Genomic DNA, 72,089 nt, shown 5'->3' with positions numbered 1-72,089 from the left:
GCTTTTAAATGTATGTTGTGTGCATGCTTGTGGGTGAGAGTGTGTTTATGTGAGAGTGTGTAAATTTGTGTATGTGTAAGTGTGTGTGAGTCCATGTAAACGTAAAATGGCGTGTATGTCACTTCCACTACTTCTAGCTTTTTGGTGAATTGACGTCCATGCTGTGGTTGCTCAGCACCACAGCTGCCCAGTCATGACTCAAACTCATGCCTCTCTCATCCACCACCTTACACTTCCTGTCTCCTTACCTCAGTCATGCAGGTTCTGCTTTTTCTTTCTCCCTTTGTCACTGTTTTCTACCTCCCTTTCCAGCCCTTCTCTCTTGGATCTGGTTTATATTTCGGTGATGAAAAATAAGCCAAGGTCCCCAAAAATGAGTGCTGGTGCCCTTCAAATGCAACCACCAGACAAGAAAGAGGAGGTGGAGCTGGCCGTTTCCTGCTTCCCTTGTGGTTTTAAGGCAGTGACTTGTAAAGGAAGGCAAGAGGCTTGGACTAAAACATGTACCACACTCTTCAGTCCAAATGTCGTTTAAAGAATGCTTGTTTTTAGATTCCTTTGTTTTTTAGGTCTCGCTTGAGCCAGCGTATGCGCTGCTCTGGCGAGACATTTAGTGAGTGGGCTTTTGAAAGTCCGACCACAGCTTTGTGTGGCATACAGTGTGCAGTTACGCGCACAGGCACAAGCAGAGGCGCCATCTGGCTTTCCTCTTGCTCGCCCAAGCGTGTGTGCCTCGCTTCAATGCCCCTCCCCCACCACAGAGCCCGTCTCGCAGCTTGTTTATTTCATTTTAGCGCGCGGGCGCACACAACTCCCGGGCTTGTCTACGCTTTCAGCGTGTTCATTATTGCGGCCGCGTAACCCGCTCCGTTGCTTGCTGCCCTCTCCCCTCCTCGTCCCTCACCCCTCCCTCCACGTTACTTTAGCACTGCCTCGGACCGTCACATGCACTTGATTTTACTTTCTGCGTGTTCATTGTTGTGGCCACACCACTACTTCATGTTATGCCTCATTTGGCTCGCCCGGTCACCCCTCTCTTGCTCTACCACAAGCTATCCCACTCTTTCTTCTACTTCTACGAACTTCTCTCATGCTAGGCTGCCCCCTAACATCACTATGCTTCTCTGCTGTCCCGCCTCCACCAGGTCATGCCCTTTGCCCCCTCCAGGCTCCACTTTTCCGCTCTGTTATTGCCCTGAAGTCCTCCTTACCCTTCTTTCCCCACGCTATTCCCCTTCTGCGCCTTTCATCTTCCCCTGTCTCCTTCTGTATTCTAAGATCTAATTTCCTTCTTTCTTCCCTGTCTCCCACCTGCCACGTCTTTCTTCCCCCACTCCTATTCCCTCAACCTCATGTAGCTCACCTGTGAGCGTTCTCCTCTCTCGCCCCTCATGCTGTGCTCCCTCTCTCTCTCTCACTGCCCCCTCCCCTCTCTGCTAGTCTCATAGTAACTTCCTCATTACTTTCTTCTCTCTTCACCATCTTTTCTCTTCACTCATGCTGTCCCCTTCTACCCCCCCGGTTCTGCGGCAGTCTTCCCAGTCTCCCCCCTTTTTGAGAGGTGAGATCAGCCTCTATTGTTCCCCCACCCAGGCCCGCACAGGGGATTGTGCAATGTGCACTTCTGGATTCGGTGAGTGGAATATTCTGCTTTTTTTTTTTTACTGTAGTTGAGAAATAATTTTTTTAACCTCATTCTGTTTGTCATATAGAAGATGTACTTTAAGGTCACAGCGGAGTGGGTTAAGGTCGTTTTCTAAGTAACTGCTCTGTGAGCTCCCCGGTAAAGCCCTGTGCACTGTGGAGTTTGAGGCACAATGTTGGACAGTGACATCACAAAGTATTGTGTATTTGTTAGTTTGATGTCACATTAATGTTGGCATATTAATATACAGGTTTGCCTTTGGCACTATGGTGGATGTGTGCGATCAGCAAGTTTTGTGAGGGGGCAGTTAGTGCAGGAAACTGTCGGGGTTCTGTGCAGTATGATGTTACAGGCTTTGTGTAGCGATGTGCCTTGCACAAGCGTCCCAGGTGCAGTATGATGTTACAGGCTTTGTGTAGTGTTGTGCCTTGCACACGTGTCAAAGGTACAGTATGATGTTACAGGCTTTTTGTAGTGATGTACCTTGCATCAGAGTCCCAGGTTTCATTTTCTGATGTTACAATAACGTTTAGATACATTTTATTTATTTATAAGTTTTAAAAAGCTCTCTTTGTTGTCTTTCATAACTCTACAACATAGCTTAAACCCATTGGCAAAGTCGATAGCTCTTGCAAAACACTTATAAGGCCCCAAAGGCGAGACCTATTGGCTGTGCCAATGCTTGTCTGGCTTCCCATCGAGATTACATTTGTGTTTAAGTAGACATGTATCTCTGATTAGGCTTTGTCACCATGGTCTTTCTCTGTTTCTTCTGGGTTTCCTCTTTTGTCCTTGCATGGTTATTTCACATTTTCTAGAGGCTTCAGCACTATAGTCCGTTCTATGTTTTGCCCACAACTGTTAGTGTGTAGGTGCTTGTTGGGCAGTGTACACACTTTTGATACTTGGGTACTTGGCCCTCATCCTGAGTCAGTCAATGCATGTTTCCTAGTTCCAGGAAAGTTAATGTAATTGTGATTTTTTTTCATTTAGTTAATTTGAAAGTCTGAGTAATTTCTTACTTGCACAGGGCCATGTGTTTGGAGAACCTTATGAACATTTGTGATTGTGTATTTCTTTATTGAAGTAAAGAAATCTAGAATTCAAAATCCATCTGTTTATGTCAGGGTCTTCAACCTTTCCTGTAGCGAGCGCTACTTCTTGTCACAGAAAAATTTAATGAGCTACTACCAAATATATGGATGTAAATAAGAGAACATTAAGTCCATATACCTTAAACACTTCCCCTAGTCCTACTCCAGTGCTGATACAGCATTAATGCCACAGTAGCTACATAGCAAATGTATAGTTGTGGGGGTCCCCAAGCATCTGTTTTGTCCTTTGTTTACGAAGCTCACTGAGAATTGAGAATCTAATTTATACTTTTGTCCTCGTTATCATGCAATACATAAGATGACACTGAGACTTTGAGACTTTGAAATAACCATTAGCAGTAATCCATTTTGTGAGGTGCATGCAGACTTCATAGCTATCTACGAGTAAGCCTGTCTTGGCAGAGACCGGCACACTGCATAGCAGTCAGATAATGATGACACAAAAATGTATATATGAAGAGATTGCTTTAAGAAGCTATGCAGTCTTTAAACAAAGAAAGAAATAACTGAAGAAACTGAAATAAAGCAATGAAGAGTGGAAGAGAATGGAGGACACGAAGAAAGGAAGGAGACAAAATAAAAAGGAAATAGTGAGGGATAAAGGAAATGTGAGGAAGAAAAAAGGAGCAGAAGGAAGCAAAAGACGAGAGGAAGAGAGAAATGCAAGGAAGAAGGAAAGGAACAGACTAAGCCAGCAAAAGAGAGAGAGTGAGAGTAAAGATACAAAACCGCAAGTAAGGAGGAAAACGAAAAAGAGGTGTGATGAGAGCATGACAGAATGCAGAAAAACAAAGAGAAAGAACGAGAATAAAAAAGGGGAAGAGAAAAAAAGGAAGAAAAAACAAGCTAAATGGGGAGCCAATAAAGGAGAAAAGCAGAAAGGAATAAAAAAAGGTAACAGGAGTGAAAGGAGAGGAAGAAAGAAAAAAGAAAGATGTAGCAAAAGGTAATACAAACAAGGAAAGAACAAGTCAGAAAGAAAACAAGCATTTACAATGCAACGGTCTCGGCATTGTTAAAGTTAGAGCTATTGGCATTGCTCATGACATTATTTTTGTTTATGTTTTTGTTTTTAAAACATTTAAAGAAACAGCATTGTTATTTACAATGTCAATAGCTTAATCACTCTCAAATTAGTATGGGCACTCCCTTGAACTAAAAATGTGCAGAAAGAGCCCATTTTGGAACTGCCCAAGACCCGAATGTGTATTTGTCCGAAGACATATGGTTTGGATTTGGTAGCAAACATCTGATGCCAATATGCAGTCTGAGTTCAAAATGTACAACTGGCAGGCAGTGGCGGGCATTTGTGAAATCACTCTGCTTTTATGCGTCGGATTGAGCAGCCATGAATCCGATGACTACATCCGAATGCTTGATAATATGCCCCCTCTCTTTTTGGTAAAATGCGCGATAATTCTCTCTTTGCAGATTTTTCGTGTATACACAAACCTGCATATGCACAGACACGCGCCCCAACGGTACGCACACGTCACATGTCACAAATGTCACAACCCGGGAGTGCTCCCAAACTGCTAACTGCAGGATTTGTGCACCTGCTTTCTGGGCATTTTGCGTTTTTTTTGCCCTCCACGGAAGACCCTAAGTGATGGCTGGTAGATTGTTCGACTTCCAAATTGATTTGAGACCTAAGGCGGTCTGACAGCCTTCACCAACTCACACGCAACTCACACACAACTCACACACAACTCACGTAACCAAGTACTTCAGCTATTGACGGACCATAGAAAACTAAAGTTATTGAGAAATCTAGCAGAACTCAGTAGGAAATGTCAGATTATGCAGTATAACCTGCAGTTCTAAGGACACTGAATAAGTAAATGCGAGAGGGAAGGAATATAAGAGAAAACACCCAATTTACTGGGAATTCTTGGGTGCGTAAATTTCATGTGCATTCGTGTGGGGATAACGGGACAGAAGGGCTTACTTAACATGTCAGCAGGGCCACTGAAGTACACAACATAGATGATCAAATTTTATGGCAAGACCGGAGGCTCCTATTATGCTTTTCTTTTCTTGCTTTATTCCAATAGCAGCAAGATAAAACTACTATTCCCAGAAGGCTTGGAGAAACAACTACCAGCCAATGGGAAACAAAGAAGCAAATACTGACCAATCACATCTTAGATAATAGTATAAGGTCTATCGTGACTGCGAACAGCCCTCTTTTCTTGCTGCTCGCAGTCAAGATAAGTACCTTTTTCTATCATATACATTAATTTGAATTACTTCATGGTATTGTTCTGTTTACTGTATTACTGGCCTTTGTAGCGCAACTTCGTTGCTCCCGTTTCTTCGCGCTCTCACGCGCGTATATACCTTTCAGCTTTTCGTTTCCCCCCGCGCCCTGCACGCTTTGCCTGCCCCTCGCGCGCCTCTCTCACCGGTCCCCGCCTCAACTGTGGCGCAGCGCTCCAGAACGGCTCCTCAGCTCGACGCGCTGTTACCGGCTCCTCTCCACGCTTCATTTTCATTCCCTCGGGCATATTTCACACGCCCCCTAAGGGGAGGGGTTTCTTCTTTTTCATACGCCCACTCCTTATTTCTACACATTAACCCTTTCTTGTCAGGTTTTGAGCAGGCTCCCAGTTTATGCTCGCAATGCAGGTTTCTAATGAGCCTCATGACAATGAAGGGGACGAGTTCAAGGAAGATTTGAGCTCTTTTATTAATTCCTCAGTGGAGACTGCTGTCGAAGCTTCTATGAAGCGGTTTTCCAAGACTATGGAGAACTCTCTCTTAAGTGTAATGACCAAAGCAATGGCCCAATCTGCGGGGGATAGCAGAAAACTTACAGTGGTACACTCCAAGGTTTCTTCTTTGGCGTCAAAAGTGGTTGGTGAGTCTTCCTCACATATGACAGAGGACGTGGTTCCTCCCAGGCCTCCTATTCAGGAGGGGTTAAAAAGTGTAGCTGGTAAACGTAAGGCTAAGTCCAACAACCCGGAGGTACCACAGAAATTGGTCATTTCAACAATTTACGATACAGATGATGATATGGGTGACGCCACTGACCTTGATGATATTTTTGATATTGTAAATCCTTCATCCCCTCCTAAGAAATTAAAACTGGACGCTTTTGCATCGGAGCCGGTGCTGGATCCTGAAGGTACCCCTCTTTTTGACCCTGCTTCTATCAGGCATCCTAATTCTACCGAATGGTTCCCTATTGACCATGTCGGAGAGTATATAACCTCCAGACTTCGTCTCCCTTTAGACAAAACTGTCCGGGCTAAATTAAAGTCCGAGTGTCCCAAGCCCTCTCTCCCTTCTCACATAACTTCTACCCCTGCCATTGATCAACCTCTCCTCACTTTCTTCTCGAAGTTTGGCAAGGATCCGCGCAAAGGCGTGGACAAAGCTTGGTCCTCCTGCCAAGACAAACTGCTTGATTTGGTGGGGCCACTGGCCCGCATATTTGATTTAGCTGAAACAGCTCGCCTGGATGGCACGGACCTTAATCCAGAGGAGATTTCGCTGTGGGTCCAACGCGCTTTTTGTCTCCTGGGCAACACTAATGCGGCCTTGACTCATGAGCGCCGCAAAGGTCTCTTAATAAAGTTAGATCCCAAGCTTGCCAACCTTGCCCCCCTTGATCCTGGTGTCAAGGCTGATGGTCTTCTCTTTGGAGATTCGTTAGTAAAAGACTTAAATCGGTTCGTCACCACCTTTGCCTCCTTGGACAAGGCGCAGCAATCCATCAAGAAGGTCTTTCCTTCTCGGGTTTTTGGCAGGGCCGGAAGAGGCAGGAGCCGCTCTACCGGCCGTGGTTTCCAGTCCCAAGGTTCCCGTGGTGCCTTCAACTCCAACCAGCAGGATTTCAAGCCCCAGTTTTACCCCCAAAGAGGTCGAGGTTACAGGGGCAGGGGCCAACGTGGCTTCCGCCACAACAACAACAATTCCCAACAAGGTGAGTGCAGTTATTCCTGTGGGGGGTCGTTTAGCCCTTTTCCTGCACAGATGGCAGTCTCTCACTGCAGATCCATGGGTTCTCGACACCGTCCAAGGTTATCGTATCGAGCTTTACGCTCCTCCTTTTCAGCATGTTCTTCCTTCTCCTCTAGTGTTCTCAACCGAAATGTCCCTGCTAGTCACCTCGGAAATACAGGCACTTCTCTCCAAAAGAGCTATTCTAGTTTCCCCCTTCGATCCCTCAGGCTTCCTCAGCACGCTTTTTCTCGTTCAAAAGAAGAACAAGAAGATGAGACCGGTGATCAATCTCAGATTCTTCAATCAGTTCGTGGTTTATCGCCACTTCAAAATGGAGACGATCCTTCACTTACGAGACACTTTGCGTCTAAACGATTGGATGGTCCGCATAGATCTCCAAGACGCTTATCTTTCTATTCCTATTCTCGAATCGCACACAAAGTTCCTCCAATTTCAATGGCAAAACGTCACTTATCGTTTTCAATCTCTGCCCTTCGGACTTTCTTCAGCACCCTGGTGCTTCACAAAGGTAATGAGACCTGTCGTAGCTTATCTACGATCTCTGGGGATCAGACTCATCATTTATCTCGACGACATTCTCCTCATGAATCTAGACAAATCGGCATTATTGAATGATCTCAACACTACACGTTCTCTTCTTCTCGAATTGGGTTTTCTCCTCAATTTAGAAAAGTCTTCTCTCATCCCGACTCAGAGCATGGAGTTTCTGGGCTTCCGTGTAGACTCCCCCCTGGCTTCCCTGTTTCTTCCTCAATCCAAGATCTCCACGATTCAAACGGAGATTTCCCAGGCTCTGCGCCGTCCACTCATTTCTCTCAGAACTCTTGCGAGAATAGTCGGCCTTTTATCGGCCTCCATTCAGGCTATCTTCCCAGGTCCCCTCCATTATCGCGCTCTTCAGCGCCTAAAGATCAGGCATCTTCGGCAAGGTCTCGCTTATTCCGATCAAATAGAATTAGATCTCGAATCTCACCTGGAACTGCAATGGTGGTTAAACCATTTGGAGGCCTGGAACGGCCGAACCATCTTCGCTTCCGCCCCAGATCTTGTATTAGAATCCGATGCAAGTCTGACGGGTTGGGGCGCCCGTTGTGGACCAATATCGACTGGCGGTACATGGTCAAAAGAGGAGTCCAAATTGCACATCAACTGTTTAGAGATGCTTGCAGGTTCCTTTGCAATCCAGAGTCTGGCAAAAGACAGAGTAAGTTGTACCATCCTTCTACGCATGGACAATGTTTCTGCGGTTCGTTATATAAACCATCTCGGTGGCACAAAATCAAAGGCTCTAGCAGATCTGGCAAAAAGCCTTTGGGAGTTTTGCCTTTCCAACAGACTATCGCTCTCCGCGGAATACCTCCCAGGAGATCTCAACGCTGTGGCCGATTGGCATTCTCGCTTCCTCCGGGATTCCAGCGACTGGAAGCTTCTTCCCTCCGTGTTTCTCTCCCTCTCTCAGTTGTGGGGTCCTTTCTCAGTAGACCTCTTTGCTTCCCGTCTCAATTCCCAGTTGCCTCATTTCTTCAGTTGGCGTCCGGATCCTTTGGCTCTGGCGACCGATGCCTTCCTCCAAGATTGGTCCCTTCACCTCAATTATGCCTTTCCTCCTTTTCTGTTGATCAACAGGGTCTTATCGCAGGTGCGTCGCCAAATGACATCTCTGGTAATAGTAGCTCCCTTTTGGCAGTCCCAGATTTGGTTCCCGTCTCTCCTGGAATTGGCGGTAGACTTCCCCGTCCTTCTCTCTCCTTTCCCCAATCTTCTCTCGGATCCTCAGGGCAACCCCCATCCTTTAATGGTCAACCAGTCTGACGTTGTCCGCCTGGAAAATTTCCAGCCTTCCCCTTCTGATTTCGTCATTTCACAGGAAGCTTCAGTCTTTATTAGTCGAGCATGGGCCCCTGGCACCTCCAAGGCTTACAAGTCCGCCTGGTCTCTTTGGTCAAGCTGGTGTCTGCAGAAATCTGTCGATCCCGTTTCAGCCTCTTTAAATTTTATGGTTAACTTCTTAGCCTCTGAGGCTAGCTCGGGTAAATCCTATCGTACCATCAACCTATATAGATCTGCCATTTCACTCAATCATACCCACATTGATGGAAAACCTGCGGGGGCGCATCCCTTGGTATGCAGACTATTAAGAGGAATTCGTTTTTCAAAACCTCCTTTGGCTAAGTATTCTAGTTTATGGGATGTCAATTTGGTTTTGCAGTTGTTTTCTACCTGGCCTGATAACTCTGCTCTTTCATTAAAAATGATTTCAGCTAAACTTACTATGTTATTATGTTTAATTTCCATTAAACGTGTATCTGATGTGAAAGCCTTAGATGTTTCTTCTAGACAGTTTACTCCTACTGGTGTAATGTTTCATATTCATAAACGTACCACGACCAATTTACAGTCTGTGTTCTATCCCTATTTTCCCTCCAATCCCAAATTGTATGTAGGTCAATGTTTAAAAGTTTATGAAAGTAAGACCTCTGCTCTCAGGACTTCCTCCAGCTCCCAACTCCTTATTTCTTTTCGTAAACCCTTTCATCCTGTTTCTGCTGCTACCTTGGCCCGTTGGGTTCGTTGGGTCATGTCCCTGGCCGGTATTGACGTCTCCGTTTTCGGAGCTCATTCCACTAGAGGAGCCATGGCTTCTAAAGCCTTTTGGGCTGGCTCCCGTCTGGAGGACATCCTGAAGTCAGCAGATTGGTCTAATGATACAGTGTTCCGTACATTTTATTGCAAACCTGTTCTTACTGCTTCTTCTCTGGTGGTTGATATGCTTTAAACAAGCATAATAGGAGCCTCCGGTCTTGCCATAAAATGTAGATTTTCCTAATAATTTATGACGGAAAGTCTTAATTTTATTAAAGACACGGAGGCGAGTATTATCCCGCCACAACACTTCTAACTGGTGTTCTCCCTCCCCACAGGAACTCCAGCGCTGCCACCGGCATCATCCTGAGGTCATCATGGATTCTACCAAGATCATTCCTTCTGATACGTCTCCTTCTGTCCTTGGACTGGATCTTCTCTCCGACTCTCCTCTGGTGGTCTTCGGAAAAGAACTTTTTACGTGGACTTTGACTTTATGCATTTTGTTCTCTGTTTCTCCTTTATTTTTCCATACTCTATGATTGCTCGCATAAGAAAAGAGGGCTGTTCGCAGTCACGATAGACCTTATACTATTATCTAAGATATGATTGGTCAGTATTTGCTTCTTTGTTTCCCATTGGCTGGTAGTTGTTTCTCCAAGCCTTCTGGGAATAGTAGTTTTATCTTGCTGCTATTGGAATAAAGCAAGAAAAGAAAAGCATAATACTCGCCTCCGTGTCTTTAATAAAATTAAGACTTTCCGTCATAAATTATTAGGAAAATCTACATTATGCTACAGGTTTGACTGACATGAAGCAAGAGAATGCACATTATGCTAAATTTCCTGTGACTGTATTTGGCAACTTTTTTTCCATTTTAACACAGAACGCGGCTGTCTAACCAAATGCTTGACCCCCTTAGTAGCAGCTTAACACCCGAACACAACAATCCGCAATAGAAAGGTGAACACTTAACCTTCGCAAACACACCCACTCCTCCACTGAATATAAATATATTTTTAGTAACTTTCCATCTACGTAATGCAGAAACAAATTTTTGATATAGAAACATTTTTGTTAAAATCTGAAAGTTATGCTGCAGATGTGGCTAGTGCGATAAATCCTTAATCATGTGGAAAGCACTGCAGAATCACAACTTCTCCTGCATTACCCAATACACACTTTCGAATGAGACATTAACCTGAAGCCTACCCAAGCATGGAATCGGCCCCACCATCGCCACAGCTCTCGTTTCTGAGTCTCTTGCGTGAGGTGGTCTTCCACAGGCCAGGTATTTCCTGTAAATCATGGCCATGAATTTATAATGGAGGAAAAAAGAACAAGCATCAAGAAGCACATCTAAAAACCTGAATGGAGACAGCAGGAGGTAGTCACACAAACCCAAGAAATGCAAGTCTTCTGAATTGTACTTTAGCAAACAAGACTTCAGGGTGTGAGGTGTATCGCTCTCAGCCTTCATCTGGAACCTTTAGAAATGTCTCTAGGAGAGGGCAAGGGGTACATTTACCCCATTTCACCCATCCAGTGAGTGGAGCTTTGGAAAGGCTTAAAAAGTGAAGGGGGGTTCTAGAAGGGGCATCACCTAACAAATATATCTTAGGAATGCTTTCCAAGAGGAAAGCATATGTAATAAAGAGTGTGGCCTTAAAGGAATACAATTCATCCTATCAGCATTTTGGGGCCGATCAGAGGGCCCTGACTCGGAGCCTCTGCAGCCCTTGCAGGATACCCGCACTGGTGATTCTCATGATGGAGATCCCGCCACTAGGTCGGAGATCCTGCTATGACTGCGGAAGCTTTGTGAATTGGACTCCCTAGTTTTCCAATACTCTAACAAAATATATATCACAATAATACACACATCTAAAATAAGTCAGACCTATTGGTTTTGCCAATGCTTGTTCACAGAATCAGTCAAATGAACAATTTACTTTGTTGTAAATAATTCGAGTTGAAAAGGTTTCAATTCTAAAAGTATGAATTAAAGATGACTAAGGTCTGTTGACAGGGCAGAGGCCGGAGGAATATTGAAAACTCTCGTGTTTTTGCCTCTGTAGCCTCTCCGAGATGCATTCCTTTTCTCCTCATATCTTTCTGAAATCCTCCATCTGCACATTTCACACCTCCTCTTTCCTCTTCATCATTTTCGTTCATTCCTGCATGCACTTCCTTGCATCGCCTCTTCACCTTCCCAATACACACACTAAGCACCCATTTGGCTATAAGCAGTACGTTTTCATTTACTTATCCACTGTAAATGGATAGACAGCTGTGTACCTCCTTTACCCACTTCGGCTTACAATCTCATTTGCAATTGGCACTTGATGACCATTGCACTGTGCGAGCTGCAGAGTGGCCTAGGACCAAGAGCTTGTATTCTGAACACCGTTAGGCCCCACTGACCGGCATTGAGGGAAAATCGAACTTCGCTTTGCTTCAGAGATCTCAAACGCGGCATTACACACCCATCAACAACCTGGGTCACAGTAGTATATAGCCTATACGACTGACACCTAAAGCCCACCCAGTTAGCATTATATAGCGCTGTAAAGCGCTCTGACACCTTCGGGTAATGTTTGCGCTATATAAAATCGCATTAAATAAAATAAATAAAAAGTATACTAAATACTATTGGAGTGTAATTGCTGCGTGAAAAGAAAAATAAAAAAAAACGCGAAAAAGCAACACTTGGGAAAATAAATTAAGTTAAACAAAATATAAACATGAGCTCTCACTGACATGGGTTGTCTTAGTGGACTGTACAGCCATTTTTCAGAAACTGATACAGGTTTTCTCTGTAAAACTAAAGGCAGAACATAGGCCACGTTTCGCGCCAGCTTTTAACTACTGCCGGTCCAGGGCACGAAGGGACCTGCCCCTCTTGAAGACTTGGGGCTGAAAACTATATGTGGCTTGCAAAGTCGCGTTTTACTCCTGGACAGAGCTATAGGAAGGCAATTCATGTGACGGAGCAGTGGGCCTCACTCGAAAGGTGTCCGACAAGTGACAACAACCTGTGACATGTACTACAACATCATTAGTCCCCAACCTTCCCCGCGCTCTAACCCATAAACCGTCTGGGGTTCTCGTTTACAGCATCCCCTGGACAGCAAATATTGTAATGCCAGTACCCTGCACCCTATCACACGGGACTGGCTTTAGGTCGTAAAACTGACCCCCCAAATCCGCGGCCCCTGAATTCATTCACCTATGTTACCCCCTCAACACCTGTTAGCCCCGCCCACAATGGTTACCCGCTCTCTTACAGCGTTAAGGTCCTCCGCGTTTATTGGTTGGTCAAACAGACAGAATATGCCACCCTTGCGGATTTTCGGGCCGTTCTTTTTGTAGCCTTCGGTACGTCTGCAGCGGCCAATCGCGGCGCTGAGTATTAGCGCTGATTCCCATTTGACGGCCGACCGGAGCAGTAAGCGTCTCTGGAAAATATCGTTTTCCGAACATTTTCTTCTAGGAAGAGAGATGTGGCAGAGGTCCAGCAAAACTAATGACTGACAGAGCCACTCGGCGCCTCTTTGGGTGAAAACGTTGTTGCTGTGTTTCACGAATGGACAGCGGTAGTTTAAGCATCCACAGCACTGCTACCAGACAGTTGAAGGAGGGACAGTTCAAGGTTAGTTCCCCAAAATGAATAGGTGCAGAAAATGTCACGGGGGTTCACTCCAGCAATCCAGGTAGCAAGAACATACGGAGACACCACCGCCTTTCTCCGAGGTCAAGCAGAAATGCCTCGGAGAAACGCAGCGGCGTTTTTGGATTCGGGGGCGTGTTTTTCTTTCTCTCCTCTTGCCATTGGCTGGAATGTTTACATTCCAGAGGAGAGAAAGAATTGAAAAAACACTCCCACGAATCCGAAAGAGACGGGGCTTGTTTGGAGAGACAAAGCTCTTCTCCAATGGCTGCCCAGCATTTAAGAGGACAGCCAATGGAGAAGAGGGGAGAAGAGGGGCGGGTTCAAGCCCCACTACTCCAAGTCATTAAATCTCGCGAGCGAGACTGCGCAAGCGCAGCCTTCGCTAGCCAAGACCTAAAAAACGAATGACGAAGGAAAGGGGACCAAATAGAGTTCAAGTCGAGAAAGAAAGGTAGTAAAAAGCGGAGCGAGAAAGAAAAAACATGAAGGAGTAAATCTGGAAAGAAGGTTACAGCAAGACTGCCAGAGAGAATGAAAGAGGAAAAAAGAAATAAGGAAAAAAATAGAAGGATGGAGAAAAGGAAAGAAAAAATTAAAATGAAGACAAGAAATTGAAAAGGAAAGACAGGAAGAAAAAGAAAGACAAAGAAGGGGTTGAAAAAGCTGAGAATGAAAGAAAGAGAAAAGAGAACGTGGAGAGAAAAAAATTGCGAGAAAGGAGAGTAAAAGCAAGCAGAAGAAAAAAGTAGTAAATAACATAAAAAGATTGACAGAAGAAAAAGAAAGCAAAAGAAGGAAACAAAGAAGTAGTAAATGAAACAAATAGTTTTTCAGAAGAGTGTGGGCTACATGGTCCTGCATTTTCATCTTCTCAGGCATTGTTTACACTGCTGCCTCAGCATTTTGACAGCTGCAATTTGTCAAACCAATTGACGGGTAATTATCATGTGTGAGCTACAAGTAGCTAGCTAGGGACTGTCTAAAATAATAATTTTTATTAAAAAGTTCAACTTGCCGGCTGCCGGCCGCCTCCCGCGTCGCGCCTCGGTGCTGGGACTTTCTTGTCCCCGCAGACACTGTGACTACATCACAGACTCACTACCCAATCCCTGCGCTGCAGAGAAGTGTGTGGATTGGCCTGAGCAGCTGGAAAGATCCTCCGCTCTAGTCTGGAAGTCTGTGGGGTTTCTCTAACCCGGCTGATCAATACAGCCGGGTTAGAGAAACTCAAGTGCGCATGTGTGTTTTGGTCAGCTTGAGACGGCCGGCCAAACACACATGAGCACTTGTGGAGTGCACATAGCACTCCTCCTCCCCCCTCTCATGCCTCGGCCCCGCCCCGCACACGCTGGCTGAGCCAGTGACTTAAATTGATAAAGATATAGGGGTCTATTATAATGGCGGGCGGATCGCCACCACCCATATGGCGGTAGCGATGCGCCCGCCATTATTCTCCGCCCGTCTCCCATTTCCCCCCCACCATATTAGGATGGTGGGGGGGACCCCGGTGGACGGAAAGACTGTCTGCCGGTTTTGCGCCGGTCTCACAGGAGACCGGGCGGAAAAGGGGTCTAACATGGTAGATACTCCAATACTGGGAGTAGGGGATGCCACCGCCACGGTGGCGGTGGCATTCTAATTCCTGGTGCGAGACCACCGCACCACTGGCAGCTGGTCCCAGCACCGCTAGGGTCGTCCGCCCGTCATCCTAATAGGCCCCTAAGTGTTTTATTTTTTTTTGCTGCTGGCTCTGAGTCGCCCCTGTTATTTTCATGCAACCAAGGTACATGTTCTGCCAGATCAACCCAATTGTGTTCATTTCATTTGACTAGCTGTTTTCTGACTCATCCAGTATCCATGGCTGTTCTGCCTCACACCACATAACCTCACAGCCCTCTTTGTAGTGTCTGGCTACAGACAGTTTTAGCGCTCTGTGGGCAGCCTTTGCGTTTCATACTGCAGATACCGAGCCACGGTGCTTTGAGCTTTTGAGAACATCATGTTGTGGCTGAAGCATCTACAGAAATGTTTGGAACACATTTGTGCAAGCATGAGGTAATTGTGCCTATAGTCAGTTTTGCAGCCAAGCCAGACTTGTTGGTTTTGCCAAGTTAATTCATTACTTTAGGCTCTGCTTGTGTTGTATGTTTGAGGTGATTTACATTCCTATTTTTCTTGAATTTGTTTACCTGGAAAGTATTAATTTTATTATTTGCCTGGTTTAAATTGTGTGTTGCTTTTTTACTGCCTGTGCTTTCTCAGTGGTAACCTGTTCCTTGACCCTGGCCTGTTATCAGAGGGTGAGCAGTGGTGAAAGGAGGAAGCCAGAATTGCCTATTATGCACAAGTATTCTAATTTAATGTGCCGGTAGTGTAGCGCCCATCTGTGCCTTTATTTGCTTTCCCCTTACTGTACGAGATTTACATTCCAACAGTGAATACCATCTTTGAAAAAGAAGACATAAACTGGACACCGGTGAGAACAGAACAAAGTTCTTTAATCCTAAAGTCATAGACATTTTGTATAAAAATATTTACATTGTGTGTGTACAACAAAGATGCTACTCCGCCAAACGAGAAGTTCGCAACTTTTGGATTTTTGAGACATAGTCGATGCTGGTAGCTTGAATGGAATGTTGACAGAAGAAAGAAACTAGAGAGAGGTCGTGCTGTCCTGTCTCCCAAACCAAATCCACACAGCATTATGTTGTATGGATGAGAGATGAGCATTGTAAAATGGGTAGCATGTGAAAGTGTAGACAGCAAAAATAATGTTACAAAAGTATAAACACCCAAAAAACACATACTGCTAGAATGTCAACCTCACATACACATTTTCCTACACAAATTCCTACAGACCCATAAGCATTTGCCACCAAATGTATAGGACTGATGTGAGAATAGTAAACAGAGTCCTAGAATCTGTGTGAAGCGAGTTTGGCTGAATTTAGGAATTAAGCACAGGTCAGCCTTTTGGTAGGGAGATATTTTTGTAAGGTCGAGATTGTTGGGAGCGTATATTTTGGAGTATTTTTGCAAAAGATGCTTTTGCGGTATGTTTTCACATGGAAAAGTAAAACTGGCACCAGGGGAAGGAGAGTGGGTGTCCTTTTCCACTTTGGAGCTAGAGCTATGGCCTAGATGTGGACGCGTTGCAGCCTCCTCTCTGCCACTGCAGTTGGAACGTGATCTCCTGGCATAAAGTGGCTTAGATCTGTTCAGTCTGCGAGTGGCAACCTCTGTGGCCTAAATAAATCATATTCCCATAACCGGTCTTCAACGATAAGGTATTATCTGCTCTGTGCCACCAAGTGACATAGAGATAGACAAATTAGAGCGATGTGCCACGTCTTTTGTGTGGATGAAAGGAACGTCAGTACTGCACCACAAACCCCATCACTACATTGCCTCCAGTTATCTGACTGCAAGATTAGTACATGTCTATGGTTAAAAGTGTAGAGAAGTCAGTTATGTTCTCTGGTCATATACAAGTGTAAACAAACCCAAACTCGGGGCCACTGACTGTATGTGTGCTAAGACAACCTTTCATGGAGGGTTAGCAAACCCTCGGGTGAGAGAGAGAACCCTGAGGAGTACAATGATTGATGTGAGCCCCTCCTTTTTACCGGGAAATGGACCTGTGTTGGTAGGCTTCCAACCCTTCAGAGATACCAGGACACTGAATCCATGTCTGTGGTGTTGATGGACACCCCTGAGGTTCAGAAGTAAGGCGAAAGGCTATGTGGAGCACTCACTTCTATTTTATAGAGATATGTAATAGAGAGTATTGGAACACTGAACGTACTGGATGCAGAGCTATAAAAGTAGATGTTTATGGGACAGACGAACTGTGAATCAGGCGTTAGGATTGCAGGGAAAAGTTGTATTACGCCTTCACTGTTGACCTCCACTTTGACGGTTGTTTTATTTTATAAATCCAAAATGTAGTATTACAGTCCAACACTCCGATTGATTGGGAATAGAAAGAAGATGTCGGTTAGAAGGCGTTATGGGGTTGAATTTGGCTATTCCAAAAGATTGGCTATTTTCAGATTTTGGAACGGAAGCGTAACGCGGGGAAGCAAGGTTACCCAACCCAGGCTCTCTTATGCAATGACTACGGGTGTCTAATGAACAGAGCCTTACATTGGAGGGAAGCAACGGACATTGGGCAGTGAGAATTTCCAGTGCAGTGGCTCACAGTGATGGTCGACAGAGACCTGGCTTTGTCCGTGTGACTGTTGGGTGGATCTAGGACCAGGTATGCCGAGCTGGTGATTGTCCAGCCAGTCACCTTCCTTACAAAACACAAGCTTGTCCCAGTGTGTATTGCATTTTGTCCTGATATCTCATTAGGCATGTCTGTCTTTTCCACACCTCTTCAAACTAACGGGAACGTCTGAAATTATAGCACTCTGCTTGATGTTATGGTTTCTGTGCGCACTTAACAGCCATTTCAGATGTGAGCGTTAATACTAATAATATGCTGACATTTGACAAAAACAGACCAGACAAAAAAAACAAAAGCCACAGTGTATTGCTATTGGGGTTACTACATGAACACCGCTGCTCTAACGAAGGGGGGCTTGAACGGTCCATTGCTTTTCATTGTCCTTGGCGTTGTATCAGTTGGTTCTATAAAGTGGCGGCCCTGTCTAAGATGGCGGCCCTTCTACACGTGGCACGCACGTCCACCCTCCTCGGCGACGCGGAGCTTCTTCCTTCCGTTTCTGGCATGATGTGATGGGATGAGGTGGTAGCTGCGGTGGGAGTATTGTGCTGTTTGCCCGTGAGAGGGGGCCCCCATGCCCTGGCAAGCCTTACTTCTTCCGCAGGACAAGGTAGAAAAGTCCCGCGAGGAAGCTGAGACAGAAGCAGATCCAGGCCAGGATGAAGCAGTAGCCGTGGTAGTAATCTGATGAGAATGTTTGGGGGAAGCGCGCGGTGTAGATGGATGCAGCGATCATTATACACAGCCCTGCGGAGAAAGAAGGAAAGAACCGAGAGTAAGTAAATCAGGCTGCAGCCATTCTGCCGATGCGGCGAGGCCATCGGCGCAACATCGTTTTACTCTACCCACTCCCAAATGACCCAGTTATACTCAGTGCTTTAAATAGGCCGGTGCCGAGCACCGGCACTTTTTTTTATTTTGAGAGTGAAAGTAGCTTTTAATTGGAGATTACCGGCACTTCTCAGAAACAAGCAGGTACTCTAGTACCCGCACTTCTATTTTTCCATTTCAAGCACTGGTTATACAGGACAAATGTTCTCTATAGTATACACTAGTATTGCGAGCTAGCCTTTTTTTCACACGTGCTGGTGATATATGAACGCTTTAATAATCACATTTAATGTTTAACACGGGGCTAGCAGTTGGCTCCTAGCACACCCTATCTTGTATGTTTCATTACATTTTTATTTATTTATGTATTGGTTAACACTCATCCCCCCTTTTCCCAATCCGTCTCTCCTCCAGTGCCCTTCAGTTTTTAGTATTATTTACCATTGCAATGAACAGGTGACTATCTGCAAAGCCCTCAGCGATCTATGTCAGGTCAGCACCCCACAGTTTACATACAGATGGACTCGGTTGCTCTACTACGATGATCTTCTCTTCCGGGCTTGACTTAGCCCTGGGAAATTCCCGTTTGCGTCCAGCGCAAAACACTGGAGCATCTAACTATACTCTACAGCTATTTTATCCCCATAAGACGGTATCTGGGATTGTACAAATAACATATTTTTTCACTGGATATAATATCGGACTTCCTATTAATTGTTCTGTACATGAGTACGGACACATTCGGAAGACCCCTTTGGACTCGCTACTGTTTCATTTTTTATTTTGGACTTTCCCATTACCTATACGACATTGGTCTCTGATTTTTAACTAATGGATATCGACTTATGATTCATTTGCATTGGACTACACTGTGATGATTTTCTCAACTCGCCTTGATAAAGTCTAAGATAGACAAAACACGTGTCGGCAAGTCTGTGCGCTGGGAAACCTATTTAAGAGAAACAATAAAAAGAACTTGACGAATCAACAGATAACCCTTTTTGGATCACTCATTGTGTGCCAGACCTTTTACTAGATTGCTCGTATGAACTGGTGTTGCCTTCTGCATTGAAATATTCATGTATGATCTATCCAATACTGTGTTTGGATTATTAGTAACTATTAAGGGTGTGCTGTATTAGCTTTGTTTTTTGTCTCAGTAATATGCATGTTAGGTTCTAATATGCTAATAACACCTTTTTGGTAGTAGGTGTTTCAAGCTACCCTAGCACCCCGATTGAATTCTAGAACTAGACTGATTCACACTGAAACTTGTTATAACTTATAGATAGATTGATTGTGCGGTATATTCCCTTTTAAGGAACACTACTACCTATTGCTCCTTTCTTTTACTCTAAAAGGTAACTTAGATGAGGAACCTGTTATTAGACAGAAAAGTAATGTACCACCCAGCCCTCCTTGCCATAGTGAGCTGTAAGCAGTACCTGTAGCTTTCCTTGCATTTCCCCTCCTTTTATGAAATTGAGACGTGCATTTTGTGATTGTGACAAAATGGGAAGGTCTAATTGGATTAGTATGGCATGAAAAAGGAAGAAAGCCTTCAACAAAATTATAATTTTATTGAAACTATTCGCCCATTCCATCAGAGTTAATAAGTGTCATTGGGCCAGCTGTGCAGGTTATTTGGACTTTGTTTAAAAGAGGTGGGAAATGTGTTGTGCGCATACTTTTTATTTTTGGACCTAGTTGGACTCCTCAATATTTAATAAGGCTTTGATTCCAGATAATGGCGGGTTAGGTCTCAGCCAGGGCTCGTTGCTCTTTAGGATGTTAATTCTTAGAACTTCTGACTAGGTCATATGTTGTTTAAACCCGGGATTTTGTAAAATCTGTCATACAAAGGTGGTCTTGGTGCGGGCAAGGTCACTAAAATGTAATTTACGAATAGGGAAAGTTTAAAGTCGAGCTCACCTAATTTAACTCCGCGTATGGCAGTAATATTTTCAGAATTGGCTGCACCATCGGCTCAAAGTAGAGCAGAAAAAATTGATGTGATGGGGTTAATCCTGCCTCATCCCTTTCTCAGTCCTATCTTTAATTCGCATCTTGCTTACCCATGGTGGTAACCCCATAACGCCATTGATAAAAAGTGGTCATTTAGACCCCTGTATCTATGTTGCTGACTGTTCCTTCTAACTTGCTTATCTGGTGAGTGTTATGCTTGCCTCCATCATCCCCCTGCCTCGCCTGCTTGCGGTATGGGTCTTCCAGGCATGTCTCCAATCCTGCCTGGTGATTAGTGCTTGGTCGCCTTGAGTTGGTGTCTGGACCCTCCCGCATTTGTAGCTTTCATGGTCTGCGCTCTTCGCGCCCACTAGCTTGCTCATTTCAATCTGTCCAGCAGACCAGCCGCCTCCTTTGTAGAGTAAGCAGCGTCTGCGGGCCTCTGGTTCCTCTGTGTGCAAAATTTACGGGGTCCCCCATCAACCTCTAACCCCTGCTTAGGCTTAGTGGCCCTAGTTGCTTGGCCCCACTGTTGTTTATTCTAATGGTGTGATCGCTTCGATGGTCCTAGTATTCCTTCACATGGGTGCTTTCACCAGTTGGATTACTCTACCAGCCACTGCCCTTAGCGTAGTGGCGTGGACCCAGGGTTAACTTTTCTGGTGCGTGTGTGTTGGCTCAACATGCTCCCCCCTTCCCTATTAATCTCTGGAGGTGGTTCAAATCCAGGTGTCTGTTCTTTCAGCCCTTCAGTCCAGTATTTAGCATTCCAGTCCAGGGTTTGTGCCGGGCTGCGATTGTGCCCTCCACCACTGAGGGTGCTAGCTGTCGGTGGGCTGGCTTGAACCCTGGTGCTAGCTGACGGTTTAGGTGCTGAGTTTATAAGGGCTCAAGGAAATCAGCCCCCTCCATTGGAAATATTTTGATGAGATCACTGACTCCCGGAACAACGCCTGACCTTCCTCTACACACAACTGCAGGCTGCCAGAAAGGAGTTCAGCTCCTCCATACCCCTGTACTTGCAGACAAACCCCTCATCTGCACGTCTGCAAGAAATGAATGTATTTTTCTAAGTGTTTTTTTTAATCTTTGAATATTTGTGCATCACACCAGCATGATTTGGTTTGCTGAAACCCATAGGAGGTGAGAGGGCATGGTGCACAAGCCAAGCAGATGTGTTTTGACACTGCCAGATGCCTGGGCAAAGTGACCAAGAGACACCTCAGTGGACACAGGTGGTGTGCAGGCTGAGTTAAGAGCACCATCTGTTGTTCACTGCTAATCTGGAACAACTTCAGATATGATATGCACAATTATGTTTTATATGGTATTTTTCCACAGGCGGTGTTACTAGCTGGCAAGTGGCCTCATGTTACGTGCAACTCCTGTGTATCCAAGGTCGTCCTGATGATCAAACCGTAGGATAGGAAAATAAAGTGAAGTTGACAATTTCTATTGTGAGATGGTGGAAAACTACTGGAGTTGATGACGTGGAATTCTCGCATGTTCTGTGGGTTTAATTGGTGGGCACACTTTACTCTTGAGAGCAGATACCCTTTGGACTCTGAGAGGTACTGCCCTCGGCTCATAGTTCCATTGTTTTGCTTTATGCTGTGCATTGTCCCGATTTGGTCAACTTTTACTGAAGCCACCAGTATGCTGATACCTTCCTACTTTCCCATATTTAACTAGATTTCCTGACTTTAGTTTGGGACTAGTTTAAGCAACTTTAAATGGATTCATGTATAGATAGGAGGTTCGAAACCTGTACACTGATCATCCCATCTCTTAACTCTGTATTGTTGCAACTGAATTTCTTGTATTCTGTATCCTACTAAGATGTTTCAGTTTACTTGTAGTAATTCTGTATTTTCACATCATGTTCTTGAGATTCATATATATCAGTTTGGCCCTTAATTTGTAATAAAACTCATTTTATTTTACTTATAGATTCCTGGCCCTTAATGTGTGACCAAATGGGCGACACTGTAAATTTAATTGTTTGATTGAGAATAACTTCCCATTACGTCTCAGGCAATTAAGATTAATCGCAGGATAAATGATAAGGTCGGCCCAGTGCTCCATCATTAGTAAACATAGTTTACTCTAGCCAGATAATACATTATTTAATTCACACTATGCAGGTTTGATAACTATATAAATGGGGTTGAAATCAGAATAGCAAGTTTGTAACCTTGCATCTAACCAGTCTGTGATTGCATTTTAAAGAGAATATGTATTTAGCTTTTGTGTTTTTGCATTGGGTTGCTTAACTGCCTGTTATAATTCCATTTATAGTAACATGCTGCATTCAGAAGATGTGACTGTCCAGAAGCTTCTGAGTGTCATATAACTGCCTGTGACACCACTTCGGCTGCTCAGAGGTCTTGCCTGACAGTTCAGTTCCTCAGGGAAATGTAGAAGCTGGCTCCCTTGTTGGAGTTGAGTGTAGGCTGACTTCCTGGTGCTAGTTGTTGAAGTGTGCGCTGTCTGGAGCCTCGATGCTAGCTGTCGGTTTAGAAGCTGAGGCTAGCTGTTGGTTGCTTGTGGGTACCCTGACATCTTGGAGCACATTGGTAGGTGGGGTGGGGGGTGTATTGGGGGACGGTACTCACAGCAGAAAAGCATGATGCTGCCAGTGATGTAGAAGCGACAGCCCTTATCCAGGGTGAAGAGCTGGGCAATGAAGGCCATCAGGGCGATGCAGCCGAAGATGATGGCCAGGATCATAAACGCTTGGACGGCTTTCATAGCGCCTAGCGGACGAGGAAAGAAGAGGGGTTAGAGAGAAAGAGATTTCACAGGAGTCAATGCTGCTTCGGGTTGGGGGCATTGAACAACACTCGCTGTGCGAGCAAAGTTTTTGGATTTAAAAAAAAGTATTTTCTCACCTTCATTTTCTCCTAGACCAGAAAGAAGTTCGCACGTCCCAGCCGCACAACTTTTCCATATCCCAGATGATTCGTCGTTGTTGTTCCTCATCCAGACCTTAACATTAGAGAATACATTCCTCAAATGGTGTAATACTAATAAGGACTGACAACAATATGTAATGGTTGAAACTATGATGACTAGGGATGCAGATGGCTGCTTCAGACAGTGCCGCTCCAGTCTAATCCAGTGATCCCCGCCAAACAGCTTTACAAAAATAAACCAATGTAAACATGGACAAAGACACTGGGTATGGGTATGGCTAGTATAAGTAATGTATATGTTTCAATAACACATACAGGGGCTTATTTACAAGCCCCTTGCGCCGCAGGTACGTCACTTTTTCCCATATTGAAAGTGGCGCACCGGTGGCGCAAGGGGCTTGCAAATAAGCCCCACAGTGTGCATAAGCAGTGCAAGATTTCCTCCAGATAGACTGCTCACTCCATGTGCAGCAGCATTGGTTCATCTACACATTGCACACACATTAAATGATACAGGAGGGCAAGCTTTCCTCCACAAAGAACATAACGTACAAGTGCAGCAGTGGTGGAAGTATTTCTCTCAGACACCTGTTCAGCAGTACTGCTTACTCCGTCACAGAACGTTATTAGTATATGCTGCACTGCAATCTTCTCCTCCACATAGGACATAAGCAGCAGTGCAAGGTCCGTACACACACAACAGGTACCACATTCGCAGCAGAATCTCACACATCCACACCGAACAGAACATAAACATCATATACACTAGCAGTGCAAGCATCCTTCTACAGAACATAAAAGTGCAAGCTTCCATCCCGCACAGAACATGAACATGTCCAGTAGCAGTGTATGCTTCCTTCCACAACATATAAGTGCAAGCTTCCGGCCCACACAGAACATGAACTTGTGCAGTAGCAGTGCATGCTTCCTTCCACAAAACATAGAAGTGCAAGCTTCCATCCGCACAGAACATGAACATGTGCAGTAGCAGTGCAAGCTTCCTTCCACACAATATTAAAGTGCAGGCTACCATCCTGCACGGAACATGAACAACATGTGCAGTAGCAGTGCAAGCGTCCTTCCACACAACATACAAGTGCAAGCTTCTGTCCCACACAGAACATGAACAGCATATGCAGTAGCAGTGCAAGCGTCCTTCCACACAAAATATAAATTATGGTACGAGTGAGCATCAGGAGTGCAATCTTACTTCCCGCACAGAACAAAAACTGTGGGGCATATTTAAAATATGTTGGCACATGCCAGCACCGCAAGCCTTCTTGCTGCGCTGCCCTCCTTCAAAAGTAAAGGGCAGGAATGCCCTGTATCTACAAGATATGGCACATTCCTGTCCTTTCTGCCATGGCCGGCTCACAAACTGCAGCTGAGTGCCAACACAGGCACCCTTCACCATGATACAAGGGTGTTTGTGTTGTTGGCATGATTGTTTTGGTTCAGGAAGGGACGCCTTCCTGCACAAAAGCAATCCAAGGAGGCGTTTTCCTTGTTCTATGTGTGTTGTAGATTGCAGCACATGTGGAAAGAGATAAAAACAAGGAGAAATGTACACATTTCTCCTCATTATACCAGCTTTGGGAAGGCGTTACCCCAGATTTACGCTATGTTGTAAATCTGGGGAAGTGTAAAAAATCAAGGGTGTTGCGTAGGAACACTCATGGAACGCCCCTTCCACGCAGAGTAAGGCATTGCCTAACTCCATATTTACAAGGCCATGAAAAGCGACACAGGGTGGCTTTGTCTGGCCTTGTAAATATGGGCTGGACACAAAAGTGACGCTCCAGCGGCGTAAAAGTGCTGCAGGGGCATTAGAAATATGCTCATGCATGTGCAGTGTCAGAGCAAGTGTCAATCCACACAAAATATAATCACTTTATGCACCGGGAGTATAAGCTTCCCTCCCACGCGGAACAATAAACAACATGTTCAGCAGCAGTGCAAGCGTCCTTCGACTCAAAATATAATCAGCATGTGCACCTGGAGTGCAAGCTTCCGTAGCACACAGAACATAAACAACATGTGCAGCAGCAATGCAAGCGTCCTTCCTCTCAAAATATAATCAGCATGTGCACCTGGAGTGCAAGCTTCCGTAGCACACAGAACATAAACAACATGTGCAGCAGCAATGCAAGCGTCCTTCCACACAAAATATAATCAGCATGTGCACCTGGAGTGCAAGCTTCCGTAGCACACAGAACATAAACAATGTGTACAGCAGCAATGCAAGCGTCCTTCCACACAAAATATAATCAGCATGTGCACCGGGAGTGCAAGCTTCCGTAGCACGCAGAACATAAACAATGTGTACAGCAGCAATGCAAGCATCCTTCCCCACAAAATATAATCAGCATGTGCACCTGGAGTGCAAGCTTCCGTAGCATGCAGAACATAAACAACATGTGCAGCAGCAATGCAAGCGTCCTTCCACACAAAATATAATCAGCATGTGCACCGGCAGTGCAAGCTTCCGTAGCACGCAGAACGTAAACAATGTGTACAGCAGCAATGCAAGCGTCCTTCCACACAAAATATAATCAGCATGTGCACCTGGAGTGCAAGCTTCCGTAGCACGCAGAACGTAAACAACAGGTGCAGTAACAGTGCAAGCAGCCTTCCACAGAAAAGTAAGGTATGAATGAGCATCTGGAGCGCAAGCTTTCTTCTCACACAAAACTGCATGTGCGGTTTCAGAGCAAGTCTCCTTTCACACATATAATCAGCATGTGCACCGGGAGTGCAAGCTTCCTTCCAAACAAAATATAATCCGCATTTGGATCAGAAATGTAAGCAGAACATAAAGTGCATGTGCCGCAGAAGTTAATCGACTACCCTACGTAGTATGGATTATTTTTTTTTTGCACAGGAAAGTCACCCTGCGAGCCAGTGCCTTTATTTGTTTTTGCTGCCTCATAGTTTTTTTTTGTTTAAACATTTTTTTATTATTTTCGTACCAACATCCCAATACAATTCCCACAAGAGCCCCAGCACCCCACCGAAGAGCGTTACATACGACATTTCAACTGTGTATACATGGGAAAGGTTACCCTTCCCGCTTGGGCTCCCAACCCTACGTAGTATGGATACAGCACGTGCTACAACAGGACAAGCTTCCGTGGGCAAGCAACCTAAAAGACATGTGCAGCTGGCATACATACGTTGGCGATGGTGGACACAAAAAGCATCACCACAGTGGCAATGTGGCACACAAAAATCCCAGCGAGTAGCACCAGCATGATGGCGTCCGGCGGCTGCACCCCTGGAAGGAGATTCTGAAACAGAAAACAGACAAATATGTGTTTACAAAGAGGCTTTGCACTTTTACTATGCTTGTTTTGTAGACATGACTGTGTTTCGTACCAGTTAGCATGCATTGGCTAGACAGTTATGCCAGTAAGCAGCCCCTATTGGTCAGCAGTTGGGGCATTTTGTCTCAGTAGACAAAGCCTATGACAGTATTTACCCACTTCCATCAGTCAGCTGCAAATGCTATCCAGTATCCATCATGCCCCCATCTGCACCACGGCAGAGTGTTATTCTGACAGTAATCCGCCCTTGCTGTTTGGCCAGTAATTAAGTGGTTCACTATCTGGTAATGTAATCATGACTTGAATTGGCACAAAAGGAAAGTCCATGTTATGTATAGCTCCCCCATACTCCTCTGCCCCTGTGTAGGAGTTGTGAGCACAGACAAACCATTTCGGGGCCCACACATAACTTAAAATGATGGCTGGGTAAAGAATGAATAAGAAAATGAACTCTTAGCTGCTCCAGATATTTGTTGTACTGTAGTTCTATTTTTGGAGCTATGAAGCTAAGGAAAATGTATGCGTTTTAAAACTTGAAAATCGTAAATGTGGTGCTTTGTTTGCTGTGGTTTGGATTTTAAGATGTTTATCTTTGTATTTTTTGGTTTTATTGCTTCTATTAGGTTGAAATTTGTACTTGTTATGCATGCTTTTATGACCATTAATGTTGTCGAATAAAGATCATTGATTGAATAACTGATGTTTTTATCTCTGAGTGACATCATAGACAACTCAAACTTAATTCTCCATGTCTATTTGATGTCACTCAGCCCCCCACAGTGAAAAATATCCCTATTATCCCGCTATAATTTAATATATTACTGGGACAGTAATCATGCACTGTTGGTGTTACTGGGTCAGTAATCGTGCACTGTCGGTGTTACTGGGTCAGTAATCGTGCACTGTCGGTGTTACTGGGTCAGTAATCATGCACTAGTGGTGTTACTGGGTCAGTAATCATGCACTTTTGGTGTTACTGGGTCAGTAATCATGCACTATTGGTGTTACTGGGTCAGTAATCATGCACTTTTGGGGTTACTGGGTCAGTAATCATGCACTAATGGTGTTACTTGGGCTATAATCATGCACTGTCTGTGTTACTGGATCAGTAATCGTGCACTGTCAGTGCTACTGGGTCAGTAATTGTGCACTGTCGGTGTTACTGGGTCAGTAATCATGCACTAGTGGTGTTACTGGGTCAGTGATCATGCACTATTGGTGTTACTGGGTCAGTAATCATGCACTTTTGGTGTTACTTGGACTATAATCATGCACTGTCTGTGTTACTGGATCAGTAATCGTGCACTGTCAGTGCTACTGGGTCAGTAATCGTGCACTGTCGGTGTTACTGGGTCAGTAATAGTGCACTATTCATAGTGCACTGCTGGTGTTACTGGGTCAGTAATCATGCACTTTTGGTTTTACTCGGTCAGTAGTCATGCACATTTGGTGTTACTGGGTCAGTAATCGTGCACCATCAGTGTTACTGGGTCAGTAACCGTGCACTGTCAGTGTTACTGGGTCAGTAATCGTGCACTGTCGGTGTAACTGGGTCAGTAATCGTGCACTATTGGTGTTACTGGTCCAGTAATCCTGCACTATTGGTGTTACTGGGTCAGTAATCGTGCACTGTCAGTGCTACTGGGTCATTAATCTTGCACTATTGGTGTTACTGGGTCAGTAATCGTGCACTAACGGTGTTACTGGGTCAGTAATCCTGCACTATTGGTGTTACTGGTTCAGTAATCCTGCACTATCGGTGTTACTGGGTCAGTAATCGTGCACTGTCAGTGCTACTGGGTCATTAATCTTGCACTATCGTGTTACTGGGTCAGTAATCATGCACTATTGGTGTTACTGGGTCAGTAATCTTGCACTGTCAGTGTTACTGGGTCAGTAATCTTGCACTGTCGTGTTACTGGGTCAGTAATCATGCACTATTGGTGTTAACTGTGTCAGTAGTCATGCACTATCAATCTTACTGGATCAGAAATCGTGCACTATCGATGTTACTGGTTCAATAATTATGCACTGTCGGTGTTACTGGGTCAGTAATCTTGCACTATTGGTTTTACTAGGTCAGTAATCTTGCACTATTGGTGTTATTGGTTCAGTAATCATGCACTATTGGTGTTACTGGGTCAGTAATCCTGCACTATCAGTGTTACTGGGTTAGTAATCATCCACTATCAGTGTTACTGGGTCAGTAACTATGCACTATCAGTGTTACTATGTCAATAATCATGCACTGTCGTGTTACTGGGTCAGTAATCATGCACTATTGGTGTTAACTGTGTCGGTAGTCATGCACTATCAATGTTACTGGGTCAGAAATCGTGCACTATCGGTGTTATTGGGTCAGTAACCATGGCCCCTCAGAATGCTGTGATTCAAAAGCGATGTCCAGTTGGAACTGGAACACTAAACATGCACCACCAGTGTTACAGGGTCTGAAGTTGTGCCCCAACTGAGCATTATAAGATCAGTAATCGTATCCACCCACTGTTATTGGCTCAGTAAGCCTGTTTCCTTCGGGGTGTTGTGGGGCTATTAATCATGCCCCATGAGTGGTAAGACAGTAATTATGCCCTATTAGAGTAATATTACGTGGGTGCCACATCATAATTCCTATCAGGCCAGTATTCATTCCCCGTCCAAACCCTTTTTGGTCACTTACGTCCAATCACAGTGAGAGTATGTCAGTAATCTTGTCTCATCACTGTTTTTTGGATCAGTAATTATATATACCCCATCAGAGTATTTTTAGGTCAGTAATCATCCCCTATCAGAGCTTTTCGGGGTCAGTAATCATACCCTATCAGACCTTTTCGGGGTCAGTAATCCTCCCCTATCAGAGCTTTATGGGGTCAGTAATCGTCCCCTATCAGAGCTTTTCGGGGTCAGTAATCATCCCTTATCAGAGCTTTATGAGGTCAGTAATCATACCCTGTAAGAGCTTTTCGGGGTCAGTAATCATACCCTATCAGAGCTTTTCGGGGTCAGTAATCATACCCTATCAGAGCTTTATTGGGTCAGTAATCATACCCTATAAGAGCTTTATGGGGTCAGTAATCATACCCTATAAGAGCTTTTCGGGGTCAGTAATCATACCCTATCAAAGCTTTTCGGGGTCAGTAATCATACCCTATCAGAGCTTTTCGAGGTCAGTAATCATACCCTATCAGAGCTTTATGGGGTCAGTAATCCTACCCTATAAGAGCTTTATGGGGGCAGTAATCATACCCTATCAGAGCATTTCGGGGTCAGTAATCATACCCTATCAGAGCTTTTCGGGGTCAGTAATCATCCCCTATCAGAGCTTTTCGGGGTCAGTAATCATACCCTATAAGAGCTTTATGGGGTCAGTAATCATACCCTATAAGAGCTTTTCGGGGTCAGTAATCATACCCTATCAAAGCTTTTCGGGGTCAGTAATCATACCCTATCAGAGCTTTTCGAGGTCAGTAATCATACCCTATCAGAGCTTTATGGGGTCAGTAATCCTACCCTATAAGAGCTTTATGGGGGCAGTAATCATACCCTATCAGAGCATTTCGGGGTCAGTAATCATACCCTATCAGAGCTTTTCGGGGTCAGTAATCATCCCCTATTAGAGCTTTTCGGGGTCAGTAATCATACCCTATAAGAGCTTTATGGGGTCAGTAATCATACCCTATAAGAGCTTTTCGGGGTCAGTAATCATACCCTATCAAAGCTTTTCGGGGTCAGTAATCATACCCTATCAGAGCTTTTCGAGGTCAGTAATCATACCCTATCAGAGCTTTATGGGGTCAGTAATCGTCCCCTATCAAACCTTTTTGGGGTCAGTAATCATCCCCTATCAAACCTTTTTGGGGTCAGTAATCACATGTCATTACAGTGTTATGCAGACATTAATCATGTCCCATCAGAGCTTTATGCGGTCAGTAATCATGCCTGCAAAGTATCTCTAGATCAGTAATGATTCCCTATCAGGACATTTTTGGGTCAGTAAGAATATCCCATTAAAATCATTGAGGTCAGTAACCGTATCACGTCAGTGCTATTGGTTCAGCATGTATGCCCCATCAGCGTATTAATATGTCAGTAATCATACCCCAGCACTTTTATTAGATCAGTAATCATACCCCAGCACTATTATTGGTTCAGTAATCATGCCCCAGCACTATTATTGGTTCAGTAATCATGCCCCAGCACTATTATTGGTTCAGTAATCATGCCCCAGCACTATTATTGGTTCAGTAATCATACCCCATCAGAGTATTATTATGTCAGTAATCGTGCCCCAGCACATTTATTGGTTCAGTAATCATACCCCTTCGGTATTATTGGGTCAATAATTATGGCTCATCATAATATTGTTAGGTCAGTAATCATACCAGGTCAGTGTTATTATGTCTGTCAGTAATTATGGACAATAATAGAATGATACGGTCAAGTAATCATACCCCACCACTGAGCTTGGGTCAGTATCGTGCGCCATCAGAGTCTTGGGTCAGTGTCATGCCCCATCCGTGTAATTTGATCAGTAATTATGGCCCATCATTATTATGATTAAATTGATCTAGCATGCAAAAGCCTCAAAGGGCGTCCTGGTACTGGGGTTGGAAGAGAAAAAGCCGCGTTTTAAGTTTCTTCCTAACAGCTGAAAATTCTGACGTGGTTTTCATAGACATTTGAAGATTATTCCGGAGTTTGGCTGCCATGAAGGGGAAAGTGTGACCTCCGAGGCTTGTTTTTAGAAAGAGTGGACCTTCACCAAAAGGCTTATAGGCTTTGAATGCATCCTTCATATGTGCGGGTCCAGGATTGTAGATGGCCCAGTGAACAAAAGAAAGTTCTTTCAAACTATAGTGTTCAGTCACATGGAGCCAATGAATGGCTTTGAGGTGAAATGAGATGGGGACACTACCAGGTAGGGCTAGATGGATACTGGATGAGCAGCAGTCAGGAGGTCTCCATGGACACCTTGTTGGGACTGACAGCACGAGATCTATGAGACCGGGATATGAAACATTTATGTGAATTGTGATGTACCTTGATAAACACAACAGAGAAATTAACGTAGTCTTCTGACTGAATCGTGACATTGAGCTCTGATGATGTCCGTAGGGACGAAACTCGTTGTCTGGGCTGCGTTGTCTGCTTTTGATAAAAAGCATTGATTGAATAAAAATGTTGGATTAATTAAGAAACACAAGACTCCCAAGTGATTATTTTTTTAATGGACTGATGATAATTAAAGAATGAACAGTATTATTCTTGGAATTTTGGCAAGATAAATCAAGGATGGACTTTTACATGCTCCTTTTTTCTAAAATTGGATAGGACTAGGCCTAGCCTTGCTGCTGAGGTTTGCACAATCTGTAAGTGATGCATAAGAAATCCGGAAACCCAAAGTAGGCAGCTTTGCCATAGTCCAGGCGGGTTGTAATGAGCCTGGACTATGGTTCTGCGCACTTTCAGTGGAAGTAGTGGAAACATTTTTCTGAGCATTTTCTAGTAGATTAAAACAAGTACCAGAAACCTCAGAGATACGTTTAGAGGAGGATACATTCTGATCAAAGAGAAGCCCCGTATTCTTGGTCAAAAGTGTTGGGCTAACTCTACAAGCCACCATAGGGATAGCCAGATGCCTGCCAGAAGGAAGAAAGGATTTCAGACTTATCACCATTTAATTTTAAGATGCTGTCGCTCACCCACTGGATACCCTGGCGTTCTCTTTGCTCCAAGCTGTTTACATGGTCTGTCTATACCTGAAGCTCTGAGTGGCCTAAGCCTTTCAGTCTGTGTGCCCCAAGCTCCTCTCGCTGTCTGTGCACGTGCTTCAAGCTCCCCACAGCCTGTCCATTTGCCATAAGCTCCTTACACTGCCTGTCCATATGTATGTACTGAGCTTCTAAAACCACATGCTTGTGCCCCAAGATCCCCACCCTGTCCATGTGCACATGAATACATCACTGTCTATCTGTGTGTAAGAATGTATGACGGTATTCCGCATGTGCTTAGGACGTGAGTCTGTAATGATATTAATTATTGAATGTGTTTAATCATTGTAATTCGAAACTGTTTTTTGTGGTGTGAAGGTATTTTATACAACCGGCATGTAAAATAAAATTCAACAGACAAGTCCTTCTCTTATCACAAAATGTTGGGTCTCTGGTAGTTTCTTGGTGCTGTCGCCATTGCGGCTCGCTAATTCCTGCTCATAAGGAGGAACTAGTGACCCTTACGGTACATAATTCGGAAAGATTGTTTAGAGCATACTGTGCTCCCCAAGATTCCACCTCTAGCACCCATGAGAGGAAAGTTGAACAGCAACTCCTAAATTCTTAGGTGATGCAAGGGTTGACATCTGTAGTCAATCTATAAATGGCTCCAATGGCCGACGAGCCCCTTAAATGTAAAACAAAGCCGAATCTGTGCGTGATCCGGGCAGAGGATAGAAGCCTTTGTTAAGATGGGTTAAGTTGACTGCTGGATGACGGTATTGGCTTTTCTGGTACTTTTACCTTGTCTAATATTTTGTCTCCGATTAGTCGGTTGGCCAGCTGCCGGTAGTTTTTCCCTTGGTGGGGTTCAAGCTCATGGACACATTGTTGATCTTAGATAGCTTTGAATACCCCTACCCCATCTCCCCGTGCCTTCACAGCGCTGGCAATAGAACAAATGCATCTTTAGCACGCATTCATCAGCACGCAAGTTGTTACAACAACTTGCTGTAGGGTGGCGCATTGGTGGAACGGTGTTGGATTTAAAGTTCAGGACCTTGTCTACTGTTGCGCAGACTGGAGTTGGAATAGTAAATGAAACTATTCCAAAATCTAGCCTTGCGCCCCCCTAAGGCAAGTCATTATACTGACTTGCGTGCAGGGCCGGACTGGCAGTAGGGGCACCGGGCGTTTCCCCGGTAGGCCGCCAGGGTGGGGGCCGTTTTTGTTACCGGGGGTCGAGAAAATCAGCCCCCTGTAACAAAATCGGCCGAAGCCGTTCCTAGCAAACCGCTCAGCTGCACCCCCCTCACCCCCAGGGGGGCCCGGCCGAGCAGCTTGCCAGGGCCGGTTTCGGTTCCCAGTCCGGTCCTGCTTGCGTGCTGAACGGATGCTTACCAAAGACGCGTTCGTTCTAATGACGGTGTTCGGAAGGCATGCAGCCTAAACGCATGCGGAATACCGTTTTATATTCTTAATCCGCCACGAGACCCTCCCTACCCTTTAGTTCATTCTTTCGGGGTTTTTTCTTTCCTGTGTTCTCCCTTTTTTCACTGTTTTCCATCTTTCTGTTTGTACTTCTTTCCCCTTTTGAGGTTTCTCTCTCTCTCTGGCTGTGGGTCAAAGTCTGTTGAGGAAAGATAAGTGACCCCCAAAAATGATGCTGGTGGGTCCCTCCTGCAACCACCGGGTCAAATTAAGTACATGCGGTTGGGTATGCTGATGTTTAAATCATAATGCATTAGCTAACATGAAAACCAGAATACTCATCCGTGGTCAGTGCATTGAAACCATTTGCTCCATGTAGCTAAAAGTATTTATTCATTGTCATCCATTCTTGAAGTAATTTATCCACCCTCTCCTCACCCATCCAACTATTCATTAATTCTCTGAGCCATGCAGCGATGTCTCCAATCTTCATGATTCGACATAGCTCTATAATAAATAAAAAAGTGTTGTAAAATGCACCATTTGTCCCTACGTGCAGTATGAGGGCTGGTCTGACCCGGGAGGCTCGGTGTCGCCTCTCACGGAATTGTGTGAGCCGCTGCAGTTTATCCCCCCCACCTATGCTTACTCGAGTTGCCTTATTTCCCGAAAGTGGGAGTCCACCTCGAAAACGGGGGACGGGGGATCCGGGCTTTAGACGGTCACGCTGCAGACCCCACCGCGCAGCCCGCGGCGCTGCCTCCCACCAATCAGCCCGTCACATTTGCCTCTTTGGCACCGCACAAGGCTCCTTAGTTAGTCTGTGCACCCTGCACCCCTGCCAAAGCCTGGAAGCCGCACCCTGGTGGCAGCAGCCAACAGGGCGGGGGAGGCAGCTCCCAGCACAGCCACTCATACTTGTAGTTTTTTTTCTTGCACATTTCCTCTCTTTTATTGGCTTCAAAAATGACGTCGCGTCCTATAAAAACAGTAAGGCACCCATAAACAAATAATGAAGAAAAAAGGTGGTGCTACCAAGGCGACGGCACGACCTGGTTGATGGTGGCGACGGTCTCATTCCGTGAGGGCTTCACAGAGTGCCCAAGGTTGCCCCTCGGTGTATGTACATGAGTACATGCTCAGGGTATGGGGCAGACGGAGAAAGACGCTCAGAGTCGAAGCCCTTCCAATACCAGGTCTCTCTGCTGCGACTGGCACTTGAATTACTACTAGACAGAAGAGCCCACAGCCTGTCTGCACTCGCGCCATATTTTCGGATTAACATATGATAGGGGAATTATTTCCATTTCCTTTCATTGTATTTAGCTCACGTGGATATCCTGGCGTCACCCTGGCAATAATTTTCCGTGGGAGTTATTTAAACTAGTTGGGATATTCTGGATGCACTCAAATCTGCACAGCACGGACATTAACCCAGTGTGCTCTTTTTTGTTTGCTGTTTACAACCGTTCTTATTGCCTGAGTGGGGCTCAGCCCTCGCGGATACCTTCAGGAGGCCCCCGCTCTCCTGGCATCGCCCCCGTTCTCCTGGCATCACTCCCGCCCAACCCCCCCCCCCCCCCTGTTTCGGTTTGGGATTGCTGGTCCGGAAGGGGCCTTCTCCCAGGGAGGGGTGTGTTACTATGTTACTTACTGTCTGTCAGCCCCAGTGCTTGCGAAATCCGCGCCATTATGCCGCGGGTGTGGGCTTGTTTTCTCAAGTGCCCTAAAAGCGGAGCTGGCCGCGCTTCAATTTCCAAGTGTCGTTCTTGGGCAGGAGTTTGGCGACAAGGGGCGCCTAGATTTTCATCACACTTCCTAGCTCCCGGCCCACCAACTGTCTGGAATGCCGCTGCCCGCGTCCCAAGCAGTGGGACATCAGCAGGGCAGCACTCTAGTGGCCGCCCGTCGGAGCCTTCCCCCTTGCTGCCTCGCGCGCGAGGCTACGCCCACTAGGGTTTTGACCCCCAATAGTGTGGAGCTGGAGGCGGGCCGTTGGGGGCGGGGGGGGCGCGGCTTGCCCCCCTCTACTTAGGAGGCCCCCTCGCCCAGTTCCTCCTCTGTTCCATGCGCGCCGCTCCAGCCTGGACACGCGTGCCCGTCTCGCTGTTTGGTCGCGCCGGGACCGTCCCTTGTTTCGCCCGTTTGGTTGTGGTGAGTTTTGTGTTCGCAGGCTGCGTGCCTGCAACTGCGGGACAAATTGTCTGGGCCCCCGGCTGATGTCCGTTGGGAGTGGGGTAACGGAGGTGACTCGCGCCCTCGTTGGGGCTTTGGACCGATGCGGTCACAGGGGTCTCACGGGCAGGCATTGGCAGGAGGGTTATGTTGGTGGCCGGCCTCGTCGGTTTTCGAGGTGAGTGCATGGGGGATGCTGCATGCTGCGAGTGAGCGCCCCCCACACTCATAGGCGGTAGTCGGGGTCCTGTGCGGCGGGGCATGACGCTCGAGGGCCACGCTCAATTTAGCCTGATTGACAAAGGAAGGCTATATGGGGACCGCGCGGCGGAGGCTTCTGCACGTGCGGATTAGAAGAGAGCTCTCTCCAGCTCCCGCTCCCGGTACTGGGGCGCGACTGTCATTAGTGCAGCAGGTGCAGTGGCACCGGGTTAGGTGCGTGAGAGGCCTAGTTCACCTTAATTTGTGGCTGCTTTTTCTAGCGTGCGACTATTTTTTATATTCGAGGCCCGATTTTGCCGGTTGAGCGTTGGTAGCGGATCCGGGGTGGTGTTGTTGGACAGTGAGTCCGGTGGTGTCGCTGTTGTGGCCCCCTGCCTGTCTGTTGGGTTGCTCACGGCGGCCCGTTCTGCTCACCTACCTTGGTAGTACGAGGGGTGGGGGGAGCTTTGCGTGTGCTCCTTGGCTGGCCCGGTTGCACTGCGGGGGGTTGGTGGGCACAGCATGGAGAGCCCTTCCCTCGGGTGTATGTGCTGGTGTGGGCACTCCCGTGGATTATTGCTCGAGGGGGGCATGGTTTGGCTGCATCAGGGCGCGGACCGATGCGGGACAGGCGCACCAGGCCCATGAGAGGTGCGATATCCGTGGTAGCATATTCAACGGAGTGCCTTGGGAGGCGTGAAATTAATAACCAAGCATTTCTTCTCTGCTACTCAGGAGTTAATTTCGCGATGTCTTCACCCCCATTTCACTGTGTCAACGGTGGTACATATATAATATCCCCAACAAAGCCGTTCGTGTTCTCCATCTCCACACAACCCGTTGTTTACCGTTAAGTCGTGTAGCGTTTCTCAAGTTTACCAGGCAGGACATTTCAGACAGACACAAATGTCGTAACATCCTTTGCTTAAATGATGCGTTTGTTTCCTTGTTAATGAGATATACATCTTTACAGATTGGCCACTTAAATATGAGTTATCCATCATAGTTAAAGTCAACAAGCGACTATTTGCCATAAGCAGTTGGGCTCTCAAATTCTGGGCTTTTAATGTAATCTACTGAATAAGCCATAGGGGGCATTGCAGGAATGGAAGGCCAAGTGAGTTTGTAAGCACCCAGAAACTAACGTTTATGGGGATATATATATATATATATACATAGCGGCGGGGTGATGCGCTTGGTGTGGTTGCGTGGCAGAGAGGGCCCTGTGCGGTGGGCCATCGCGCCGAGTGCGTGCTTCTTGGGGGCGCCGGGTTTGGAGCGATATCTGGGAGAAAAACCTGCAGTAGAGGGGGTCCTTGTGTTTAGTGTGTGGCAACATTTTGGGTAGTCCTCAAACGGGCTCGGATGTAGAGCCTGCTCGGTGCATAAAAGGGCCGTCCACCATATGGGTTTTAAGTGCAGTTTCGGTGGGGTTTTCAGGTTACATTGCCACAGTTTAACGGCAGCCACAGCGTTGCAGGGTATGGGTCTTCTGGCGATCGATGCTCTAGTGGTTAAGGTTTCGTTATTGTCGTCGGTGCACTCTGGGGTCCGCGGCCGGTTTCAGGCACGGCCTGCTGGTGTGGCTTATGAGGGGGTGGCGGTAGCGGAGCGAGAGAGTTATTGGGCGGCATTGTGGTGCCCCTCCTCCCTAACATTCTCACGGGTTCCCCGCGGCTCGTCGCCGGACAGTGGTGGCTCAAGATTTCCGAGCGGCGCTAATGTGCAGTCCAACACGACTCTTGTAAAGGATGGCCGAGTGTGCGTTGGCACCGGGGCTCCTGCTCCGGCCCGCGCAGGCCTGAGGTTGCGGGTGCTGGTCTGCAGACCCGTGGGGGATCTGTTGTGGCGGTGAGCGTCGCGGGGCTCGGGACAGTTCTAACAATGTGTCACGCGTAGTCTAAGATTTGCCGGTAGCGTGCGCCGTGTGCCTCCCCCTCCCCCTCCCCCGTTCACGGTTGGCGTTCCTATAGTCCGGATGTTAAATAGCGCTTGTTTCAGAATTTGGCAGCAGTGACCAATATTTGTTTCGTACATTTCAATGGATGTTTCTTTCTTGAACCTTCTGCGTGCCCCTTAGATGTGTGCCATCTTCCTACTCCTGGACTGAACTTTCTTTAGGAGAGTCCTTCCATTGGACTGTTACCCTTGCACTGCGGTCCCCCTCTACAGAGAAGTTTTCTTTCACATCCGGTGTTCCGTGCATAGGCATAATGGCCACCGGAGGGCATCGCATTTCCTTGTAAAAGCCTAGTCCAAGAGACCAGAAACACCTTCCCGTTTAGCAGTCAACAGGTGGGCAGAAAGACAACTTGCAGCAAAAGCCTAACACCCCGACCCCGTACATAAGTTATTGAGCAACAGGGGAGTTTACTGCCAGGGGGGTTCCCTTCTTCACAGCCATTGCCCCCGCCGTTTTTGGATAGAAAACATATTTTAGTATGTCATGCACTGGATTGATTAGTCCGACTGAGGGTGATGGTGCTTGCACAAAATAAATCCATGCTTAATTATTTCCTGCAGGTCATCTGCCAACTAAAACGTGTTAAAAGTGTCGACTTGTGCCCATGTTTTTTCCTCAAATGAATACTATACGATCGTACTCAAACACTGCACTCATCCTGTGAGAGACAATATCTGCCTGTAAACCAAATAATTTACTTTTGTGTGAAAGTATCATTTCTATTCAATTCAAATACATTTCATTGATTTAGACCTCTTCTGAGATCAACAATTTGAGAGGTCTTTTGACTTCAGTGTAGTTAGTTCAGAGTGTTAAGAGGCCTGCTGCAAAGAACGTTTGCCAAGTAGATAGCAGAGTGCAGTGCGTATGATGCAAATGGGCCAGCAGGTTACTGTGTTCAAAAGAGGCATCCTTTTGTGACTTGCAATGTAGACCTTAAAGCCCTAATAGTCAACAGCGAATTCAGTGCATCGGAGAGTGTGATTATGAAGACTTGGTCACGGTAGAGGGGGACAGTGAGAGAATCTGGGGTGGAGGCGGCAACGAACGTTGTTACACAGGGCGCTTTCGCCAGGTCGGCCTCACCGCGTGAGTCCTACAACACTTGAGTCATTCCACCCACAACAAGCAAGTGTGTTGATGCTGTTATGTTGTAACCATGTGGGGCGAATGATTGTTGGGGGCAATTATATTCCTCCTCGCCTATGAGTGTAAGTGCAAATGCGGCGATATGTCAAGCGCCCCTAGGCCTTCGGGCCCGTGGCGCACTGGTTTCCTGTGCATTGTTTACTTATCCGCAGATTGGGGATCAGCCAAGAATTGGGCTTGTTGGAGGTAGTGCCCCCCCTTTTTGTAGTAGATATAGGGACGCAATGGCTGCGATGAATATGTAATGTACCTGGGCTCATGCGTAGCGTTTCAATGCCTTGGCATCTACATACACGTTACATTTGTAGAATAGATAGGTAATTCACAATGTGCGTTAGATTAATGCTAGTGAGGGCGGAGCTATCAGGTTGTCCACGGGGCTGAATGCCATAGTCAGTGCCTGAGCAAGCTGGGTAGCCCTGCAGATTAGTTTTTTCCCAGAGGCCACCATCACTATTCACACTATTGTCCCCATGCTTTCCTTTGGTTCCTGGCTTCATGTTGAAAATGCATGGCTTTATATTTCTAATGTACTCTTTTGCGGACCACTCGCAATTTGACTAGGGAAGTAGGCCCATGCTGATTGTGATTAAGTTATTCACATGTGGTCAAAGATTGGTAAAGGTTGGATTTGAAATACACGGTTGTTGGATAGGCACCAGGGCCAGATGACATTCCAGTGCATTGTGTCCTGGGAACCAAGGATGGGGTCCAATTTTGTAAGCACTGGGAGCGGTAAATATTTGGTGTCACTCATGAGATGCACTGTGTTGGGGTGAATGATATCTGAGAGTTTTACTCCTGCGAAAAGGACATTGCCAAATAGGCAAGCCATTGGCACATCAAGGGGTCATGGTGCAAAATCTAGAAAGTCAATTTGTTAGGTAATCCACCAATACTGCTCTAACTTATACATTCAACGATGTTAATGTGTTGACGTGAAATGTTCACCTTGGCCACGTCACGACCCACAAGAATAAAACTACATGTGGCTTCCCCAGGGATCCTCTACAGGGACACTCTTTGGTGGAACAAGGTTTAGCGCACCAGGTCACTTATATTGGAACTCCCCACCTCCAGAGATTAGGTCCCGCACAGACCTCATGACTTCCCGCAAAGTCTTCAAAACATGGCTAGTTAGACAGGTACATGAGTAACATACCACCCTAACCGGTTTCAGAGTAGCGCCAGGGAACCAATTTGGTACGGTGCCCATCAAATTTGGTATAACATAACAAATGTTGGATTGGTTTTCATAATCTTTTAGGAGCAGAACATAATGTGTTTGTTGCACAAACTGAGAGATTCGAAAACAGAGCTGTGTAACCGCACAGGATGTTTCACAAGGTGACAGCAAGCCGTACTGTTGGAATAAACAAATAACGAAAAAAGAATTTACATTATTTGGAAATTAATTGTATAGAAGTCAACAAGTTTAACGATATGTTGGACGGATAGTTATGGTTAAAGGTGAGAGGGTTACATCGTTTAACAAAAGCAATTCTAAATTGCAGTGCAAGTTGTAGCAGTCGATAACATCAAATAACAACATTATATAACGATCAGTACACAAACGGTAGAATTTTCAGTGCCTCTTAAAAAACTTTGCACATATGTTCCCGATTGTTGTGGTTAGCATTAGGTTTTGAATTGGGAAAGGAGGTGCCGAGCCAATTCACGTATTGAAACTGATTATTGCTACAAATATTGGTTCAAATTATGAAAAAAAAAAAAAAAAAAGTGAGACAGCCAAGTTAAGTTTCAGAGCAAGGCCACATTTGATGGGGCAATTCCAGGCGGAAAGCATTAAGCCAGACAGCCCTGGGAATTAGGCAGGCGTACGTTTAGCTAAGATTCTGTTCAAACTGAGGGAGAGCATATCGACCACGAAATAAATGTGGAACCAGAAAAAGCTTTACAAAGCAATACTGTAGATTTCCGGTAGAATGCAGTATGGATAGGCTTCAGGGTTAAGGCCATGACCTTTCTGGAAGGGGCATTCTTCTTCGACCTGTGTCGAACTGGGAAAGGAAGTAAGGAGGGCTGGATAACTCTTTATTCTACCTGCGTTAGGGTTTTCAGTGTCGTGAACTACTAAATCTCACTGAACTGGAGGTGTGGCCGGGTTTCTACACGAGCAGAAGTTTGGGAGTGCAAGCCTCCACCTAGGGGGTGGCTGGCTGAATCTGATGAACTACTTCAAACGGTTCACAGCACTGCACGTGGGAGAGTGTCAATGACCTGTGCATACGTCAACCAGACTCCCGTGAATGGCATGCCCTCAGCTACATGGTAATGATTGAGAGAGCAGAGAGCGACCATACCTCTTGAATTTTGCACTTAAACTTTCTAGTAATGGAAAGGGCTTAACACCTTCTGAAATGAGCATGACCAGAGATGTGCTGCTCTCCACAGTCATTTGACAGGTTAATGGGCAAGGCTAGCGGAAAAGCCAGATGTATTGTCGTCATTTAAGGCGGACGTGACCCAGGTATTGGCAAGATAGAGACACTGCCAACTATGAAGATATGAACGAAATCATCACTGTGGCTCACAACTTATTATTTGATAAAACAAGACGTTTCATTTTCAAGCCACGATGTCGGTGCAATGAATTACCTATAGCACAGCAACACCGGTATAACAAGGACTGTAGGCAAACCTATTAACTCCTTTCAGCAGCAATAGAATCCAAAAGCTAGCTTCTATTCAACAAGCAAGGAATTGGTCACGCTGTCCCTGTGGAGAGTAAGAAAAGATTGGGATAACAGCGGGACTAGCATAAGACTCGATCGTCAAATTTAATGTAACTTAATTTGCAAGTAGAAAGGCTATAACGAGGAGATGTTGCTAAGATATGGGTCAGTTTGTAGTAAACAGTAGGATAATAAGATGTGAAAGGAAGAAAATTGAGATACCTGTGATGTCAGCTTGTGTTTATATACGTAGGTAAAGTGGTTAACTCACACGTTACCTTCACCCTGCTTATTGTGCTGTAGCTGTTGGGAACACAATGCCAGGCCAGGAAGGCACCTAATTTGGCCAATTGAAAAATCTTAATAGGATTGCAGGTCCATAAGCGCCTATTTCACCAATGCCTTGTTACCCATGCCATATTTTCCTGCCTGAGAAACAGATTTAGGTGTTGCTCTTCTCGCTCAGCCTCTCCTTGGAGCCAGGGAGGTGGGAAACGTTCACAAATTTAGTCCTCGAGCTGAGAGATGTATTCTTCGGCAGCTCAGTCAGTCACATTGGCTTTATCCGGAGTCATGATAAAAGCCGTCCATTTAGCAGTTCGTTAAAATGTTTTGTCCTGCTGAGAAATCATGCACCCCTCGCAGCAGCAGCAATTCAGGAACCATGACGCTATCTATACATCACCTTTGTAGACAAGGTGGAAAGTAAAACCTTCTTCGTGCTAGGATGTGAAGGGAATCGATGGACTGACGAATTCAGCTATGGTTCAGTTCTGGCTCCTCATGTAGGTGCTAGATCTTCCCATAATTACGTTAGGAAGATCTGCAGCGGCATCGCTAAGAAAGTTAGGAACACCAGTAACGTCTAAGCTGTACGGCAGTGGGGCCCAAAGACATCCTTTGGTAGTCTGCCCTGGGCTCCGGAGTAATGTTGCAAATTAATGCCGTCACTTACTGGTTGCAGAACAGGACCCATAATTTAGCCCACTAAAAGCTGGCTTGCAGGGTGGGCACCTATAACAGCGAAGGGAGGAAGGGGGGCTCTGGCAGCGACGGTAGCCTCCCCAGAGCTGTGGCGGAGTTACAGGGCGATCTGGATGCAGACGGGTACAGTAAGGGTACCTCTGCGACAGGCGGTACAGTAAGGGTACCCCTGTCCGGCACAGTAAGGGTGCCCGAGCCAAGGTCCAGGAGCCGAAGGGGGTTCTGGGAAGACCGCGACGGCGCCCCGTTAGTCCTTCGGGCGGTTGGGGGGCCTGACCAACCGGGGGTGTGCCACAACACGCTCCGCCCCTGTCGGAAGGGGCGGGAGTAGGAGACAGATCACGTGACCCAGTGGATGATCTGTAAATAATTATGTGCCACACTGCCGGGCATCGACCCACCGTGTGTGCTGGCTCACCAGGCGGGCGGAGCAGCAAGGGGCTGCCTGCCCTGGATCGCCCGTAAGATAACCCAATTTTATTATCATACTGTGTTGTATGAAATAAACCTGCAGCAGTTCTTCACCCACAAATAAAGTGTCAGTGTAATCATTGGGTGACGTCTGTGTATGCGTGTTGACTGAAGCGGATGACGGTGTGGTCACTATGCCGCTGCCCGCGTCCCAAGCAGTGGGACATCAGCAGGGCAGCACTCTAGTGGCCGCCTGTCGGAGCCTTCCCCCTTGCTGCCTCGCGCGCGAGGCTACGCCCACTAGGGTTATGACCCCCAATAGTGTGGAGCTGGAGGCGGGCCGTTGGGGGCGGGGGGGGGGCGCGGCTTGCCCCCCTCTACTTAGGAGGCCCCCTCGCCCAGTTCCTCCTCTGTTCCATGCGCGCCGCTCCAGCCTGGACACGCGTTATCCCACCCTTTCCACTTACCCCACGTGTCAGGCACAGCGCGTTATTGGAATGTTTTAATGTTTTCTTTTTGCGTTGCAGGCGGAGTTACAGGGCGATCTGGATGCAGACGGGTACAGTAAGGGTACCTCTGCGACAGGCGGTACAGTAAGGGTACCCCTGTCCGGCACAGTAAGGGTGCCCGAGCCAAGGTCCAGGAGCCGAAGGGGGTTCTGGGAAGACCGCGACGGCGCCCCGTTAGTCCTTCGGGCGGTTGGGGGGCCTGACCAACCGGGGGTGTGCCACAACACGCTCCGCCCCTGTCGGAAGGGGCGGGAGTAGGAGACAGATCACGTGACCCAGTGGATGATCTGTAAATAATTATGTGCCACACTGCCGGGCATCGACCCACCGTGTGTGCTGGCTCACCAGGCGGGCGGAGCAGCAAGGGGCTGCCTGCCCTGGATCGCCCGTAAGATAACCCAATTTTATTATCATACTGTGTTGTATGAAATAAACCTGCAGCAGTTCTTCACCCACAAATAAAGTGTCAGTGTAATCATTGGGTGACGTCTGTGTATGCGTGTTGACTGAAGCGGATGACGGTGTGGTCACTAAGCGCCTCCCGCAAATAGCAGAGGGGCGTCATTAGTCGTGCTACGGAACGGAAGTGAGGCCAGAGAGGAGTGCATGGTGTTCCCTCCTCAGGTTACCGAGCTTGTGCAAATGAGCCCTGACGGCTTATGGTTGGCGTCATTTCCGTTAGGGAGCATTGCACATGGGGGTGGAGGGTAAGGGGTATAAAATCCTGCGTCACCCCTTGGTAACCCTCTTTGACTATTTTTCCCCTAGAGCAGCAGCTTAGCTATATGGGCTGCGCAAATTGCCAAAAGAGATCATTTTTTATATGGCCTAAAACAATATAATTGGATGTTTCTTAACCCTATTAATGAGGGTTTGAGCTAGGCACAGGGGCTGTGCGTAGGGGGGGGGGGGGTCTAGGATTGGCTGACCTGCTGGTGGTCCAGACCCTTTGACCATGGGTACTCACAAACAACAAACAGGGGTCGCAAAGTTTGGTCTATGATGTGACCGAGGGCCGCACTGATGCAAGTGGGGGGTGTAAAGTGGTCGTGTATCTAGTGGCTGTTTTTCACAATGAAGGTGTTCCTAAAGTTAAGGGCCTAGTTACTTCCTTTCCCTAACTGCAGTTAACCTTTAAAAAAGTGCTTGCTGTATAGTTAACATTTTTTTTCATGTTAGTGCTGAGTTGAGTAAACAGCACCTCAATGCTGCTGCTGCCCACGGGGCCACATATAAAGGACAGGAGGGCTGCATGCGGGCCCCGGGACGTACTTTGAGTATCATTACTCTAGACCTACCCCGGGGTGGACCAAAGTATGATCTTTTATGGGGTGTAACCAGTGTTGGTCAAATGGTGCCCCTTTGCAGGGATGGTGCGGTAAGTGGTTCCCTGGTTACTGGTTCTGCAAATATACATTTGTGCCTTCAGCTGCGGGTCTTGTTCTTGTCTGAGTATCACTTATGCAAATGTGACCTAGGGCAGGGACCTGATCTGGAAGAGGGATGTAATTATTGTACATGGGTGATAATATACTATGCCATTAATATTATCGTTGTCAAGATACAGAACTTATGTTATTCACTGTCTACATATGCAAACATTCTGTACTGCTGATTTGGAAGAAAATCTAAACTACACCCTACCTACCACAAAACCTGTCAAGTGTGGTTCTTTCATCATTGGTGGAGTGAAGGGTGGAGGCACCCACAACATTGCACGCATGCATGGACTGTGCTGCAGGAGGCGTCATCTTTCGTGGTCAGGGATGACAACGGGCTGGCACTGACGGAGTCCACTGTATGGATGTGCGAAGGCTGATACCGGCTCAGCGTGTGGTGCAGACCTTTGGAGATGTTGACTGGCTGTGCCTCCAGTATAAACCTAAGTAGGGTGGTACCAACTGAGCCTATGCTGCAGATGCATGGAGGATGGCACTGGTTTAGCCAAAGGTATCAACTTCTAGAAACTGACACCTGGTGTGCCTCCGCTATGGATTGATAGTTTGGCAGTGTATATAATCACTTATAGTAATAGCGTTTGAGCCTTTGCTATGGATTTACGGGAATTGGCACTGGTTGTGCGAATACGGTATGGATAGTAAGTAATTAATTGAGAACGTCACAGGTTCGGTCAACAGTATAGAATTGTGGAGACTGGAACCGGAGCAGCCAAAGCCTGTGGTCTGGCTTTACAGCGAATAGAACCGGCTCAGCTAGCAGTATGTACCACTACAGAGTGCACAGGCTTTACCTACGTTACCTACTCACAGAGGGTGCCACAATACACGTCTGTGGTAGAGACATCCAAAGCCGGACAGCGGCCCGCTATGCCACTACAACCAAGCTATACCCGACCGATGAGCCCCAGCAAGTGCAACCTCGGGCTTGGGTTACTTGTGTTTTGCGTAACTGCCAGGATCTGAGATTCATTCAAGCATTCCATCCATCACACTTTTTTAGATACTTCAGTGTTAGGAATATTTAAAGGCAGAGAGTGACTACAGTTACTGTTTGGACATCTACAGGGCTGACAGCTTAGGTGTGGAGGATCCAAAACAATATTCCTCCCAACCCCCGCCCCCCCACCACCCCGGGATAGAGTGCCTAGAGCCCTCTACTCTTATCTCAGGAAAAGAGCAGGTGCCTTCCGCTGTCACAGTAGAGTATCAGAAGCCAAGACACTCTCACATTAGGAGAAGAGTATCTTAAGTGTTCCACCCTCACCTCACAGATGAGTATTAGGACCCACCCAACTCTCACGTCACAGAAGAGTATAGGCGGCCATTCTACTCTCACTTCAAGAGGAGAGTATGCAAGGCCGTCCGCTTCTAACTCTCAAGGCAGCATCAGAGGCGAATATCTCGAGTCATTCCACTTTCCTGTCACAGAACAGCAACCCAAGCTACCCATTTTCTCCTGATCTCGTTCTCACCTCACAGAAGAATAAAGGAAGTTTTCCATTCTTCCCTCACAGAAGTGTTTCAGAGGCCAGCTCATTCTCACCTCAGCAGTACGGCATCAGAAGCCATCCACCCTCGCCTCACAGAACAGTCCATGAAGCCACCCCACTTTCACAGCGGAAAAGGGTATCCAGAACCATTCCACTGTAACCTCACAGGAGAGTTACAAAAGCCATCTGCTCTTCCCCTCGCAGTGGAGTTTCCAATGCCATCCAACCTTCACCTGACTGTATAACATCTGAAGCCATCTACTTTCACCTCAAAAGAAGAATATCTGAACCCACCAGACTCTCACCTCAAGAAAGGGTACCTCAACTCAGGAGACAAGTACCATAGCCACCCCACTTTCACCTCCCAGTCGACTTTCATTATCACTTCCACTCTCGCCTCACAATAGAGTATCAGAATCCACCGATTCTCAGATAATTGGACAGCATCTGAAGCCTCTTCACTCACCTCACAGTAAAGGTTCAGAAGCCATCCCACTCTCACCTCAGCAGATGAGTATCAGAAGACACCCAATCCGACCTCAGAGTGTCTCAATCCACCAGACCCTAACTTCACAGTATCCAAACGATCAGCTCTCCTCCCATGAGAAGAATTTCTGAAGCCACCATGCCCTCATCTCAAGAAAAGAGTATAAATATCTTTTACTTTTTCACCTCAAACGAACTGTACCTAAAGCCACCCACTCTTCGCCTCACAGTGAGGCTCCAGAAGCCATCCTGCTCTCCCCTCAGTTGATAGGTCTCAGTAGCTATCCAGTCTGACTTCACAGTAGAGCATCCACTGCCACCAGAACCTATCCTTTCTGTTGCATACCCAAAGCTGTCCACGCTTACCTGGAGGAAAGAGAGGCCAAAGCAACCACGTTCTTTTCTCGAGAGAAGAGTAGCTGAAGCCATCCATATCACATCGAATGAGACAAGTATCCAAAGCTACTATTCTCTCGGCCCAAGCGAAGTATATACCGATAGTCAACCACTTAGATGCTGCTCTAGCCACGCAGTAAAGTATCTGAAGACATTGACTCTTGTCTTAAAGTGGTGTATCCAAAGCCAACCGACTTTCTGCTCATGGTAGGGTATTCAAATCTATCCTGTTCTCTATAGAATCCCAACACCCAGGTTTCTGTGTTTAGCTAGTGCTGGCAGTTTCAAAGTACCTTTCAAAGCACCTCTATAGAAGTGAATTAAAAGGAAAAAAGAGGAGGTCTGTGAATCGAAAGGTTGTGTATACGGTCAGAGGGCCATCTTATGGGTTAGGTGGAATGCTTTGCCCCACAGCCAGTGAAGGGGGATAACAGCTGCTGATTTGTGACCAGACCACTACCAGCTCAAAAACAGGCTGGGAATATGTTTTTGGGTATAATACTGTTTGGGGATGGTTTGCTGTGGAGCCCCTGAAAGGCGCGCTTGCATTAGCATTGTTAGGAGTAGAAGCTAGAGCATCCTTTGAGATGAACTGTTGGTGAAAAGCGATCTTCATGACAGTGTTGTGTTGATTGGCACAATGTGGCCGACCTTCAAAGATGGTGTCCAAAGTGCATCCTTGGATAGCATCCACTCAAAATGTTGGTATTCACGGGGCTAAGAGCAGTTCTGAATAGTTGAGGCATGGCCCGCTGACTCATCACCAACCGTGGATATGAATTGGACCATTTGCTGCTTCATATGACATCCGAAAAAAAACCAAATAATTGACAGTATTAATCATAGCCCTTACTAATTACTTAGGGATGCATTCTGGTCCATTTTTTTTGCCCACCTTATCCCCTTGGACAGAAATCAACCAAACCAGTCTCGGTGCAGCCCAGGGGGAACATTCTAACCTGAAGTGCCATGCCGAGTCCCCACTGAACTGGAACCCAAACAGACCTAGACCGGTTTCAGCCTATCTGGCCCTCACCAGTCAAGTGCATTTGTAGTCCTGTGGAACAGTGAGCACAGGACCCACATCTGGGCTTACCCATCCCTATAAGTGCTCCCTGGCCCCGCTTCTTTGATTCTGCATCTGCCCATCACAGCAGAGTCTATAGCTGCGCCAAACTCAGCACTGCACCAGTCCCAGCATGCCCAGGGTGTGGGGTTAAAGGCGGCTCTGCGATAGTGAGCCAGGTACCCTGCAGGTGAGACTCCGGAGGCTCAGAGCAGCAATGTGCATTTAAGGTGTGGCGCTTCCGTAGAGATCAGAGGGATAGGTCCCTGACACTCCTTATTGAAGTAGTCCAACATTGTTCATAAAGAGGTAGACATCAAGGGCATAAGAGGACATCTTTAGTTGGGAAGGGTGAACATGAGATCCTCTTCTGGGGGAAACAGTGTGATTAAAACTAGGAACAGAATTAAACAAAGTTTAATGCTTGTGTGGTTGTCTGCGCCTGTTATTACCTGTCTGTGTTGCTGTCTGATAGTCTGTGTCTGTCTGCCAGCATCTGTCCTCCACATCTGCCTAGTTATTTGTAGCTGTCTTTTTGTACCTGCTCATGTCTATTACTGTCTTCATCTGTCATCTTTCTGCCTGTATCCGTCTGCAACTATTTGCTCCTGTCTTTTAGTCTCATTTTGTTTATCCTGCTTGTCGCCCTGTCTGTCTGTCAGCATCTGTTCTCCATGTTTGCCTAGCCGTCAGTTTGTCTGCATCTGCCTGTGTTTGTCATCGTCTCTGTGTCTGTCTGCATCGTCCAGTGTATATGTCTGTCATTATATTTCTAGCCATGTCTGTTTGCCTGTCTTTGCTCCATGTCTTCTGTCTACCTCTGGATCCAATTCAGTGGTTCGTAAACATTTAACATCTGTAAATCTCATTGAACCGCAACTGGAAGCCAGAAATCTTGAAGCCATTTCTACAATTTTAACTGCAGCAGTAATTCCCAAACAAGTACATATGGTATGAGCTCAGTGTATCTACTTTCCTCATCGCAGGCTTAAATTTGAAAGTGCCTTTACACCAGAACAAGACCCAGGTCCTGTTCACATTTCAATTGTTGTTCATGTGAAATCAGAGCTCTCAGCAGAAGATGGGGGCAAAAGTAGTAACTAGATTGACATTGGCCTTGGACAGAAATAGTGCAACAGTCGAGCTTGGCATGGACAAAGCTGGAGATTATCCAGGATGTCTGTGCCAAAAGTGACAAAAACAGATATTGCATATGGCTGGGTCCAAACTGGGGTGGCATTGTGAGCAAAAAAATGATGGATTTAACTCGATCTGGGACTGGGGGTGAATGTTTGACAATGTTCAGCATTCTGTCCATCATCTTTTTTGTGTTGCTATAAATATTGACTAATGCAAAAAGAACAATTGATGGACAGAATGCAGAACAATGTCATACATTCACCCCAGTACAGGGATCTGGGCCTAAATCCATCGTTTTTTTGCTCACCATGCCATTCCAGTTTGAACCCAGCCTTATGCAAATCAGTCTAAACCCTGTGCCTCATGGGAACAGTCCAGCCCAAACTGCCAGGCCAGGTCCTCCCTGGACTGGAAACACGCATCCTAGGACCGGTTTCGGGGTTTCAGCCCTCATCAGCCAGGATAGCTTGACTCCAGTGGCATGGAGAGCACGAGACCCAGGTCTGGGCATTCCCGTCTCACTCAAGGTGACAAATGCAAAAAGAACAATTGATGGACAGAATGAGGTGGCGAAGGAAGCTAAAGAACCATGATGTATTCAACCCAGATCTGTGACTGGGGTGAGTGTCTGCAAAGTTTCAGCACTCCGCCCATCATCTCCTTGTGTTTGCTTTGTTCGCCATAATGTTTTGTTTCTTGAGGCACTCCACAAAAGTAGATGTGTTTTCAGTTATCTCTAACTTTGGGAAGCAGTGGTATGGCTGTATTTATTTATGGAAAGGTTTCTTTCTGCTTGACTAATTCTACTTATCTTTGCCAGTACTAGTTAATCAAGCTTGCATTCCTGTGAGAAATAGTGTTATGTCTACATCTTGTTTATTTTCGTCAGTGCTCTTTGCTAATAGCATAACTTAAACAATCATTTTCCTTAATTTTATGCCCATGCCGTGGGCGCTGGAAGTGGAGAAGTGGTGGGTGCTGATATACTCTCAAAGTAACCATGCTGGAGTTCCACAGTGAATGAGCAATAAACAGGCCTTTAAATCTTGATTTTATTTTTTCACATTTGCTGTGCATTCAGAGAGAGAGAGGTCAAATGTTAGGCTCTGTCTTCCAAGGGAGGTTGGTGTTTACTTTTCTTTCTCTGACTGCAAAGTGAGAAGATTTATATGACAATCTTACTGGGTACTGGTGGTGGGAAAGGATGTATGATGTTATTTTTTCTAGTGCACAACAAAATGTAAATGCCTGTAAATGAACTGTACAAATATTTCAGGATATTTCAAAATTAGAAAAGTACAAATTAAGCACTATTTTTTGATATTCTAAAGTGTAATGGAAACAAATATTTAATATGATCAAAACAAAGCGGTACACTAGGTGAGGCTCATGTCCACAAATCATTGTTTATGTGCTGTTTAGTTTTATCAGTAAAACTGTATGCCTCTGTAAATGTATATGTCATTTCAATTGAAAATGTGTTTGCTGTAATAACAGTGTGCTACTTTATGATACATACTCCACTCTAGGCCACTCCACTCTGACACTCAATTCCACGCCACTCGATTCCACACCACTCTATGCCCCTCTGCTCTATGACAGTCCACTCCACTCTATGCTACTCTATGTCACTTGACTCTACGACACTCTAGGCCACTCTACACCACTCTATTCTGACACTCAACTCCACTCTACTCGATGCCACACCACTCTACGCCCCTCTGCTCTATGACACTCCACTCCATGCTACTCTATTCTACTTCACTCTATGACACTCTACTCCACTCTAGGCCACTCTACTCCACTCCATTCTGCGACACTCTGCTCCACTGTACACCACTGCCCTCCACTGTATGCAACTCTACTTCACTCCACGCTTCACCACTCCACACTACGCCACTCAGCTCTGCACTACTCCTCTCTACGACACTTCACCATTCAATGCCAATACTCCACTCAATGCTACTTCACTCTATGACACTCTACTCCACTTTACGCCACTCCACTCTATGCCACTCTACTCTATGCCCCTCCACATCTATGACACTCTGCACAACTTTACTCTACACCACCCTACTTTACACCACTCCACTCTACGACACTAGTCCACTCTGAAACTCCTCCACTCTACGATACTCCTCCACTCTACAACACTCCACTATACGACACTGTACGCTAGTCCACTCTACGACACTGTACGCTAGTCCACTCTACGCCACCCAACTCAACTTAACTCGACTCTGTGCTACTCTAGTCTACGCCCCTGTACTCCACTCAACAACACTGTACTCTAGCCCACACCACTCTGACCCTCCACTCAACGGCCCGCCACTGTATGACACTCTACACCCCTCCATTCTGACACTCTACTCCACTCTATGCTACTCTATGCCACTTCACTCTACCATACTCTATGCCACTCTATTCTACGCCACTACACTCTGAGACAGTACTTGACTGTACGCCACTCCACTGTACGCAACTCTACTCCACTCTATGTCACTCCAAACTACACCACTCAACTCTGCACTACTCCACTCTATGACTCTACGCCACTCTATTCCACTTTTCCACTCTACTCCACTCTGTGGCACTCCAGTCCACTCTTTGACACACTACTCCTTTCTGCACTTCACTCCACTCTACTCCACTCCACACTATGCCACTCAACACTGCACTACTGCACTCTACAACACTACTCTACTCTATGCCAGTATTCCACTCTGACACTGCACTCTATGACACTCTACTCCACTGTGTGCCACTCCACTCTATGACACACCACTCTGCATCCCTCCACTGTACACCACTTCACTCTACACCACTCCACTTCACAGCACTCGACTCTATGGCATTAGTCTACTCTATGGCACTCCTCCACACTGCGACACTCCCCCACTCAACTATACTTCACTCTATGACACTCTATGCTATTCCACTCTACCCCAGTCCACTCTACGACACTCAACATCACTTTACTCTACACCACTCCACAGAACTCCACACCACTCCGCTGTACAACCCTCTACTCTACAACACTACTCCACTCTACTGTACTCCACTCTACCCATACCACTTAGACACTCTTCTTATGACACTTCACTCTACAACAACCTACGCCCCTCACTCTATGATACTCAACTCCACTCTCTGCGCCACTTCACTCTATGATACTCTACTCTGCACCACTCTACTTTATGCCACTTCACTCTGCAACACTTTACTCCACTGTACACCACTCCACTCTATGCCACTCCACACTACACCACTGAACTCTGCACTACCCAACTCTATGACACTACTCCACTCTATTGCACTAGTCTACTCTACAGCACTCCACTCAACACTCTATTTCAGTTTACGCTACTCTACTCCACTCTGACACTCTACTCCTCTCAACAACACTCCAATCTATGACACTCTACACCATGCCACTCCACTCTAACACACTCTACTCCATGACACTCCTCTCTATGACACTTCACTCTACAACACTGTACTCTATGCCACTCCACTCTGTGACACTTTACTCAATGCTACTCCACTCTACTCCTTGGTATTCCAATCTATGACACTCTACTGTACACCTCTCCTCTCTCCAAATCTCGATTCCACTCTATGCCACTCTAAGCCACTATGCCACTCTACTCCACTCTAAGATACGCCACTGTACGGCACTCTGCTCCATTTAATGCCACTCTACATTCCACTCTACAACTCTCTAATGACCTCTTTGTCACTTTACACCCCTCTACGCAATGCACCTTTACACCGCTCTACACCACTTTATAACACTCCACTCTATTCCACATGACGCCACTCCACTATACTCTTTTCTATGCCATTCTATTCTACGCCACTTTACTCCACTCTATTCTACTCCACTCTACTCCATTCCAGTCTACAGCACTCTACTACACTGTATGCCACTTCAATCTATGCCACTCTAATCTACAACACTCCAATCTACGCCAATCCATTCTACTACACTCTGTGCCACTTCACTCTACGACATTCCACTCCATGCCACTCTACTCCAATCTTTTCCACTTCACAACGCTCTACTCCATTCCACTTTGACACTCCATTCTACGCCACTCTCCTCTACGCCACTAACTTTTAGCCATGCTGGACAGCAGCCACACCGGTGTACAACATGGCTAAAAACATTGGCAAAGCCAATAGCTCTTGCACAGGCGAGAACTTATTGGCTTTGCCAATGCTTGATTGATATTTTTACTGCAAGCACGCTGAATTCACTCCAAGTATCCAAGTATGACTAAGAGCATCCTGAATTCTCTGCAATCTCATGGCTGCATTTTGCCTTATGGAGCACTTTGTATACTGTAATAAACAAGTATCGGCAAATCTATTAACAGTGGCCTTAAAATTCCAACGTGTGCATGCAGAAATGCTGCAGTCTTGCATAATTTCTGGCATTTCACTTTACGCCTGTCACCGTTACACCTCCTCGCGTAATTTCAAGGCCATTCGGGTTAAAAGTCTTGCGCAGAAGCACAGAAACAATGCAAATTGTTGTGATTTGTATCGATTGAGTTTTTATGCTATCTTGTTACCGCGATATACGTCCTCGTGTCCATTACCACAAACGGATAGATTTCCGTTTTTCTGAATTTCGCATAATGTTTTTAACATTTCACACAATTCCAGAAATGGAAATGATGTGCATTTCGCTCATCCCTATGTGTTGAAAAGATTGTGTCAGGATGAGTAAGTGATTAAAATTAAATGGAAAAGGGCATGGCGAGTGGGGTGTGGTAGGAGGTAAGAAGTCCTGAATGAAGTACAAGCCCCGTGTTAACTGAACATATCCCACTTATGCGCAGAGGAGCTCGAAGCTTCGATAGGAACCTTTGGCGGGATGCACCCAAACTCCTGCTCGCCTGTTTACCCCGAATGGTGCACACCACCCTCGCCCCCTTGGAGTACCCACAACAGATTAACGCTCAATTGAAACACCGTCTCGAGATTGCGAAATTGCGCCACTGCTCCAAGCCTCGCCCGGCCCATTGCTGAGCGCCCTCGGATGCGCATCTCTTGCGTAACCGGTAACAAACAGCTGCGACCGCTGCCCTCGTGCCTGGGCGTGGCCGCATACCGCGCGCTCATCTTCCGCACGCTATTGACGCATCTTTGCTGAGGAGAACACTGGTATCTGGGCGTTTCCGCAGTACGCGCCAGGCGGCTGAGCCCTGACAGCGGAGAGAGTGCCTGAGGCGTGGTGTCCAAAGTACAGCTCTCACAAACAGGTCAGGCCATTTTACGGAGGGCCGAGCCTTGCAGGCCAGTCGGAGCCCTGAGGGGCAGGATGACAGGACTGGAGAGGCCAGGACACTAACGTTACCACTGGTTGGCTGAGAGGCAAGGGGTCAGTGTTGGACTGTCCACCTGTAAAAACTCAGATGTACTGACTGACAGCGATTGCAGAGAAGCAGTAATTGCCCGGGAAACTGGGGCAACCGTCGAGGGCGGTTTTCGATGGCAGGGTACCAGCGCTGCAGTGCGTCATCTGGAAGCGGGTACTAGTTTCTGCAACATAGAGCCTTTGCATGGTGTTCTAGAAAAGGTCTGGAATCCCCTCTAAGGCACAATGGCCTCTCACTCTCGCGGGTTTACCTGGTGCTCCATTTTGACTCCGTTGCATGTTATGTGATATGGTTTGTAGAACGCAGTGGACGGCAGTTGAATGACGCTGTTGGGGATCCACAGGCGGGTAGGCCCCCTATGTCTCTCTTGATATCATATTTAAATGGACTTTGCGCCAATGGAGCGTCACGTTTTCCAACGCTCCTGTGGCGCTGTTCCCTTCTCCATATTTACAAGGCGGTGCTAAGCCACTTTGCGTGACTTAAAGCCGCCTTGTAAATATGGCCCTCCTTGATGCAGTTTTCTCCGACAAAGGGGCGTGCAACGAGTGTTACTGGGCGTTCCCACAAAACACCTATTGATTTTTGACACGTACACCTCCCCAGGGGAGGCAATAGAGTGGCCCAACAAGGAGAAATACTTTTATTTCTCCTTGTTTTTGCTCTTTCTATGTGTGCTGCATGCAGCACACAAAGAAAGAGCAAAATCGCCATTGATGATTGTTTTTGTTGATTTAAGGTGTCTCTTCATGCGCAACAACAATCATCCCTGCAATGCAGGTATACTGTGCTGGCGCTAGGCTGCTCTATTTGCGCTGGGGTGAGTACCGGAATGAGCTGTATTGTTTAAATACGGCGCATTCCTGCACTTAGAAAATCGTGCTGATCGGCGCAGCAAAATGGCGTGCAGCATTTTTGTGAAAATATGCTCCCAGGTGTTTTTTTTCCCCCCCAGAGTGCCAGAAAAAAAAATATATATATGTGTAAATATATATATCTATATATATATATATATATACACATACATACATACATACGCATGTGGCATTGAAATTAATTAATGTGATACCTTATTCAGTGCTGGTCTGAAAAACAAACCCCTCAAAACTCTTACCTGCTAGGAGGACTGACTAAAGTACTGATCCTTCTACACCAGGATCAGGCTCACACTTCTCGTGCTCTCTGAAACAGTCACGCCCCTGCTGCACTGATCCGTGTGTGGGAGCGCTGGGCTCGACCGTGAAAACCTGACCTGACATTTTAGCATTTCTGTGTCAAAAAGAATACTGTGTATTTGGATATATAGTAAGACATGATGGGGCCTATTTACAAGACAGTGCCTGCAAGCAATTTTGCTGGCCTAGCTGTGTCATTGTTTAAGTGCAGGAATGCATCGTATTTACAAGAGTACCACACATTCCTGTACTCACGTCTGTGCACAAACAGCAGCCGTGTGTCAACGCAGTCACACTTGCATCATGGTGCAAGGGTGTCTGTGTCACAAAGATGATTATTGTTGTGCAGGAAGGGACATCTTCCTGCATAAAAACAATCATTAATGGCATTTTGCTCCTATGATGAAGCACGCAAATAAAGAGCAAAGGAACGAGGACAAGTAAAAGTATTTCTTCTTCTTGTACTACCCTTATGCCTCCTCTGGGGAGGCATACGTTTTTGGCACTCCCTCAGATTTGCGATTCCTTCTAAATCTGGAGAAGTGTCAAAAAACCATAGGTGTTGCCGGGAACGCCCACAGCAACACCAATTGCATGCCCCTTTAATGCATAAAAAGGGAACAATATTTACAAGGACGCATGAAGCCACGCAAAGTAGCTTAGCGCTGCCTTGTAAATATGGAGCAGGACACAGCGCCACCGGAGTGTCGCAAAAAGTGATACTTCGATGGAGCAAGGGCCTTGTAAATGAGGCCAGATATATCTAGTGTCACGAAGCTGTATGGCTTGTGCAGCAAACGCTATAGCAAAGAAATGTAAATATACTTATTCGAGCAGAAAAAATTCAGCAGTTCCGGCATGTTAAAATAACGGCCCCATCAGACCCTACCACCTTGCGCGGTCTTCGTATATCATTTTAAACAAACATTCTGAACTCGTGTGCCTTTTCTTAAATTTGTTTGCTGAGATTTTGAGCGCCAACAGGATTCTGGAATGAAAATAAGCTAAGATGTTGACTGCACATATTTATCCGATATTCGACCGAATACTACATACTTAATCGGCATAAAATGGTTCTTCACAATGAGATAAAAGATTGAATGGGAACGTAAGATGACCCCTCTCGATCAATAAACATGTTTACATACAAATTCTAATAATATTTATACGATGTATTTCTGTGCAGCACTTTTATGTCGTCTTTGTGGCGCTACAAATTATCGTTTCTACCGTTATAAATGTTGTTGCTCGTGGAAGGATGAAAGGCTGAGCTGTCCTGACTACTGCCTCATACTCCCGGGATTTACACCTGCGAGAAGCACCGGTATTTGGCAGCAGGCGCTAATTTCACTGGGCTGTGCTGGAGGCTTCTGCCAGCTGTAGTTTTGAAGAGCTGGACACTCTGTTTTTTTGGCTCGAAGTGGGCACATTTCTGAAGCAGGGCGCGGCCACATTCCGTTGCAATTACTTTTCAGTCAGACAGTCTTTGGGTTTGTGCTTTTTTGGCTGAAAATAAATCTCTGGAAACTGCTTTTTTTGTAATTAAAGTCACGCATTTGTTACATGAGAAAGCTCAGTGGGTAAACGCATTTGCAGCAGACATTTGCGTGTCAACTGACGATCATAGGTTCATGGCTTTCATCCTTCTAAGTTGGATGAAATAAGGACCACGTTGAGGTGATGTACAGTAGTTCTGTTATGTGTACATTTTTGGTGTGCTACGCAGCCTCAAGGCGCTACATGTTCCAAACTTTGCAAAAACAGTAATCATTTTGAAGGGAGGACGACTTTCCGAGTGTGACCTCCCCTCCCCTCCCCCAATGCCTTTGCCATTTTCAAAGTTCCGGAAGATGGGTGGCAGCTTATCTGTATTTCAATCTCTGGTCCTTTTTCTAGGACTGAAAACTCTAACATTAACAAAAGGAAAACTGCAAGGCCGTCAAATATAAAACTCAGTTATTCCGCTGGCGCCACTTCGGAAAATAGGGGTTTAGGTCGTAGTGTATGCCCTGACAGTTGTGTAGCGCTCACACTCTGGCGAAACAAGGCGCTACGAGAAAGCGACACAAATGGAATAGGTGCTGATTGACCTAAGCATCGATATGATCTGGTGCACCCGTCACACCTGCCTCATCCAGCGAAGGCCTGTGGAAATGAGCAAGCAGGTACACGTGTGTGCTGCACGATGAGGATGCACCTGCTTCGAAGCGCTTGTGCGTTTTCCTGTAAAATCTGGACTCCCGAATTAAGACAAAAACAGAATTCCCAACATGGAAATTGGGATGGTGTTTTAGAAGGCCTTTAATTGTGAAAAGGCAATAGGGCGGGGGTTGCGGGGTGAGGCAGTGACGACAGAACAGTACATCTCAGGGCAGGATACTCTGACTTGCTCTGCCCCAGCCCCGTGGGCCTTCGGAAGCATTGTCCTGATTTGCCTCGACAACCTGTATCCACCAACAACTTTAACTGTATGACAAATCGTGTTTTTTTGTACGTTTGTGGTTTGCAGCAGTACATTAGAGGGCTGACACTGGTATTCATGCCTAATGCCTTTACTCATTTTAAGACTCAGGACAAACGTGTAAGCGAGCCTGTGGCACCAGAGAGCCACGTTTGGCCTCAGAGGCCCTCGACCTGAGGTTTGGGAGAACAGAGCTAAAAAAAAACGGGAGGGAAACAAATGGATGCCACTGGGGGTCTCGGAAGAGTGGGAAGACCTACTCTTCAAGGGCTGGCGTCAGGTGATAGGACTAGGAGGCTACAGACAGGCCGCATGACACCCACCACACCGCCCCCCCCCCCCGCCCATAAGGCCTTGTGACTGAGAAAGTCGTGGGTGTTGGCCGTGGGAACAGAGTGGTTAGGCCTGTGGTTCGGATGGAGGTTCGTAAATCATACAGTGGAGGCATTGTGCCTCTCAAGCCAAGGGGTGGAGGGAACAGAGTAATAGCTGTACTCCTTGCACGCTTGGGATGTCATGCATGCAACATGGCACCATCCGAAGTCAAGATGGCTCCCAGAGCAGAAGTGGGCGCTGCACCATCCGAAGTTAAGATTGCTCCTAAAGCAGAAGTGGAGTCCAAGAAGTCATTAATTTCGTCCACCATGGCGTCAAACAACCTCTCAATCTAAGGAACCGCCCCACAAGCCTTCCCCTGTATGTTTCTGGGCCCACAGATGCATGACACAGCCTTCTTCTGCAAATCAGCCTCTTGGGCTGTTTGCTCCTGTTTGGAGTTTGCATGTCTCACACCTTTCATGTCTCTCTTGCTGAAGGGTGGCAATGCTTAGACTCTCACCTGGACGTGACCTCAGTACCAGGCCAGCCACTCCCTCCTCTGGGCTGTCTATATACTTCTGAATATATGTCCCTCAGAACTGGCACAGTATGCCAGATGTGGGTTCTATACCTGGACACACTACAGTAGTTGTGGGTGCAGTGCTCACATGCGACTTGTAGAATTAACCACAGTACACTGGGTGGGGCAATTACACTGGGTGGGTCTGCAGCATCACACTTTGAGCACCGCACCCTGCTCCAGGGCTTTAAGTGGGCGGGGTCCTGTAGGTGCTCAGCACCAACAACTCTAAAAGGGAGGCGCTGAGACGGCCCCTATCGGGCTCTCCATTTTAGCCCACACCTTCAGGGTGGAAAAATAATCTGAACTCTGCAGCAGTCCACTGCTTTTGATGTAACTTTTTTTTTGCAGCTCTATATATTGCAAACTCGACCCAGAAGAATTCGAACGCTATACATGAGCACACCAGCTACTTTGCACACTGACATATGTAATAATATATATATATATATTTTTTTTTTTTTAAATGCACAGGGAGATTGTGATTTTCCCAGAATCACAGGATGTTGAGCTCACCCGAGAGTGCTTCCCCATCTCCAAAGTCGGCAGCTCTAGTGACACCACAACCTCTACCACAAGAACTGAAGCATTTTTAATATTATATACAACTTTACGCAACAAACAACCATTGACAAAGCCAATACTCCTGGCTTGTTGTAGGTGTAATTCTACTTGTATTATATATCTGGATGCAATGACAGAAGTAGCAAAATACCAGTTGGAGGCACACAATAAGCACAGATTTTTAGCTTAAGTGTTTTACGCCACACCCTTAAATACATTGGCCACGCCCATTTGGGAGACCCCCTAGTTTTTTCATCCCACTTAAGACCCTGCCGTGCTCTACAGATCCTCGGTGACCTCAGCCCTGGTCATCAGGTGCCAAGTGAGGACCACTGGGATGACAGCGCTGCCAAGGGCCAGAACACGCCTGATGCTGTGGACATTTTTCAGCAGAGCCCTTCCTGTAAATGCCATAAGCACCCAGAGTCAGCTTGGCCCTCCCTGACCACAGTGGGAAGAGCCCCTCCCTTAGACTTACTGACTTAGTGCCATTCGGGCGTGGCCCATTAAACAACAATGCAAGATGCTGTTGGTGAAAATAAGCACATTTACGGAAAATACACACAAGCGTCAATAAACAATCAAACAAGCAAGATAGAAAAATCTTGCGTCAATGAAACCGAAAAAAGTGCATAAATAGTAGGCAGGTAGGTAAATGTAGCACTAGGCGGTGTTAAGGGTATCCTTCCCCACTTAAGAGAGCCACAAAACTGTAATTAGCTTAGGAAAAAGTTCAGCAAGCGAGGTCCTAAATATGTAAATGAATGCATAAGTACACCAGCAAATAAAAAACAAAAATAGGTAAATTAAGTTCCAAAATGAATGAACAAATTAGAAATAAGACAATACATTTCTCAAATAAGTTTTCGAATCTTAGGGCTATCCAGCCCCTGTCTCTTTTCCTCTTGGCTTGACCAACGGTGTCAGCCCCCTCTTTCAGGCTGCCTCCCACCCTCAAACTATTGGACCTCTAGTCCCTTTGGATGTACATCTACTCTGCATCGCCTTGTGCCTGCCACGCCCCGAAAGGCATGAGGCATGTGCATTCCAGCCTCTGAACGCTTTGCAGGGTAGCTGGATTAGGTCCTTCCCTGCCCACCAGGTTAAGGAGACCTCCTAAACAAAGCTTATAGTTATATCACGATTATTAACAACAATAATAGCAAAAATACTACCGTTTCCACTACTAGTGATACGAATGTCATCTGTAATGGCTTCATAGAATATGAAGCGCCAGTGCTCTAGCTCCAGCAGCTTTTGGGAGCACCGCATGTACACCCTGACTTCATCTCAGCTCACCCTAGAGTGGGTGCTGCATTACTGTGACCGCCGGCACAGCTTGAGCCCAGGAGGTTTCAGTGAAGTGCTGCACCGGTGTCCAGGGAGTGCTAAACACTTCTCACCAAGAACAAGGTTGAAGATTTTGGTAATTATTATAACTCATAACACTGAATGAATGTCTTGCTGGTGCTCAGATAACGGGGTTACTTGTTACCCAACTCATCGGTGTTTATTTCAACTCTTTCGGAAGGTAAAGAGCTGGGGGGGAGGGGGCTTGAGACCTATGACCGATATATCTCTGTATCAAGTGCATCAACCCACTGAGCTGTCTTTCTGGGAATGGTGAGCTGCAGGTTAGACAAAAAACATATATATGGCTCCAGATCTATCTATCTATCTATCTATCTATCTATCTATCTATCTATCTATCTATCTATCTATCTATCTATCTATCTATCTATCTATCTATCTATCTATCTATCTATCTATCTATCTATCTATCTATCTATCTATCTATCTATCTATCTATCTATCTATCTATCTATCTATCTATCTATCTATCTATCTATCTATCTATCTATCTATCTATCTATCTATCTATCTTATTATGTATCTGTGTATGCAGGCACATACTACTTCTACGCTACTAAATGTATAATCTGTTTGTTTATGTCTCATTTCATCTGTGAATGGAGACAGAGATGTCCCTGTATGTAATAGTATTTCTATGCAGCTAGCGTGTGTATATCTGCGCCTCGGAACCCCTGTAGAGCAGCCCTGAGCATGGATTCAGACTGCCACCACCTTACCTTCGGTTCTGTAAATGCGTTTGCTGGATGGAGAAGGGTCTGTCTGCCTCTCAGCTGCGCGTCCCGTCGCTCCTCTGAAGCAGGTGCCCCTCCTCGCAAAGTTATAAGTTTCCTCCCGGGCTCTTTGGACGCTCTCGTGCCAAGGGGAGGCGCCTCCTTGTTTTTAAAGGCCACTTGATGAATCACCCCGATTGAAAGCACACAAAAAAAGCCAAGAATCAGCTACACCCAATTTTCTTGGCAGCTGGTATTAGAACATGCTGCTTGGGAGGGAACACCACGGTAGGAGAGAATGGGATAGCAGGCCAGTGAATCACTCCGCGAGGCACACGGATGACACAGCTGGGGTGGGGACAGGGAGCGCGCAACATTTTCCCACATAAAAACCAAAAGAAGCGAACAACATCCTCTGTCAGCCGCTAGGCGGGTCAACAGATACCGAGGAGGGAGGCTGGCATCAGCCAGGAGCTGGACTGGGACGGGGAAGCCCTTCTGCTGGTGCTCACGCGGGCACATTCCTTCAGATTGGCGCGTGCTCTCTTGTTCTCGCGGTGAGCGCGCGCCAGGAGGGACAGTATGCTGATACCTGGCAAAGGGGCACGAGATGGGGGAGTTGTAGCTCCTGAACTGCGCTGCCAGGCCCAACCCTCCTGCCCCATTCCTGTTCCAGGCAGTGCTTAAAATGGAGAAATAGAAGTGCAGGGACTCTGTGCCAGAGTACCTGCTTGTTTCTTACAAGTGCCGGTACTCACCAATTAAAGATACTGCATTTCTCTTGAGAAGTGCCGGTATTCAACGTCTCAAAAGAAAAAAGTGCCGGTACTCCGTACCGGATAGTACCGACCCATTTAAAGCACTGGTTCCAGGTGGAAAGTAGTCCCCAGCTAGGCCTGGACTGGTCCTGCCTTTCTGCTTGGAGCCAAGCACACGCACTTACCACTCTTTCTGTAAAGAAAATCCCTATGTAATTCCTTCTCGGACGTGCACAGGATTCTCTAGTAAGATTCCTGGCACACTCTCTGCAGCTTTCAAGGAGGCTGTCTCTAACCCAGAGGTCTTCAAACTTTTTTGCTCAGAGCCCCCACTAAGTAAAATCAGTGGCGTCACTAGGGTTGGTGTCACCCGGTGCGGGTAACTCATGGTGTCACCCCCTCACGACTTACCGCATGGACCTCCCCCGCTCAGAGTCCGCCAGTGGACACAGTTGGCAAATAACGGGACCATACAGAGTCCTTAGTAACGTTTGTAAATGTAGGTCCTATATTTACAAAGGCCATAGAAGAAAAATTGAATTCAACAAGGTTGGAGCCTGGGTTGCCATGGTCGCTATACACTTAGCCTGGTAAAAACAATTAAATAGCTCTTTTTATTCAAGTGAAATGCTCAAAGTGCAAGTTCATGAAAACTTTTCACATGTGCAAAACACAGAACTACTTTTAGCTAAATGTTTGCTATATGTGTGTTAGGGCACTGGTCAAATTCCCTCAAGATAACTCAGAGGGTTAATGCTCTTTCGTGACAGAGTCAAGGTCCACTAAGTGTATTAGATATGGTAAAACACAACTCACAAAAGTATCCGTTAATAGGGCTCAATCCAGCAAGAGATAATTCAGCAAAAGGTTGGGCAATCACTACTGCTATGATTTAAAGCGCCAAGAAACTATACCGTTCACGTTGTATTTTATAGGGAGAAGGGAACTCTTCAGCCAGGAGTGCTGCAAGAATGCAACTGATGTGGGTGGGGCGGGCTGTTACAAAGCCAGGGAGGGATGGTGGATGCTTCAGGTGCAAGCAGAGGGTGGTCTGAGTTACTGGGTATCAGAGCACGGGTGGTCGCAATGCAAGTTGTTCGTGATGCATGATGTAACGGCGCTACAGCACTCCTTCCTCCATTATCAAGTCCAGAGAAGTAGGTTATAGATCAGGGAGGGGGCCGAAATGACAGGAGATGGGGCGGCTCTCTTTGTAACATAAAAGAAGCTCAGGTTTGAACACTAAAAATTGATCTAAAAGTCATAAAAACGCAGTTTGAACATATTGAGAAATCGCATGTAAAGTGAAAGAACGGGTAAAATTGCAAGCTTGAATGCAGCTATTCCCCCTGCTCTGCGGGCCCGGTCTTTGTGCAGCAACAGGATGATATAGCAGCTTCCAACAAAAATCTAATTGTCTTTCGGAACTTTTGCAGTCATTGTTGTTTAGCAATAAAAGTGCGCTTCTTTGTTGCGACATGAAAAATGAAAGCAGAGGAAGCCCTGTCAATCAGGCCCGGCTCCAGGAATTTTTTGTTGGGTGGGCCAAGGGTGCATTTGGGTGGGCCACTGCAGACCCAATTTGTCATCTTCTAGCCTACAAGCCCTAGATTAGATTATATCTACTTGCACCAGTATACAACGGATCAATTCTGTGTGTATACAGAGCATGTGGAGAGTTATTTGAAAGTAAGAGCGATGTCTGGATGTAAGTGCAAACCCTCAAATTCCAACAGGCCAGGTTTTAACACAAGTACTTCCAGGCCCGATTATCCACTTTTCGACCATCCCACTCCTGTGTACCTTATCTCACAGCTGACCTTCGGGCCCCAGCCCCATATCAGCCCCATCCAGCTCTACTTTCATTATTCCCGTAAAAAACATTAGCAAAATCACCTTCAAACTTAAAACATTAAATATAGCAGTAAATATAATTAGCACACACTTTAAAATATGTTCCACAGTTGCCCTAATGACCTGATTGCTAATTAAATAAAAACAGAAAGGCAATGACAGGGCCGGTTTTCTCGCTAGTATGTAATTCCGTCTACAGGAATGTCACATGAGCCAATGAGGATTACAAGATGTAGGAATCACATGTCATCCATACTGGTGGGCAGTAAATTTAAAGAGGGTTTGGGCTGGGGAAGCACAAACTCAGGATTTAAAGCATACCGTAGTGGTTGGGGCTTGGCTTTACTAATAAAAATGTATATCGGCCCTAACTCTTTTTAGCAACATTAAAATAATGAAAGACTGGGGAATTTCTAACTTTATAGTAACACAAAAAAAGTGAAGTTCTAACTATACCATTCATGTTTGTCTGCAGCTCTTTGATGACAGTTCATAGCCACTGTCCTATGTTAGGATTGTAACTTTTGAACTGCAAGTAACACAAGAATCTCTGTGACAAAGGCAGTAACCCACTGAGCTATCCAAATAAAATACAGTTTATCTGCATTTCAAAACTACCAACAGGCAAAGGACTGCTCTCCAGCAGGATCATTAATCACCAGTTCTCTGGACATGTTTTATTGTTGCCTTGCATCCATGGCCATGATAATGATGTGCCTTGCTGGGCCTGTGCAGATTTTTAAAATAAAAACAAACAGTAACACATTCTCTGACCTACTCCTTGTGTCGCAGCCTGATCTGATAAGCAGCTGCAGGAGTCAGGAAAGGTGAATCAGAATAAACAAACTTCTTTTCTCAAATGCTGAACAAAAATGGAAATATCCACGCAGCAGCACAGGACGGTAGGCAAAAGTTACTCGGTGTCAAATAAAGCATTTGTTCCCTTTGCCATGCCCCTATTGTACTTGCACACACAGCCTGAGCCCACCCGAGCCCAGGCCCAATAACGCATCTCCCAGAATATGAAGAACAACAACGTTCAGAGGAACGTTTTAAATTAAAGTGCCCATTTTCTATTGGCCTTCATATCCTCACTGCGAGGGCCACCGGCCAAGGCTCATGTTTGGGTGGGCCAGCCGCCAGGCTCATGTTTGGGTGGGCCTGGCCCACCCGGCCCACCCTCTAGAACTGGGCCTGCTGTCAATGCGCACCGCACCGCCAGCGTGTGAGCAGTGTTGTTTGACTTCTTTTGTTTCCAGGAACCGAACCTGACCTGTGAAAATGAAAATTAGTAAAGGCACTCGCCTCTCGCCACTCGGTTCCATACAAATGGCGCCCTCCGGAACTTGGCATCCGGTGCGGCGGCACCGCGGTCGCACCGCCCTAAAGCCGGCACTGTGAATAGGCAATACCATACGCAATAATTATAATAGGCCACTCACCTGCTGAGTTGGTGGCAGACAGGGGGGGGAGGGACTACCTCGGTCGGCGCCGGCGGCTAGCCTTAAACCAGGCTCCGCTCCTGTCCTTAGAATAACATTAAATTATAGTGGCGACGGCGACCTGAGACGAGACCTCCTCACCTCCCGAGTCCTCGCCCCTCGTGATGCCAAGTCACGCGCACTTGGGGCCCAATGCGAATGCGGGATTCGGATTCCCGTATTCCAAAACAACATCGCCGACTGCACCCCTCTAGTGACGACGTCACTGCCGAGGCGCGCCGACGCGGCGGAGGAGACAGTACGCGCTGCGCACAGGCACCTCCTGCTCAATAGTTAGGTTGCGTCGTTGCGTTTCTGGTTTCTCAATTCTCTCTGCAGTACTGCTCTGCACCACACCACACCAACCGGACCGGCCCTTTGGTGTCACCCCCCGTGAGGGTGTCACCCGGTGCGGTCCGCACCCCCGCACCCCCATAGTGACGCCGCTGAGTAAAATGTTTTGAGGTCAGGCCCCCCTCCATAAATGATGGCAAGGATTGGGGGAGCAGGATGGACATGGCTGCGTGCAGGGGGGCAGGCTTATGAGATCATTTCAGGAGTACTTTTTCTATAGCTTATAAACCGCACTAACTATGAGATATATAAAACAGCAAATGCATCAAACAAAAACATGTATTATCCCAAACATACTTATCCCCATAATTGGGGTGTTATAAGCCCCTCACACTCTTGGACCCCCAATGCAACCACACCTGCTGCACTAATGATAACTGTAGTACGGAGTAGCAGGGAATCTCCTCTGAAACTTTTTTTTAAAATTTATTTTTATTAATGAAGAACACAACAAGAATCAGCACAGATATTCATGACATACTCAAACATTGTATGTAGGAGAAGGTCTCACGGTTACATTCAATACATCAGGGTTGCAATAGAAATATATCCTTAAAGCTCGGTTTAGAACAGTCAAGATATTTCCTGATTATCTGAGTCAATGCTACGAGGTGGACTACAGATTACACCACGGTATGTGTTCCAGGCCTCCCAAATTAACAACCATTTCTTCGGGCACCCCCTTGCGACATAGACTGTCTTTTCCCTGAACATGCACCAGTCCATTTTGTTCTTCCATTCAGCTAGCATAGGGGGTTGAGTGGCACCCCAGTGTTGAGCTATATTACTTTTCACCACCATCAGCCCCGGTGTTACCCAGATCCTGCCCATCCGTCCCACGTCCACCTCTGACACTTTTACCTCTTCCCCACCATGACGGACCATCACCTCGGTACTAATGCTAGAAAGGAAAATAAGCTGCCATGCCCTTTTTTTAAAGGTACACAGTCATAATTGTGATGCAGTGGGCCCCTGAAACCTCTGGACCCCAGTCCGGCCTCATTTGCTTCCATAATGATAACCAGCAGTGGCCACTTACACACCTGGCAGCAGTTCCAGCTTCACTAATGAATGGCCCTTTAAAAAAAGAGACCACTTATATTGTCCCCTTCTTTGAAGTATCTCTCTGACCATTTGTATACATAAAAATGAGCCTCCATACAGTGCTCCCTATTCTGGGCCTTCTCTTTGACAATATCTAGTATCACAATCCTTTCCTCTGTCTTATAGACCATTACTGTGAGGCCCCATGGGTTGAGAGGATTAGGGCTCTGCCTCTGAATGCAACCCTGCTGGCCTTCTACCTGCCACCCATGGACTCCACTTTCATAAAAAAATGGCCCCTGAATGGTTGATGCTGACTTTGAGGAGCCTCTGCCTGAAATCAAAGGGTGTGGTGGTAGTGCAGAAAGTTAAAAAATAAACCAGTCTTCTTACCAGCTGTTAATTGATGAAGTCCATTAAAGTCAGGGCCACAGGAACTATGGGTTTCTGCAGCAGCAGCGTTTTCCGCATAATTATTAAGCTGTTATTACATTATTTTATGCTCACTTAATTGACTGTGAAAACACAAAACACTTTGTATTGTATTGTAATTGCATTTACATAGCGTTTGCTACCTCTGGTGGGGTGTTGAAGTGCCTTTTTGGCGAGTAGCACGCTACTCTGAAACCCATACAGTATTAGTGGTGAATTAGTATAGTGAAATATGAAATTAATTTGAGTGGTGGACATGTTAGTCTGTTATTTGGATTGAAAAGGATAGTGGAGGGATAGAAGAGGGAAGGATTGATTTTTTTGTTTTGTTTGTTTGTTTTGGAGCTCATAGCAGTAGGAGGTTAGGTATGAGTAAAAGGGAGGTGGAGGGGGATGAGGGCAAAGACATGCCCCGTAGAGAACGCACTAGTCCCCCAAGCTACTAGACCCAGCATTGCTTTCCGGAGGGAGCGATTTGCATTTCACATATTTCTAAACCCACCGATTTCCCCCCCCCCCGATTCCTTACTCGTGGCAGGAAACAAGCAGAAGTTACCCTGGTGTGCACCCAATGTGCGCCAGCCCTGCCAGTTCCAATGAAATACACTGGCGAGTGTGGTAAAACCAAGGAAAATTCACGCTTGCTTAGTTTGCATTCAGATGTGGAGCACTGTAAAAGGCCTAGTGTTGATGACAGTTGTAGAAGAGCACCTAGAGAAGGCGGTATTTAATTTTACAGAACATTGAATATAATATTACTCTGTTTCGGTCATAAACATACAAAAAATGAAAATAAAATTGACATGGTACAGACACTGGTGATACAAGCAGCAAGAAGATGGAAGCTTTGGCGTTTGAAGAAAGAAGAAAGCCGATAAATATGTAATATTAGTTTTCTATCAGCAAATTCGTATGGTGGATGCAGCTCATTTTACTCAAGTCAGTCATTTTCTAGGTTAGTTTAATCACACTCCAATTATTCCATGGGTCAAATGTTTTCTGTCACGTTTCATTATTTTTGCCAATAATCAAAGAATATTTCTTTTATTTTGAAGAGCCCAAAATAATGCTCACAAATTAGGGCAATGAGGTCCTAAACAAAAAGCAGTGGCTAGAATATTCTTCTTATGGAATAACAATCTTCCAGACTCTCATCAAATAACTGTAGACACATTTGCTGAAAGAAACACACTGTTTTTCAGAAGTTTTCAAAATGTGTTATTCACATGCAACCACTGACTGTGGGACTGCTCGTGCCCTCCAGTGCTGGCCCTCTGGAGTGAGACAGAACATGCAGATAAGGCCTCACGGTGGCCCTGGGACTCGACCTCACCCTGCTGCCATCCTGCTGAACACAGCGAGCTAACATTCTACCTTTTTCAGAGCATGCCAATATAAAAATAGCCTACAATGCTACAGCATGGAGGCTAGGTCGGGCTTTTTTAAAATTTAATTTTAGCAACTTCTTGACCCTGCCAGCACACTCACTGACCCCCCACCCCCACTTCACGCTTCTCGGCTCCGAGTAAATGAAGACAGCCTGGAAATGCAGCAAATAAACATCGTTGCACTTCCAGGCCATCTTCATTTACATATACTTGCAGAGGCATTTGCGTCCCCCTGGGAACCCATGGACGCCCCCTCACGGGGACGCGCCCCACTGTTTGAAGACCTCTGCTCTAACCTGTCTTCACCTTTCAGGAGAGAAGTTCTCCAGCCCTGGACGCCGCTCTAGATGCGAGGCCTTCAGAGCTGAGTGCAGCACTCCAGAGGAGATCTCTGGGGCCAGGTCCAGCAGTGAAGCAGAGGCCTCCAAAACCAGACAGTGCTTCGTCTATGACCCCTTGAACTGGACGCAATATGGCAGAGGAGACCTCCACAACGGGACACTGTACTCAAGGTTAGGCCCCATGAATTAGACACATGGCTTTGGGTGAGTCCTTCAGAATTGAACACAATACTCCACTATACAGAGATGTTTTAGGGCAGTAGGAAAGTGGGCAATTGCCCAGGTTCCCTAACTGCCATGCCCCCCTTAGTAAAGTGATTCAGACAACCAGAGGCCTCTTTGTCTCTCTTTATCACTCTCATAACCTGTCTCCAGCTCTCTCCTGTTCAACCATTCTTCCTTTCGCTGCCCACCTCTACTACTCACTCTTCCTACCTCACTGCTAGCTACTGTTCTTTCGACCTCACCTTTCTCTTTCTGTCATCTTTCTCTCACTACCTTTCAAGGGAGTAGCCAGAAAATTAAAGTACTCCCCACTTTAAAATAAAAGCTCTTTTGGCACAAAGCAAGGAAGGAAGTGGGCCGACCCCTCCTCAGAAGTGTTCCCCTATCTCTTCCATCCAGGCATCTATCCATTCATCCTTTCACCCTCACATCCACCCACTGATATCCATTATTTCATCTTTACATTCTTACATCTATTCATTTTTTCATGCATCATTCAATCTTTTCTCATTCCATCAATCCATCCACAATCCCATCCATCCATCCCTTCTGCCATCCATCCATCCATCCACTCTGCCATCCACCCCTTCTGCCATCCATCCACTCTGACATCCTTTCACTCTTCTATCTACTCATCCATCCATCCATCCATCCATCCATCCATCCATCCATCCATCCATCCATCCATCCATCCATCCATCCATCTCTTTACTCTACCATCCTTTCCCCTGCCCATCCATCCCTTTACACTGCCATCCTTTGATCTGCCCACCCACCTATCTATTCCTTCTCTCACTCTCTCATCCATCCATATATCCATTGATGCATCCACCCATCCACTGGGCCATCCTTTTATCTGTAAATCCAGCTATACTTTCACTCCTTGTTCCACTCATTCATCCATCTAGCCACACATCCATCCACCCACTGTTTCATCCACCCAGTCATTCATCCACCTACTCATCCCTCCATCCTTCCCTCCTCCCTTTCACCCTTCATTCTATTCAATATTTCTTCCTTCATTCCCTTTTCTATTTACCCATCTTTTAGTGTTCCTTGCCGCCACCGACGCCTCTATTAACGCTGTATTCCTTCATGGTGTTACTCATGAGATTTTGTTTGCAGACAGAAGAGGCCCATAAAGACCTCCCATGTAGCTGCCAAAGCAGGGGATGGCGGAGGGGTGGGTGGATTCATGACGCCCCTGCGGGTACCTTGCTAACCCTTTTTACCTGCTTGTCTCACTAACGCCTTCTAACTTGTTCTTCATGCCATCTGTCCTCCTTGCTTTGTTTACCTCTCCCCTCTTTCTACCCCACCTTTCTCTACTTGACCACTCTGTCTGCCTCTTTATCTTCTTGTTTCTAATCTATCCCTACCACACAAATTATGAAATCTCCCTTTCTCTACCTCACTTCGATGTCCACACTTCTCTCTTAGTATCCTTGTCACTCTTACTACCTCTTTTTCACAGTCTCTGACCCTTGTCTTACTCCTTAGTCCACTTCACCTCTTCCCCATTACCCCTCTCTCTTTACCTCTACCTCTCTACACGTCTCTGTGTTCTTACCCCCATCTCTCTCTCTCGCTCTATTTTACCTGTCTTTTGTACAGTGTACTCTACCCCACTCTTCTTCATCTCGGACATGGCCTCACCCCTCTCTCTATTACTCTTGACCACTACCTCTATATATATGCCTCCTTACCGCCTCTCTCCCCCTAAACTCTAACACATCAGCCTCTCTTAAACTCACTGCTCTAACCCCTCACATGCTTCCTCACCACTCTCCACCACATACCTTTTTCTTTCTGCCTCATTTCTCCCCCTCGCACCTTTCTACGTTTCCCACTCTCTAACACTAACCTCTCAATTTACTTCACCATTCCTTCTCTACCTCACCTTCCCTCTCTCTCTCCTTACTTATGTTCTCGCTACCTCACCTCTCTCACTCCTTACCCACTACCTCTACCTCATATTTGTCTGTACCTTCTCAATTTCAACTAATCCTATGTACCTCACCTCTCTTCACCTTTATTTATTTATATAGCACTCTACCTCACCCTTCTCTTCCTCTCCCGGTACATTACCCTTCTGATAGAGACTTCTAACTGTGTATAGGTCCTC

The 72,089-nt window shown here is 46.3% G+C and overlaps 2 protein-coding genes across 2 annotated transcripts; one reads left to right on the top strand and one right to left on the bottom strand.

Moving 5' to 3' along the window:
• Positions 1-5,312: 5,312 nt before the first annotated feature.
• On the top strand, positions 5,313-8,363 carry LOC146833394 (uncharacterized). The gene has a single exon (XM_085600069.1). It carries the CDS (start codon positions 5,374-5,376, stop codon positions 7,345-7,347), a length of 1,974 nt encoding a protein of 657 aa, XP_085456195.1. The 5' UTR covers positions 5,313-5,373; the 3' UTR covers positions 7,348-8,363.
• A 7,102-nt stretch (positions 8,364-15,465) lies between these two features.
• On the bottom strand, positions 15,466-62,235 carry EMP1 (epithelial membrane protein 1). The gene is made up of 5 exons (XM_085601198.1): positions 62,094-62,235; positions 26,104-26,217; positions 22,907-23,003; positions 22,631-22,771; positions 15,466-17,966 (listed from the first exon to the last, which is right to left on the bottom strand). The coding sequence occupies exons 2-5, from the start codon at positions 26,179-26,181 to the stop codon at positions 17,809-17,811; spliced, it is 474 nt and encodes a 157-aa protein (XP_085457324.1). The 5' UTR covers positions 26,182-26,217; positions 62,094-62,235; the 3' UTR covers positions 15,466-17,808.
• Between the last annotated feature and the right edge of the window lie 9,854 nt (positions 62,236-72,089).

This window comes from Triturus cristatus, chromosome 4_2 (genome assembly GCF_964204655.1).
Source record: "Triturus cristatus chromosome 4_2, aTriCri1.1, whole genome shotgun sequence".
Classification (NCBI taxonomy): domain Eukaryota; kingdom Metazoa; phylum Chordata; class Amphibia; order Caudata; family Salamandridae; genus Triturus; species Triturus cristatus.
The sequence above is the reverse complement of the archived record's forward strand: the minus strand, read 5'-3'. Positions and strand labels throughout refer to the sequence as shown.

Excerpts from the sequence above, each read along its gene's own strand:
- LOC146833394 (XM_085600069.1), top strand. The coding sequence starts at position 5,374 with ATGCTCGCAATGCAGGTTTCTAATGAGCCTCATGACAATGAAGGGGAC.
- EMP1 (XM_085601198.1), bottom strand. The coding sequence starts at position 26,181 with ATGCTGGTGCTACTCGCTGGGATTTTTGTGTGCCACATTGCCACTGTG. Across the intron at positions 23,004-26,103 it reads TTGTGTCCACCATCGCCAAC|GTCTGGATGAGGAACAACAA; the intron begins GTATGTATGCCA and ends TCTAATGTTAAG. Across the intron at positions 17,967-22,630 it reads CAGCATCATGCTTTTCTGCT|GGCTGTGTATAATGATCGCT; the intron begins GTGAGTACCGTC and ends CTTTCTCCGCAG.